At 39.7% G+C, this 72,089-nt stretch overlaps 1 protein-coding gene across 1 annotated transcript; it reads right to left on the bottom strand.

Moving 5' to 3' along the window:
* Positions 1 to 20,317: 20,317 nt before the first annotated feature.
* OCIAD2 (OCIA domain containing 2) lies at positions 20,318 to 64,632 on the bottom strand. The gene is made up of 7 exons (XM_053700866.1): positions 64,318 to 64,632; positions 50,077 to 50,161; positions 34,111 to 34,164; positions 33,696 to 33,743; positions 24,914 to 25,061; positions 24,638 to 24,741; positions 20,318 to 21,385 (listed from the first exon to the last, which is right to left on the bottom strand). Exons 1-6 carry the CDS (start codon positions 64,363 to 64,365, stop codon positions 24,654 to 24,656), a joined length of 471 nt encoding a protein of 156 aa, XP_053556841.1. The 5' UTR covers positions 64,366 to 64,632; the 3' UTR covers positions 20,318 to 21,385; positions 24,638 to 24,653.
* Between the last annotated feature and the right edge of the window lie 7,457 nt (positions 64,633 to 72,089).

The following is a 72,089-nucleotide window of genomic DNA, read 5'->3' as shown; positions in this document are numbered from 1 at the left end:
GTGGTAATGATATATCTGAAACTGTTAAAAGGGAAACTAAAGGCAAAATTAAAATGTCATGATTAAAGGGATACTAAACCCACATTTTTTCTTTCATGATTCAGATAGAGAATGACATTTTAAGCAATTTTCCAATTTACTCCTATTAATTTTTCTTTGTTCTCTTGCTATCTTTATTTATAAAGTAGGAATGTACATCTTAGCAGCCAGCCCATTTTAGGTTCAGCACCATGGATAGTGCTTGCTTAATGATGGCTGACATTTAGCCACCAATAAGCAAGCATAACCCAGGTACTCAACCAAAAATGGGCAGGCTCCTATGCATCACATTCCTGCTTTTTAAATAAAGATAGCAAGAGAACAAAGAAAAATTGATAATAGGAGTAAATTAGAATGTTGCTTAAAATTGCATGCTCTATCTGAACCATGAAAGAAAGAAAAGTTGAGTTTAGTGTCCCTTTAAGACAAAATTAACAACTTTACAATTCGCTTCAATGATTTAAATTTGCACAAACTTTTTATATGCACAACTCTTATTGATCATGTGCAACAATTCACAGAATATACGTACATATTTGTTGTCTATGAGTCTAGATTTTCCTGGCAAAATAATAAATATAGCTATAATCAATTAAATGATGGGGGTCGGTGTATAATAAATAGACAACATACTTTAATGTACAAGTAAATACAGAATAGTTACTTTTTTGTTTTGTGTGTGGGTAAGTCCCATAGGCAGAAGGACCCCTAGCCGTTTTAGAAAAGAGAGACAAGACTTTCCACTATTAAAACTGGATGTTATTGTGCCTCAGCTACATACAATAAATGTATATTTAGTTTTATATCACAGTCCAAAAGAGACAGCAGCACTCACCACTTATGCAAAAATGTCATCTTTATTGGGACTTCAAAGAAAAGGAAGACAACGTTTCGGACCTCTAGTCCTTAGTCATGTCAATACACAAATGCAGGTAACACAACTTAATAAAGGGTTAGGGGTTACAAACCACACCTACTAATTAACTTTTTAGCTGCAAAATCACAGATACTGCTTCAGTATTACCTGACTAAAAGAGGATACACCATCTAGTGACAAAATACAAAAATACAAAAGTGCATGCAAATAAAATCATATAGCAAAAGTACAGAATACAGAGTACAAAATATCAATGTTATATAATTATTGTTCACAAAAGAGGTAGATCAAAGGAAGACCGAAAGGTCATATTCTTTATTCATTCCGTTAGGAAACTAAGTCTCCAATTTATTGATCCAAAATACCTCCTTTAGTTTCAAATATAGTTCCCTATCTCCTCCCCTTCTGGGTATGCTTATGTGATCTATGATCTGAAACCTAAGTTGGCAGATGTTTTAACCTGCCTGAATAAAATGTTCTGCTACTGGATTTTTTATTTTACTATTCCTAATATCAGACCTATGCTCACATATTCTCTCCCTAAACATGGATAACACCCCATGTTTTTATCAGAAATGTATCTTTGGACATTAGTTCTTACAGGGCCTATGTCAGCTTTAATTAGTCTGTCTCTAAGGTTCTCACTTCTCTTGTAGGCAGGCATAAAGCCAGACTGGAATTCCTTCACCAGAGGGTTACATGTACTCAAAATGGCCAATGTTTTCTAAGAATATATAGTTAGGGGAGGAGCTATATAGACAGCTCTGCTGTTGGTGTCCTCTTGCAACTTCCTGTTGGGAAGGAGAATATCCCACAAGTAATGGATGAACCCGTGGACTGGATACACCTTACAAGAGAAACTAACATTTTAGTGACCACATAGCTCTTTGCCCTTCCTAGCAGTTAAGCAGGCAGAGAGAATGACTAGGGGCTGGAGCTAAGGTGGGAGCTATATAGACAGCTATATATACAGCTCTGCTGTGGGTGCTCTCTCTGCCACTTCCTTACAAGAGAAAGAAAAAAAAAGAGAAAGAAAAAAAAAGAGAAAGGAAAAAAAAAAGAAAGAAAAAAAAGAGAAAGAAAAAAAAGAAAAAAAGATTAAGGAAAAAAAGAGAAAGAAAAAAAAAAAGAGAGAAAGAAAGATCGACTTACTGGAAGATACAGTCCCGAAGAACCGGATTTGTTCAAAAGGATGAACAGTAAAGATATCCTTCCTGAACAAAGGAAGAAAGAACCTATTAATCGTCCTCAAAAAGGAGGAGATCTAATAAGCTCTGCTTCCAAATCATAAAACCCAATAGAACGGGAGGTCCCTCCCCCTTTTGGCCAATGCACCAACAGTGGAATGAAAATATTCCAGATAGGGACAATGACTCCACGAAGCTATCCTTTCTCTGCCGAAAGACAAACTCAAGAGAGTAAAAACTTGCCCAGAGAAACAAAATGTGAAGAACAGTTCCGGCCTCTAGGACCCCTGGAGCCAATATTATCCAACAACCAGTGCCCATCCATGATAGTACCTAAAACAGGTCCTGCCTGTCACCTAGGGTAGATGGACCTGCTCTGACTGGACTGGAAGCTAGAAATAACTCCTTCTCTTGTGTAGAAAGAAAGAACAGACTTAACTAGTATCCAAAACAGGTCCTTCCTGTCATCTAGGATACCCAGGCCACTCAAGGGCAAAAACAAACTTCTAATTTCCAGCAATGCTGGAAAAACTGAGAAAAATCCAAATAAAGAATTATAAGCTCCGAGGCTTAAAACTTTGTCTCAAAGTTATTGGGGGAACAAACCCGAGCAGAGATCTGGAAGCTTCCACCGGAAGTCTCCAACAATCGCGACCATCAAAGACGATAGTACCAAAAAAAAGCAAACAAAAAAAAAACATGTGACGAAACATCTTCCTAAGAAGAGTTTCTACAATAACCCAGACCTCTAAAAACAAAAAACTATCCGAAATGGAATAGCAAAAGAAATAGGCAAGCGGCCAAAGGAGTGTGCAAACAAAAACAGGTCCAGCCTGTCATACAACACAAACCCCCCATAGAGCTCGGAACTGGGATTCTAAATAATAAATAAAATATAAAACAAATTATATATATATCTAGATGATAAGAAATAGGATCTCCATCCCTCTCCACTCGTCTAGTCAAGATCGCTATCTGATTTAAGAGGATTGAGATTCAACTGATGGATCAGTACTGGGAACCTCTAACATCGCCAAAACCTCTCTCAGAAGTAAACGCAGGCATGCCATTATAAATCTAAATGCTAAATCCTCCTCAGTCAGAGGAATCAAGTCAGCAGACTCCGACCCTGGAGGGTGTACCTCTGAAGCCTCAGAGTGAACCGCATCTCCAGATGACTGATCTAATACAATGGTCATTTTACACAATGGTCCCTGGGCAGGAGTGCATGGATGAACCCTTCGTTTGCATGTAGCAGGAAGAGGCAAAAATCGCTAAGGTCGTAGAGATGGCCATGCGGAACTGCGCAGTAACCTCTGGTGGAAAAAAGCCCCCTTCAGGCAAAGGAGCAGCGGTACTTGGGGAAAATGCATGTGTAGGAACAGAAGATTCTAGGGGACACACCTCATGAGACGAGTAATCCTCAGAGGCGGACGGCTCAGTGGTCTCTAACATCTCAACATTGGTTGATGAGAACACCCTATAGCGGCATACGGAATATAATTGAGAGGGCTGGGCTACCCGGGCCTCCTCACAATATACACAGGTATCAAAATCTGAATCAGAGGGATCCCCCTCTTAAAAAAAAAAAATCAGAATCCTCCATAAAACGTGTCTAAATTAAATTATAGAAAGAACAACTGGCACCTTATACCCCCAATGGCTGGGACATTCACCAACTCCTATGACCCAGAGAGGTAGAGAAGTTGGCTCCATTCTGCAAAAAACTCTGTCACGAATTGGAAATTGAAAAAAAAGAGAGACCACTCCCGGGCACATGGTGCATCATGCAGGACTGCCCCTGCTAAGGAAAAGCGTGCCAGCTTAATAAAACTGTGCAGCTCTCAAAATTGAAATCACATAACAAATATGATTAAAAACCCCCACTGTTCAATAATCCCCCTCAGGAGATCTTTACCCTTAATTCTATAAAGATAAAGGAGTCCCACTGTGACCCTGTCTTCTATCTTTAACATGTGTATAAAAAAATGAAACAATCTTACTGGAATCTATGCCGTGAGTAACACGGTCCATCAAGTTTGACAGATTGTAGCAGCACTTCTGATATGGACTTGAGTAAAGAAAGCAGGCAGCGGAACTCGTCAACGCTGATTGCTTAAGGAGCTGTTAATATGAGTCTGGATGATTTCGCAGAAAGAATCTCCCTACATCTCTAGACTCCAACTCATCAATGCTCTCACTGATAGGCTGACAAGACTACTTAAAACTCCAGTCCCATCTCAAAGGGCAGATAGCCATCCTAAGGAACTACTCCAAAATCTTCTGACACTTCTCTGCCAAACTCCTGTGACGAAAGAATGACTCGGGGATGAGAGAAGTGGGGGAGGAATTTAATCCTTTGGCTGGGCTTCTTTGCCTCCTCCTGGTGGGCAGGTTCTGTATTACCCAAAAGTAACGAATGTAGCGGTGGACTCTCCCTGTATTAAGAATGAAATTGGGTTTCATATCCCTTTAAAACTAATCAAATGTTTCCTTAATATAAATAAATATTATATACCAACTGTGACTGATCACTTTAAAAATTACTAAGTACATCTAATAAAACAAAATAAAAAAAAACTTAATACCACCTAAAAGCTTTTAATCTTTTATCAGCCTTGCACAGATTGTAAACTGTGATGGTCTATGAACAGTACCAATTTGCCAAGTAGTCCTTAAATTTATAACACCAATAATTATGAAATGTCTTTTTATACTACCTTAAAGGACCAGTAAATACAGTAGATTTGCATAATCAACAAATTAATGTTAAAAAGACAATGCAAAAGCACTTAGTATGAACTTCAAATTAGTAGATTTTTTTCTTACAAATTTCAGTTATGTATATTTCCACTCCTGTATCATGTGACAGCTGTCAGCCAATCAAATGCATATACGTATATTCCGTGAATTCTTGCACATGCTCAGTAGGAGTTGGTGACTCAAAAAGTGTAAATATAAAAAGACTGTAATTTTTGTTAATGTAAGTAAATTGGGAAGCTGTTTAATATTGCATTCTCTATCTGAATCATGAAAGTTTAATTTTGACTTAAATATCTCTTTAAGCCCATTAGCCGTAACAGCTGGACACTTCAAATTTGCACAAAAAAAAAAACAACCTTTCCACACATTTATTGCACGCCGAGCCTTTTACTGGTTTTATTTAGCAGTACAGTTTGTAGCTCCCAGGTGTTGTATACTGCCCCTGCACATACTGTCATGTGATCACTCCCCTGACCTGTGGTGCAACAATCCGCTCTGAGGTACTGAACGTGACCGAGTCTTTACTTCACACTGATTTTAATGAAGAAACAAAGTTTGATCTCCTCTGTACAATTTGGAACTCCAGGAGAGAGCAGAGTTTTGCTAGATTAAAGAAATCATCAACGCGTTTCACCAATCCCTTGGCTTTATCAAGATCTCAACTGACCGTAGCTGCAGGGACAGCATACTACACACGGGAGCTACAAACTGTGTCCGAGAGACAGGACCGGGGATTTGCACAAAAGTAACCACTGAGAGAAGGCAACAAAATATTGCTACAGTCACACATGGTACTGGCATTTGTTGCTTTGTAAATTCTGGATTGATGTTCCACATATTAAAGCTCTTGGATGTATAACTTATTCAATGATGTGCTTAAATGCTGAGTAAAACCTGTAAAAGGATCTGTGTGCAATAATTTTTTTGAAAATTGGAAGTGTCCATAGACTGTTATGGCAAATAGGCTTAAAGGGCCATTATACACTCATTTTTTCTTTGCATAAATGTTTTGTAGATGATCTAATTATATAGCCAATCAAGTTTTTTTTTAATGTATAGCTTTGCTTATTTTTAAATAACATTGCTCTGATTTTCAGGCTCCTAACCAAGCCCCAAAGTTTTATTTGAATACCGTCAGCTACCTTCTCCAGCTTGCTCCTGTTTGTGTAAAGGGTCTTTTCATATGCAAAAGAAGGGGGAGGGGGAGTGTGATATTTCCCACTTGCAGTGGGCTTTCCAGCTACCTTTTCAACAGAGCTAAACTGTGAGCTTCTAAGTAAGTTTTTAAACAGTTTTATACTGGATTTTTATATCAGTATCTGTGCATCTTATTCTTCATAGTAGTGTCTATTACATGCAATTATATGAATATGAGTGTATGCTGTCCCTTTAAGGTGGTATAAAAAGACATTTGATAACAGTTTATTGGTGTTATAAATTTAAGGACTACTTGGCAAATTGGTACTGTTCATAGACCATCACAGTTTACAATCTGTGCAAGGCTGATACAAGATTAAAAGCTTTTAGGTGGTATTAAAAGATTGTTATTTTTTTTTTCATTAGATGTACTTAGGAATTTTAAAGTGATCAGACAAAATGTATTGTATTAAATTGTATGCAATATTTATTTATATTAAAGACACATTTAATTAATTTTAGCTATTAACCCCTTCTGCGTAAGCGCCCCTTCTGCGTAAGCGCTCTTTGGAGTCGATTTTGATTTGCACATCTAGTTTGAAAAGTAAGAACAGATTTTTCACAAAAGAACTTTAGAGGTTAAGAGTTCTGTGCTAAGCACTTTCCTTTTTAAGGTTTTATTTCCCTTTAATAATATTATAGGGACAGGCCTTGTAAGCTGAGGAATCCTCCAAATGAGGCAAGTAGTATTTGGAATTTGGATATTGAAAAACAATTACAGCAAACAAGAGGTTTAAATTTAGTTGATATGTTTTTCTATGGCAAGACAACAGAAATGTTTATTGTCCCTTTAACTACTATTGGTTATTTATTGATGCATGTTGAACAACCTATTCCAAGCTTTTGAGGCATCCCGGTTTATGAAAACTGTTGTGGCTGACATATTGATATAGTCTCCTTACAGTGATGTATTAAGCTATTAGGTGTACAATATTATATATCCACATATTCCATTAGAGATGACAAGCACAAATATAAGTCTTATTCTGTTTGGTTGCTTTTTCCTGAACTGCTTTTATTATGACACAGTATAGCCCTTCCCACTTGTTTACGCATTGCAATTGCAAAATAATGATTTGTGAGGATATGAATGTACGGATCTTTATCTGGTCTGTTTGTACTTTGACTAAGGTGTGTTTGAGGATAAGCTTTATTTGTGGCTAATAAGTTGCACTGTGTTTGTCAACTTGAAAGATTTAAAATATATATAAGTAAATTTATGTTTACCCGATAAATTAATTTCTTCTATGGTACGACGAGTCCACGGATTCATCCTTTACTTGTGGGATATTATCCTCCTGCTAACAGAAAGTGGCAAAGAGCACCAAAGCAGAGCTGTCTATATAGCTCCTCCCTTAGCTCCACCCCCTAGTCATTCGACCGAAGGTACAGGAAGAAAAAGGAGAAACTTAAAAAGGTGCAGAGGCGACTGAAGTTTAAAATAAAAAAATATAATCTGTCTTAAAATGACAGGGCGGGCCGTGGACTCGTCGTACCATAGAAGAAATTAATTTATTAGGTAAGCATAAATTTACTTTTCTTCTATAAGGTACGACGAGTTCACGGATTCATCCTTTACTTGTGGGATACAATACCAAAGCTACAGGACACTGATGAACGGGAGCGACAAGACAGATGGCTAAACAGAAGGCACCACTGCTTAAAGAATTTTTCTCCCAAAAATAGCCTCCGAAGATGCAAAAGTATCAAATTTGTAAAATTTGGAAAAGGTATGAAGCGAAGACCAAGTCGCAGCCTTACAAATCTGTTCAACAGAAGCATCATTTTTAAAAGCCCAAGTGGAAGCCACCGCTCTAGTAGAGTGAGCTGTAATTCTTTCAGGAGGCTGCTGTCCAGCAGTCTCGTATGCCAAACGGATGATGCTTTTCAGCCAAAAAGAAAGAGAGGTAGCCGTAGCTTTTTGACCTCTACGTTTTCCAGAATAGACAACAGAGAAGATGTTTGACGGAAATCTTTGGTCGCTTGCAAGTAAAACTTCAAAGCACGAACCACGTCCAAGTTGTGCAACAGACGCTCCTTCTTAGAGGAAGGATTAGGACACAGAGAAGGAACAATTACCTGATTAATATTCCTATTAGTAACAACCTTAGGAAGGAATCCAGGTTTGGTACGCAAAACCACCTTATCAGCATGTAAAACAAGATAAGGCAAGTCGCATTGCAATGCAGATAGTTCAGAAACTCTTCGAGCCGAAGAGATAGCAACTAAAAATAGAACTTTCCAAGATAGAAGCTTAATATCTATGGAATGCATAGGATCAAACGGAACCCCTTCAAGATCTTTAAGATCTAAGTTCAAACTCCAAGGCGGAGCTACAGGTTTAAACACAGGCTTGATTCTAACTAAAGCCTGACAGAACGACTGAACGTCTGGAACATCTGCCAGACGCTTGTGCAGTAAAATTGATAAAGCAGATATCTGTCCCTTTAAGGAACTAGCTGATAGCCCCTTCTCCAATCCTTCTTGGAGAAAGGACAAAATCCTAGGAATCCTGATCTTACTCCATGAGTAGCCTTTGGATTCGCACCAATAAAGATATTTACGCCATATCTTATGATAAATTTTACTAGTGACAGGCTTTCGAGCCTGAATCAAGGTATCTAGGACCGACTCAGAGAAACCCCGCTTAGATAAAATCAAGTGTTCAATCTCCAAGCAGTCAGCCGCAGAGAAACTAGATTTGGATGCTGGAACGGACCTTGAATCAGAAGGTCCTGTCTCAGTGGCAGAGCCCATGGTGGAAGAGATGACATATCCACCAGGTCTGCATACCAAGTCCTGCATGGCCACACAGGTGCTATCAAAATCACCGAAGCTCTCTCCTGTTTGATTCTGGCAATCAAACGAGGAAGGAGAGGAAAAGGTGGAAACACATAAGCCAGGTTGAACGGCCAGGGTACTGCTAGAGCATCTATCAGTACTGCCTGAGGATCCCTTGACCTGGACCCGTAACAAGGAAGTTTGGCGTTCTGACGAGATGCCATCAGACCCACTCCCCCGGATGAAAAGTCTGATGACTTAGAAAATCCGCTTTCCAGTTCTCCACTCCTTGGATATAGATTGCAAATAGATGGCAAGAGTCAGTCTCTGCCCATCAAATTATTTTGGTAACCTCTATCATCGCTAGAGAACTCTTTGTTCCCCCCTGATGATTGATATATGCTACAGTTGTGATATTGTCCGACTGGAATCTTATGAAAATGAAATCTGCATAATCCCCATTCCAATGTTTGAGCATGCATAGTTGCAGTGGTCTGAGATGCAAGCGAGCAAACGGAACTATGTCCATTGCCGCTATCATTAGTCTGATTACCTCCATACACTGAGCCACTGACGGCTGAGGAATGGAATGAAGAGCTCGGCAGGTGGTTAAAATCTTTGATTTCCTGACCTCCGTCAGAAAATTTTTCATGTCCACCGAATCTATCAGAGTTCCCAGTAATGGAACTCTTGTGAGAGGGATAAGTTAACTCTTTTTTACGTTCACCTTCCACCAGTGAGATCTTAGAAAAGCCAACACGATGTCCGTGTGAGACTTGGCTAGTTGGTAAGTCGACGCCTGAATTAAGATATCATCCAGATAAGGTGCCACTGCTATGCCCCGCGGCTTTAGAACCGCCAGAAGGGACCCTAGCACCTTCGTGAAAATTCTGGGAGCTGTGGCCAACCCGAAGGGAAGAGCCACAAACTGGTAATGCTTGTCCAGAAAGGCGAACCTGAGGAACTAGTGATGATCTTTGTGGATAGGGATGTGTAGATTACGCATCCTTTAAGTCTACAGTGGTCATATATTGACCCTCCTGGATCATTGGTAAAATAGTCCGAATTGTCTCCATCTTGAAAGATGGGACTCTGAGGAATTTGTTTAGGATCTTGAGATCTAAAATTGGTCTGAAGGTTCCCTCTTTTTTTGGGAACCACAAACAGATTGCAGTAAAACCCCTGCCCCTGTTCTGTTTTCGGAAATGGGCGGATCACTCCCATGGTATATAGGTCTTCTACACAGCGTAAGAACGCCTCTCTTTTTGTCTATATTGCAGACAATTGAGATAGATGGAATATCCCCCTTGGAGGAGAATCTTTGAAATCTAGAAGATACCCCCTGGGTTACGATGTCTAAAGCCCAGGAGTCCTGAACGTCTCTTGCCCAAGCCTGAGCAAAGAGAGAAAGTCTGCCCTCTACCAGCAGGGTTGTGGCGCCTACCTGCCCTCAGGGATTGAAAAAATGGGGTTAAAGCTTCGATTTGGCCCAAAACTTCCACAAGGGCCCTCCGGAGTTGGAGCTTGCTAAGTGAATACAACTGCGCATCTGAGGCGCAAAAATAGGCCCCGCCCATCTCACTTGATGTCTCTACAGCCTCAAAGAACCTCACCAGAGCGGTTTTAAACTAGCCATGTGGGTTCTGATACCAAAAAAATAAGCCAAAATGTACCCTCAATAAAGTTGCCAAAAAAACGTTATTGCCCAAAAAACGTTAACAGCACTCCCAGTTCTCAAAACGTTTGCCCACCAACATTCAAAAACTAATTAGCCCCTTATGCAAGCTTAGTAATGCCCTTCTATAGCTCTTAGGATTACTGCTTACCCTTACCCTCATGGGGATACTGTCAGCCTTTCTGAAATACACAGTCTCTCCAGAAAAAATTACTGAACATACCTCACTGCTATATAGCATGAAAACGTTCCTCACACTGAAGTTTCTTGTACCCCTCAGCCTCTGTGGGAACTGCTCTGGATATTAGTGACAAATGCTAAGATCATCATCCTCCAGACAGAAGTCTTCATCCATCTGCTGCCTGAGAGTAAATAGTACACACCGGTACCATTTAAAACAAAAAACTCTTGCTTGAAGAAATTAAAAACTAATATTTTATCACCTCTTTCACTTTACCCTTCCTAGTACTTAGAGTAGGCAAAGAGAATGGCTGGGGGTGGAGCCAAGGGAGGAGCTATATAGACAGCTCTGCTGTGGTGCTCTTTGCCACTTCCTGTTAGCAGGAGGATAATATCCCACAAGGATGAATCCGTGGACTCGTCATACCTTATAGAAGATATATATATATCTATATAAAACCACTGGTTTTCTTTCAGGAGTCTGAGGACGGGCATCACAGCCCAAAAACGTTAACTCTGTAAAAATTTGATTAAATACGCTTTTGCACACGGAGAGTGCCTCTATTCTTTTGAACTTTCATATGGATACTCTGAGAGCACCCCGGTATTGGACCACTAAATAGTGAGTGCTGGTATTTTGTATATATATATATATATATATATATATATATATATATATATATATATATATATATATATATATATATATATATATATATATATATATATATATATATATATATATATATATATATATATATATACATACACACACATATACATATATATATATATATATATATATATATAAAAATTTATTCTTACCTGATTAATTTGTTTCTTTTTAGATATGATGAGTCCAAGTCCACAGATTTCATCCTTACTTGTGGGATATCGCCTCCTGGTCAGCAGGAGGAGGCAAAGAGCACCACAGCAGAGCTGTATATATAGCTCCTCCCTTCCCTCCCACTCCAGTCATTCGACCGAAGTTAGGAAGAGAAAGGAAAAGCCAAGGTGCAGAGGTGACTGAAGTTGAACAAAAACAAAGACCTGTCTCATAAAAACAGGGTGGGCCGTGGACTCATATCTAAAAAGAAACAAAATTTATCAGGTAAGAATAAATTTCCTTTTCTTTTTAAAGATACGATGAGTCCACGGATTTCATCCTTACTTGTGGGATACAACACTAAAGCTATAGTACACGGATGAAAAGGGAGGGACAAGACAGGGAACCTAAACGGAAGGCACCACTGCTTGAAGAACTTTCCTCCCAAAAACAGCCTCAGTCGAGGCAAAGGTATCAAATTTGTAAAATTTGGAAAAAGTGTGAAGAGACGACCAAGTTGCAGCCTTGCAATTCTGTTCAACAGAAGCATCATTTTTTAATGCCCATGAGGAAGCCACAGCCCTAGTGGAATGAGCCGTAATTCGTTCAGGAGGCTGCTGTCCAGCAGTCTTATACGCAAAATGGATGATACTCTTTAGCCAAAAAGAAAGAGAGGTAGCCGTAGCTTTCTGACCCCTACGCTTCCCAGAAAAAACAACAAACAAGGAAGACGACTGACGAAAATCCTTAGTCGCCTGTAAGTAGAACTTCAAAGCACGGACCACGTCCAAATTATGTAACAGACGCTCCTTCTTAGAAGGATTAGGACACAAGGAAGGAACAAAAATTTCCTGATTAATATTCTTATTCGAAAGAACCTTAGGAAGAAAACCAGGTTTGGTTCGTAACACCACCTTATCCGAATGGAAAATAAGATGAGGAGAATCACATTGCAATGCCGAAAGCTCAGATACTCTTCGAGCAGAAGAAATAGCAACCAAAAATAAAACTTTCCAAGATAATAACTTAATATCTATGGAATGCATAGGTTCAAAAGGAACCCCTTGAAGAACTCTAAGAACAAAATTCAAACTCCAAGGAGGAGCAATTGGTCTAAATACAGGCCTGATTCTAGTCAGAGCCTGACAAAAAGATTGTACATCTGGGACATCTGCCAGACGCTTGTGTAACAATATAGATATAGCAGAAATCTGTCCTTATAAAGAGCTTGCAGACAACCCCTTCTCCAATCTTTCTTGGAGAAAAGACAAAATCCTGGGAATCCTAACCCTACTCCATGAGTAGCCCTTGGATTCACACCAATAAAGATATTTACGCCATATCTTATGGTAAATCTTCCTAGTAACAGGCTTACGTGCCTGGATCAAGGTATCTATAACCGAATCAGAAAACCCTCGCTTAGATAAAATTAAGCGTTCAATCTCCAAGCAGTCAGCTGCAGAGAAACTAGATTCGGATGATTGAAGGGACCCTGAATGAGAAGGTCTTTCCTCAATGGGAGCTTCCACGGTGGCTGAGATGACATGTCCACCAAATCGGCATACCAAATCCTGCGAGGCCACGCAGGGGCGATGAGGATCACCGATGCCCTCTCCTGTTTGATTCGAGCAATCACCCGGGGAAGGAGAGCAAAACGGAGGGAATATATAACCTAGGCTGAAAGACCAAGGCATCTATCAGCTCGGCCCGGGTATCCCTGGACCCGTATCTCGAAAGCTTGGCATTCTGACGAGATGCCATGAGATCCAACTCCGGCCTGCCCCATCTGAGAATCAGATTGGAAAAAACCTCCGGATGGAGTTCCCATTCTCCCGGATGAAATGTCCGTCTGCTCAGAAAATCTGCTTCCCAGTTTATCACCCCTGGGATGTGGATCGCTGTCAAATGGCAAGAGTGAGACTCCGCCCACTGTATTATCTTGGCTACTTCTGTCATCGCTAAGGAACTCCTTGTTCCTCCCTGATGATTGATGTAAGCTACAGTCGTAATGTTGTCCGACTGGAATCTGATGAATTGGGACAAAGCCAACTGAGGCCAAGCCCGAAGCCCATTGAATATTGCTCTCAACTCTAGGATATTGATGGGAAGGAGAGACTCTGTCTGAGTCCATACACCCTGAGCCCTCAGAGAGTTCCAGACTGCTCCCAATCCTATCAGGCTGGCATCCGTTGTCACTATCACCCATGAGGGTCTGCGGAAGCATGTCCCCTGGGATAGATGATCCAGCGACAACCACCATAAAAAAAGAGAGTCCCTTGTCTCCTGATCTAGATTTATTAGAGGAGACAAATCTGTATAATCTCCATTACACTGTCTGAGCATGCTCAGTTGCAGAGGCCTGAGATGAAACCGAGCAAACAGAATGATGTCCATTGCCGCTACCATCAATCCAATTACCTCCATGCACTGAGCCACTGATGGCCGAGGATTGGACTGAAGGGCTCGACATGTATTCACGATCTTTAACCTTCTGACTTCTGTCAGAAAATTTTTCATGGATAGAGAGTCGATTAGAGTTCCCAAGAAGGGCACCCTTGCCTGCGGATTTAGCTTACTCGTTCCCAGATTTACCTTCCACCCGTGAGTCCTCAGGAAGGATAGGACAATGTCGGTATGAGACTTTGCTAGCTGATAAGTTGACGCCTGGATCAGAATATCATCCAGATACGGCGCCACCGCAATGCCCCGTGGTCTTAGAACTGCCAGCAGAGACCCCAGAACCTTTGTGAAAATTCTGGGTGCCGTGGCCAGACCGAAAGGAAGAGCCACGAACTGAAAATGTTTGTCCAGAAAGGCAAACCTCAGGAACTTGCGATGATCTCTGTGGATAGGAACATGAAGATATGCCCAGAGGCAGAACTTTTTTTCACTTTCTGCGATGAGATTTTTTGTAGTGAAAATTTTTCTGCAGGTCATTTTTAAATGAAATTCAGTTTTAACATGCATTTATTTAGAACAAAATAAGCAAATAAAACATTTCTTTAAAACATGGTAAACTTTCACATGTAGCATCACAAATTGTTTATACCTGAAGAGGCTAAGAAATCAGCCTATTAGTCTACCTAGGTTTAGCAAAGAATACCAACAGAAAAAAACAAAATTTGATGACAAAAGTTAATTGGAAAGTTGTTTAAAATTTTCATGCCTTATCTTAATTAATGACAGTTTAATTTTGACTTTACTGTTCCTTTAAGACACTTAAATCCACTTTTATGATCAAATATACTTTGTTCTTTTTACATCCTTTGCTGAAAATCATGCACATATTTTCAGCAGAAATGCACTTCTCTGGGCTACGGCTAGCAGGGGACTGGTGGCTACACACGCTGTCTCTTGCCATTGGCTCACCAGTGCAGTGCATTGCTGTTGACTTAAACCCAGCTGCAGTGTTTTATTTTTAGCATATAAATGGCAGGTGATACTAACGTATGGAGTGTGTAGAAGCTATATATATATATGGTTTGTTTGGACAATAAAAGACAATTACAATATATCAAGAAAGTTTTTTAAAGGGACATTATAGTCGTTTTTAATCTTGCAACATTCTCATTGTGCATCTAAAGTTATCTTTTTTCTCAATATGCATCTGTTACATATTTTTTAGGCATTTTGAAATATTTTAATTTTAAAAATATATATAAGTTCCACTGCGCACGAAAATTTAAGTTGTAGAGCTGGAGCTCCAGTAATTCACTGAGTCCAAAACCGACCTGTATTTCTGATCGTATGCACATCAGTGAATCTGCAGCTTCATCCTCTCTGAAGACGCGCAGGCAGCAGAGTTAGCTGTCACTCAATGCATTGTACCGCCCCTTTATGCCGATTAACAGATCAGTGTCAGTGGTTGCTATAGCAACATAGATCATAAAGACATAAAGTAAATTTCTACAGCACCCATCTTCTAGTATATAGATGGTTATACTCTGTTTTATGGGTCTGACATCCACTTGACCCCCATTGCAAAGTTTAGGCTTTCAGAGTTCCGATCACTCACAACAAAAAGAAAACACTGCGTCTCACAGTAGTCAGCTATAAATCACTGTAGTTGTGAGTGATCGGAACTCTGAAAGCCTCCTCTCAGAGCAGATAACGATCTGTTTAGAAGGAGCATAAAAAAGTGTGCTGGAACAATTGCAATATAACAGAGCAGAGCTGGTATGCAGTTTGCTGTACAATATCAGTTTCTCTGCTAGCTGTCGGTGTTGCAGTAGGAAGCCTGTCAGCACCCTCCTGTGAGCAATAACACGTAATAAAGCTTGAGAATAGCCCCTGCCACCACAGTAATTGTATATTCTACCCCAGAACAAACAGACTCTCAATAACAGGGACTCTCTGCCGTTGAGAATTTCATGCAATAGCAGGCATATGTAAGGCTATTTTAAAACTATATATTATTGTCATTGCCTAGTGATTTCTCTGATTAAACTAATTGAAAGTGCTCATAGAGCAGGCGAATACCGGTGAAAGTGAAAGCTGCCCATTTATTTAATACTGAACCTGAACCGTGGACATAGCTACTTCCCTTCCTAATTACGATGTCAGAAAGAGCTGTGATGTTACAGGGATAAAAGGGAGGCACGGTGCAAATAGACTCTTTTGCAAACATAACGGCTGCAGCGCGGTGATATTAAAATAATGGATTAGTGGCCACCACCTCCTCCTGCAAGATTATTGGCAAGACAGGTATCCAGAGAAGGAATAATATTTGGGGGGCACATGGCAGACTGACTGGTAAAATGCAATGCTAGTCTGGTCAAACAGTGCACTGGTAGTAAGCTTATAGCACAGAATAGTAACAGTCGGTCTCTCAGGCAGCAAATTATTCAAAGCAGTGCTTAAAACTGAGGCGGTCCCCCCCTCTCTACTGAAGCCCGCGCCTAGGCTGTAAACAATTGTTGTGAATGTGCACGCAGCGCTAGTTTATTTTCATGCTCTCTTCTCACACTACCGTGAAAGCTTTTACCCCTTCTGCTTGCCCTAAATGTAAAAAGAAAAACATGCCCTGCGGATATGAATTGTGCTTCCCTGGCTGCACTTACCTCTCAGTCGCAGAAGCAGAAGCCGTTCTGGCGGCTAAAAGTAACAATTAAGATATAGCATCTAAAAATGTATCAATTTTATGAGCAGAGCAGCCATTAGCCAATAATTTCAAAGTAAAAATGTGCTGGTTGCACTGCACAAAGAAAAAAAAAATTCCTGTTGAAGAAAATTCTGTGCTTAACAGAACTGGCCATTCTTTCTGCAGGCAGGCTCCACTTTCTGCGATATTATCGCAGATCGCACTATGTTCTGCCTTGGGGAAGATATGCATCCTTTAGATCCACGGTAGTCATAAATTGACCCTCCTGGATCAATGGAATAATGGTACGAATAGTTTCCATCTTGAAGGATGGAACTCTGAGAAACTTGTTCAGACTTTTGAGGTCTAATATAGGTTGGAACGTTCCCTCCTTTTTGGGAACTACAAACAGATTTGAATAAAACCCCTGTCCCTGTATTGGAACGGGACATATTACTCCCATGGAGGAGAGGTCTCCTACACAACGTAAGAATGCCTCTCTTTTTATCTGGTCTGCAGATAATCAAGAAAAAAGAACCCTTCCTCTGGTTTAAGAATTTCTGAACTCCAACTGATATCCCTGAGACACAATTTCTAGTGTCCAGGGATCCTGAACATCTCTTATCCAAGCCTGGACGAAGAGTCCTGGATCGGGGGCCGACCCTTCATGCTGACTTGGAAGCAGCAGCAGGCTTCTTGGATTGTTTACCCTTGTTCCAAGACTGGTTGGGTCTCCAAGTGGACTTGGTTTGTGAAAAGTTCCCTTCCTGTTTAGAGGAAGCGGGAACTCCCTTGAAATTTTGAAAGGAACGAAAATTACTCTGTCGACCTCTCTGTTTGGACTTTTTATCCTGCGGGAGGAGATGACCCTTGCCTCCCGTGATGTCAGAAATAATTTCCTTCAAGTCAGGCCCGAACAGGGTCTTCCCCTTGTAAGGAATAGCCAGAAGCTTAGACTTGGATGACACATCCACAGACCAAGACGTCAACCATAAAGCCCTGCGTGCTAAGATGGCAAAGCCCGAACTCTTAGCCGCCAATTTAGTAATCTGCAGGGAAGCATCCGTAATAAACAAATTAGCTAACTTAAGAGCTTTAATCCGATCCTGTATCTCTTCCAAAAGTAGTCTCAGTCTTAAGAGATTCTTCCAGAGCATCAAACCAATTGCAATAGGAATCCCTAGTGAACGTAAATTTTCTTAAGGAGACCCTCTAACTTCTTATCCATAGGGTCCTTGAAAGCACAACTATCCTCAATAGGAATAGTAGTACGCTTGGCCAGGGTAGAAACAGCTCCCTCTACTTTAGGGACCGTCTGCCAATAATCCCTAATAGAGTCGGCTATAGGGTACATCTTTTTAAAAACGGGAGAAGGGAATGCCTGGTCTCTCCCATTCTTTCGCAATAATCTCTGAAGTCCTCTTTGGAACTGGAAAGACATCTGAGTAAGAAGGAACTTCCAAGTATCTGTCCAACTTACTCAATTTCTCTGGAGGAACCACTATTGAGTCACAATCATCCAGAGTAACCAACACCTCCCTCAGTAATAAACGGAGGTGCTCAAGCTTAAACCTGAAATAAACCACTTCAGAATCAGTCAGGGGCAAAGCACTCCCTGATTCAGAAAGTTCACCTTCGGATAGGACCTCCGTACTCTCCAACTCAGAACCCCGGGAGGGTACTTCCGCAATCGCCATCATAGTACCAGAGGTTGCATTGACTACATAATTGTCCTTTCTTGTACGCTTGCCATGCGATATGGGAAAGGTAGATAACGCATCAGAAAGTGTAGAGGACAGCTCTGCAGCTATGTCCTTTAACGTAATTGCTGCAGAAACTGGTGAAATACATGGCACCGCTTGAGCGGGCGTTAAGGGCTGTGACGCTTGGGGAGAAAGCTGCGGCATACTCTGCATCTCATCTGTAGACTCTTGAGAAGCATCCGCCTTAGGCAAAGATTTATCAAAAAAAATGTGGTCTCTATAATTTAAAGCCCTCTCAATACATGAGGGACAAAAAGGAACAGGAGGTTCCACAGTGGCATCCAAACACATGGAACATGTTACAGTCTGGATATCATCTGAATCCATGACATCAGAAAGCAAGAAAAAATTTGGTCTTGACTCCTTTAAATTATATAGTTTCTCAATTTATGGCCAAATTGTACAGAAATATCAGCACAAACTAAATACCCGTCAGTACATATGAACCTGACTAGATACTGTGCCTTTAAGAAATAAAATGTTTAACAATTTTTCTTTGTTACTGTAAATCATTTAAACGATATCATCAAGAGAATTTAATAATAACACAAGCACCTCGCCTCAACAGCTCTGCTGAGGCGCCTACCTGCCCCCACGGTCCAGCGACCACTCTTAGGCACTAATCCGGAACATAGCCCGCTACGCCCAAGACCGCTTGCTTAGCTCTCAACCATGCGGTTGTGGGGTCACTTGTTTCTACAAGCAGCCGGGACTTCCAGAAATGAATGAACGCTGCGCGGCAACGAAGGCCAAGCGCCAAAGTAAGCCCCGCCCATTGTGGACGTCGCATCAGCCATAGCCGAAATCAGTCTGAAAAAGCCGGACAGTTAATACAAAACACAGAGCCGTAAACCGGAGTCTCATTGCAAGGCTCCGGCAACATACCCCCAGCGTCTGCCCCAAGTACACTAGACAGTGACCTGTAGGGAAGCCCTCACATAGTTACAAACACATAGTCATTTAGTATCAGTCTTTTAGGCCTAATTAAGTATAGCTCTAGCAGCTGATAAGTAACATCCTCGTGTCGGTTGACATGGCCACATGAGAACCCCACACGCTGTTAAACAGGAAAGCCCTACCCAGAGAGCCCATGTTCCCCAACAGATTAAAGTGTACAGTCATTTCTGAGATAGCAAGTGGCCCAGAAAATAAGACTGTACTTACCTCTATGCTGAGTGACAGCATGACAAGTTTCACAGGATCAAGAGGTCTTCTCCCTCCTGCAGCTCTGTGGACACAGAAAGGGCTTTAGTTAATATCTGCTAAGACCATCATCAGAAGGGCAGCAGTAGTATGGGAGGCGCAGTGAATGTTAAGTCCCACCAGTTCCCATTGCTTTAAAGCCACCTGTAGCTCTACTCTAGAGGCTGACAAGGAATACGGCTACACCCTATAATAAAATAGCACTTACTGGTACCATTTTAAAAATAATAAACTCTTGATTGAAGAATCTAAACTAACACCTCACTTTACCTCTTCCTATCACTAACACAGGCAAAGAGAATGACGGGAGTGGGAGGGAAGGGAGGAGCTATATATACAGCTCTGCTGTGGTGCTCTTTGCCTCCACCTGCTGACAAGGAGGTGATATCCCACAAGTAAGGATGAAATCCGTGGACTCATCGTATCTTTAAAAAGAAATTTATATATATATACATATACACACACATACACACTATGCATGTCTTCATAGTAATTTTTTTGTGTAGTAATAGTAAATATGCAGCCAATTAGTATTGATTCAGTACTGGGGAGGAAATAAGATTGCTAAAATGAGTGAACCCAATTATCATTGCAATATAATCTTGGCAAATGCCATGGAACTGAACTTTGAAGGCAGTCACACTTTTCTTGCTTAAGGAAACACACCTTTTAGTAGAAAGTCTCTTGAACCAAATAAAATATTTATTGCTGCTCACCTCAAAGTTAAAACTCTCTATTAAAAAAAGTAATTTTTCTTCAGTTTTATTTTCTGTAATTATAAAAGATTATAGCAAAGCGAAAGATCATTACAAACATTCAAAAACATATCTATTGCATAAAAATCTTATCAAAATGGTGCAGACCCTAACTTTTCATGCCCCCCCCCCCTTAAAAAAGGACATGAGACAAAAAAAAAAAAAAGTTCATGACTCAAATAGTGGTGTTTTTTTAGAAGCATACCTAGATAGATAGGCACAAGAGCAGCAACGCACTACTGGGGGCTAGCTGGTGATTGGTGGCTACACATATATGCCTCATGTCATTGTCTCACTGGATGTTCAGCTAGATACCATTAGTATACTGCGGCTCTGGAGCTGAATTTAACCCTTTGCAAAGGGGTTAAATACATAGTTCTATGCAAGCAATAGTGCAATAATAAAGTGCTCTAACACACTAGAGCATTTTCTTTTTACACTTATATGTCCCTTTAAGATAGAACATAGGAGACCGTAAGCCCTATATCCAAAAGGCAGAGATTGCAGGTACTATTCCCAATTCTGTAATTACAATATCCAAACATTCTGAAATCCAAACTTTAATTTTTAAAAATCAAACAAACAAAAAAAAACAGTTTCTGATGGTGCTATGTATGCAAAGGTATTAGAAATGATATAAAACTACCTTTAGATTACAGGTATAAGCTGTATTATGACATTGCCTAAATGACATAGGATATTGTTTGCACACTTGGCTCCATCCCCTCTCTCAATCGTCCTATTTTACAGATACAAATATTCCAAAGTCCAAAGTATTCTGAAATCGAAACCCTTTCCGGTCCCAAGCAGATTGGATAAAAGATTTACTATCTGTATCACAAACCTGATTCCCACTCCCCCTTTATATCTAAGCATCAGTTTATAAACCCGAAAACCTTATAAGAACAGATTAGTCCTTACCATTTCATCTCACACCTGTATTTAAAATTAATACGTCTCATAGTTTGTAAAAAAAATGTATTATATATTTTACAAAGCTTCTTTATAAAGGCAACAAAAAAGCCCCAGTAATGTCTTTCTCAGGACCCAGCGATAGTTCTGCAATGAGAAGAAAAAAAAAGTTTTTAAAAATCCTGTATCTTTATCTGTACTGTGTTCTTAATATATTTACCCAGACTCCTCTGCTCCAGTGAAAATCACTGGTAGATCACACTTTCTAAGGAGGCATGTATATGTAATCACTTTACTGCTTAAATAAACATAACTCCATGAAAAAAAATATATATTAACTATTTGCGCATCATTTATACCACGCTACCTAAAAAGCATACAACAGGTGTGTGTTTTCTGTGTTTTTCTTATGTTACACTTTTACTGGGAACCCAAATAAGTAAAGATGAGAAGAAAGTTACACCTAAATGGTCTAGATAAATCTTTTTATGTAGACTTATATTTTAAAGGGACAGTAAATAGCTCCCCCCACCACTTTTCTTATTTTTAAGGGGTCAATCTAGACTCACTCCTGGTAAAGACCCTTCCAGCAAGTGTCATTAGGTTTGCAAGCCATGCTTTGCAGTTTTTGTCTTATCTCAGCTAAAGCCAAAACAGAAGCATATATGTGGCAGGGTTAGGCTTGTAAAGAATGCCATGAGCACAATTTTCAGACTTAAATTACAGGGACATTTTTCTTCTTCTTTCATGATTCAGAAAGTATACATAAAAAAAAAAAGTTTATAAAATTTAATTTGTTCTTTTGGTATCCTTGTTGAAAAGCAAGTAAGCAGGCACATGTCTGGAGCATAATATGGTGACAGTTTTGCAAGAATACTTTTAATAATGTTATACATTGTGCAAATAATGCTGCTATCAAGTGCTCAAAAGCATTCTTAAAAAAAAAACTGCTGCCATATAATTCTCCAAACACGTGCACGATACCTAGATATTCTCTTCAACAAAGTATACCACGAGAAAGAAGTTCATTTGAAAATAGAAGTGGAAACATTTTTAAATACAGGTATACCCCGCTCATACAGCGGGTTAGGGCCCGGAGCCCTGCTGTAACGTGAAAACCGCTTTAAAGTGAAACAAGGCAATTTTAGCTTTCTTTTCACTTGCCAGTGTGTTTAAAAACTTAAAAACATGTTTGAACTAACATATATTAGGGGTGCAATAGTGCTACGTTTAGTTTAACACTAGCACAGCACAGTATTCAATTAGTATTCAATAAATACTGTACCTGTAAAATTGTGAAAATTACTGTAGTAAAATTTTCCAAATCATAGCACTGAGACACAGATTGCACTGTAATGTGAACTAAGCATAACAAAATGGTGCCAGTCACTTTTCTCGCAATCTCACGAAGATTACAGCACTGTTTCAAAATCCTTGGAGGTTGAACTTCAGCTCCACAAAGCGCTGTATTAGCGAAGCGCTGTAAAGTGAGGTATACCTGTACTCAACAACAAAAAATGTTTTGTTTCTTGTCTCTAAAGTATGCTGCAAAGCTGTTGTACTTCGCATAAGTTAACATTTATATCGCATTCTCACAGTGTTAACTGTTCCTTTAAAGTTGTGGAGCATAGATGTGAGCAGTTTAAATAAATATAAATATTTCAGAATCTTCTTTTTGCTTAAAAACAATTATTAAAAAGGGACATAAATCCCTTTTTCAGATTGAGCATGTGATTTTAAATAAATAACTTTCCATTTTACTTTAATTATCTAGTTTGTTTTGTTTTCTCTGTATTCTTTCTTGAAAACTATAGGGAGGCTCAGGAGCTGCTGATTGGTGGCTGTACATATATGCCTCATGTTATTGGCTCACCCAATGTGTTCAGCTTATAAGTAAATTGAAAAGTTGTTTAAAATTGTATTCTCTATCTGAATCTTGAAAGAAAATGTTTGAGTTTCATGTTCCTTTGATGATTCCTGTACACTCGTGTTTGAATTGGGTATACTACATTTCATATGATGTCTAAACAAAATAGAGGATAACTATATCACACTGTAACAATATTAATATTACTTTCATAAGTTGTTGAGAGTCCTTGAGCCATAACTCCAGGGATTCAGCTCCTGGCTAATAGGAGTAGGCAGAGATAAGGCTGGGAGAAGTGGCTTGTGGACTCTCATCACCATTAAAGTAATGAATTTATCAGGTAGCATACATGTTGTTTTGTTTTTATAAGGTGGTGAGAGTCCATGAGCCATTACTCCCCACCTAATCTTTGCCTCCTCCTAGTGGCCAGGAGTAATGTCCCGTGGACTCTTACCACAATGAAAGCAAATTTATCAGATAAGCATACATTTAGTTTTTAGTTTATCGATCAGGTATGGAAATAAAGGCAACACTTCAATCGCTTGCATAGACAAAAAAAAAAAGCTCTGCAGGTATTTTCCAAATAAGTTGAATAGTTATCTCCAAAATAAACATTAGGGATGAAAAGTTGGTTAAGCCAATCTGGGATCTACATTAAAGAGCTATAATAGTCAAAAGTTACATGTTCTAATTTGCACTGCTGTATGTTCAACCCCTATGCAAAGTGGTTAAACACACAGAAGCGTTGTTTGGGACACTCGAATCACTGTTGGTTCAAATTGAAAACCGCCACTGATCCAATCTGCAGCACTAGTTGCATGACTCAGATGTGCCACTACCTTTGCTGATTGGATCAGGTGCTCCTCGGGTCTAGAACAGCACTTCTACTTTGTGTTTAACTCCTCTGCAAAAGTAGTGCAGGGTCAATAGTCATAAAATATTATGGCCCTTTAAAGGAATAGTCTAGTAAAAATTAAACTTTCATTATTCAGATAGAGCATACAATTTTAAGAAACTTTCTAATTGACTCCTATTATCAATTTTTTTCGTTCTCTTGGTATCTTTATTTGAATGTAAGCTTAGGAGCCAGCCCATTTTTGGTTCAAAACCTGGGTAGCGCTTGCTGATTGGTGGCTAAATTTAGACACCAATCAGAAAGTGCTACCCAGATTCTGAACCAAAAATGGTCCGGATCCTATGCCAACATTCTTGCTTTTTCAAATAAAGCTAGTAAGAGAATGAATAAAAATTAATAGGAGTAAATTAGAAAGTTGCTTAAAATTGCCTGCTCTATCTGAATCATGAAAGTTTAATTTTGACTAGAATATTCCATTAAGCAATAATGTATCCAATCTGATTAGCTTCCTTGGACACATAACCCTAAAAACCAAATAGACTTTCTTTTAATGGATATTACCATCCTATTAATAATCTTTTGACCAGATGGATAACTTAAATTGAACAGTGTCTTTGTGTAGTTCGTGGTTCTATTCTGTTTAGAGACTAAATCGTTCGGCTGTTATTGGCCTTACCATAAGCATTAATTGCTTATACAGAGGGAGAGGAGTGCTGTGTACTTTGGACTGGTTCCTTGGCAAATTTGGCTTTGCATTCTTCACAGACATGAGGACAGTGTCTAAAAACAAGAGCGAGACAAATATAATAATTTGGTTAGGTAGATGGATATAAAATAAAACAGAAACTAAAGTCAGGCCTGGTTAAAAAAAAAATTTTTTAATCAAAAACCACAGAAAACACAATTTAACCTATTCTAATTTTGAATGCCTACTTTTTATATTGATACTTACTTGTGCTTGAGGAATCGTGGCCCAAACCCACCACCGAAACCTGGAAAAAACCCAGCATCCCCCATATGGATGCCACTGCGCTCAAACTTCTTTTGACACTGTCCTATATATGAGATCTTCCCAATGGCAAATCCCAGTACACCAGCCACTAAAACAAAAACAAAGTATTATGCACAGGATGGTACTGAAACCACATTCATTAATGCAGTAGCTACCTTTTTATTCTTTGGCCTCACTAAATAACAGACCATGCAAGAGGCTTAGTATTACCTGCAACCATTATAGTGAAGGTAAGAGTGCTGTGAGGAACATAAAATGAGTAGTGCGGAGCCATAAAAACAGAACTTACAATAGGTTTATAGATTTATAAATTCATATTAAATATGATTACGGAGCATAATACTTCAATTTAATTTAATTGAGGTCAGTGAAAACTAAAGGTCACCAGGTTTTTCTTTTAATTTTTTCAAGGGTCCTTTTGTGGGAGAGATTCAAAATTTCCAAAACTAGTCATGAAATACTGAATCTTTGATTAGATACTGTGCTTGTTGAAGTACATATGTAAGAAGTGATGAGAATATATATTTTTAAGAAGTACAAAGCCGGCTTATTCTCACCTATTAAATTATGTTCAGGTTGATAAATTATGAGATAATAATGAGAATTAAATTAAAAAAGGGAAGTACTACAAAATGTACTGTTTATACCATGCAGATTAGTATGTACACCAGTTGTGACATTTTTTGCAATAAAACAAAGTACATTAAAGTATTCACAATCATTTTTTAAATGTAATTTATTTTTTTTAACAATATAATGTATTTTACAAGAAGAGCATATTGCGTTTACAGTATGGATCATAAGTGAACAAAAGTTAACATAATAAGCAACATTGCAAAGTTGTACTTCAAGCTCGTAAGTAGATGGGTATTGAAATATAACCTCACAATTTCTAAAGTTATATAAACAGATTTAAAGGGAAATGGAGTTGGTTGTTTGCACAGCATGCAATAAGTCTGTTCTATATAAACTGTGGGCGAGTTTAGAAAGAGTGATCAATAAAAGACACTAAAAGGATTACATCACACAATTATGTTGAAGTTTCTCTCAGGCTAATGATCTTAAAAAACATTTTTTGTAACCAAATGAATAGTCTCACTATATTGTTAACCCTTTCGTGACAGGGTTAAAGTGTCTACATCGGAACATGTTTATTTGAATTATTGGATCACATCTGGGGGGCGTCCCTACAACCCTAGGAACGCCCTCCAGACCGTGATCAAGTCCTTGAAGCACCGAAGGCTTCAGGACAGCCGTTTGTTATGACGTTCTATTCCGTCATAACGGCTTTAAAGCCCAGTGTAAATATGACGGAATAGAACGGCATAACGGCGTTAAAAGGTTAAACGACCATTAAAGTGAAGGTAAACATTGATAAATGAAAGCCCGGTTTTTTAAAAATACTATTAAAAACAGGGGTTTAGAAATCAGCTGTTTTGTTTAAAAAAATAAATAAAAAAAAACACACCTTACCCCTCTCTCCTCTTCACAGCCGGAGCAGCGCAGCTTCCCCCGTCCGGAGATCCTCTCTTCACACGTCATCAATGACTAAACCGGCTTCCTCCAATCACAGCATGGCCACAGGCAATGATTCCCCTGGGGGGAAAGCCGTGATTGGAGGAAGCCGGATTTGTCATTGCTGACGCATGAAGAGAGGATCTCCGGACAGGGGGAAGCTGCTCTGGCTGTGAAGAGAAGAAAGGTAAGTTTATAAACAAAATGGCTGCTTTCTAAACTTTGATGAATGAAAGTGCCCCTGTTTTTAATAGTATTTTTAAAAACTGGGCTTTCATTCATCAAAGTTTACCTTCACTTTAAAGTGAAGGTCAATTTTCAGCAATGAGTGCCCGATTTTTAAAAATACTTTTAAAAACAGGGGCACTTTCACTGATGAAAATTTACATTGCACCGGACTTGTAGAAATACTTACCTTTTACTTCTGCAAACCCGGATCAGCAATCCCAGCCTCAGTTCCTCTGTACTGACGTCAGAAATGACAAAACCGGCTTCCTCCAATCATGGTTTGCACCCCAGAGCGTCTATCTCGTGATGCCCGGTTGTGATTGGAGGAAGCCGGTTTCGTCATTGTTGTGGTTGTACAGCAGGAAGAAGAAGAAGGGGGATCATCGATCCGGCTTTGCAGAAGTAAAAGGTAAGTATTTCTACAAATCCGGTGCAATGTAAATTTTCATCAATGAAAGTGCCCCTGTTTTTAAAAGTATTTTTAAAAACCGGGCACTCATTGCTGAAAATTGACCTTCACTTTAAACTTGACATTTCAACAACACATAAAATGTATCATTTTTGCAAGTGAAACATTATTTCAATTTACATTCATTATTTATTTTTATATTTTATTATATCTTTTGCTGTAAAATACATCTAATTGTGCTTGTTTCACTTTCTCCAAGGGAGGCTTGGGTTAATAAAAGGTGGATTATCAGTTTTGCATCAACAATCATGATAGGAAAATCCTTATTTGCAATAGTAACTAAGTTGAATCAGTGCTAAATCTCCTTAAAAGGACAAAAAAAAAAAAAAAAAAAAAAATTCATGATACACACAGAGAATACAATTTTAAATAACTTTCCAATTTACTTCTATTATAATATTTTGTTTATTTTCGTGTTATGCTTTGTAAAAAATCAGGGGTGTGCATGTGTCTGCAGCACTGTATGGCAGCAGTTGTGCAACAATGTTATACATTAGTAAGAACACTAAATGGCAGCACTATTTCCAGTCATGCAGTGCTTAAAGTGAAGGTAAAGTTTTCCTTTTTTTATACCTGTATTATATTAGTCATATGCTATATAGTATGAAAGCTAACTTTTTTAAAATTATTTTAATATATCTTATTGTATTATAAACTAGTTGTATTTACCTACTCGGCCATTCTTTACTCCTCCCTCCATGAATTTCCTGGTTTTTCTCACTCTTACGTACAGAGCGGTCCCATCCACTCTATTCGTAAGTTCAAAAGCGCGTTCTCGCTTGCCGGTCAATTGGCGCATGCGCACACTTCGCCGTATATTAAATTTGCGCATGCGTGACTTTAATATTGATAGACCGAAAATACTATCGCAATTGCGCATACGCTAAACTGGAGCGAGCTCGGCTTGCAAGGGAGAGTAAGTAATGCCAACGCATGCGCAGAACGTCAAGGAATCTGACGTCAAATGACGGCCGCCTAACGGCCAGACTTACTATTGGCTGATGCAAGAACATGACCGGACAGAACCCCCCCCCCCCAAAAAACGGGTTGTTTTTGAAACGATCAGAAATAGTGAGAAAACAGGTGATAGCTAAATAAATATATAAAATTAAAAAAATTCATGAATTAAACTAACATTAATTTTTTAAGTATTTACATATACAATCATCTAATCGTGCAAACTTTACCTTCACTTTAAGGTATATGCACGTTACCTAACTAGGTAGCTCCTCAACAAACAATAACATGAAAATGAAGGAAATTTGATAATAGAAGTAAATTGGAAACATTTTAAAATTGTGTCCTCTAACTGAATAATGAAAGAACTTTTAAAGGGATATGAAACCCAAACATTTTATTTCATGATTCAGATGGAGAATACAATTTGAAATAACTTTCCAATTTACTTCTATTATTTAATTTGCTTCCTTCTCTTGTTATCATTTGCTGAAATGTTTATCTAGGCAAGTTCATAAGCAGCAGAGAACCTAGGTTCTAGCTGTTGATTGGTGGCTGCATATATATATTGAATGTGATTGGCTCACCTATGTGTTCAGTTAGAAACTAGTAGTGCATTGATGCTCCTTTGACAAATGATACCAAGAGAATGAAACAGATTAGATAATAGAAGTAAATTAGAAAGTTGTTTAAAGTGAAGGTAAAGTCAAACGCCTTATTATAAATAATTAGAGATATGATGGCAAATAAATATAAGTTTCATTCATCAATTTGTTATAAAACATATATTACCTGTGATATCTAATGTTTTTATCATCTAAATCGGCTTTCCGAAAAACAACCCGTACATTTATCTTTTTTTCTAAATACCTATCACGTGCTTCAGAGATCCAATCGATTTTCTGGCCGTTAGGCTGCCGTCAAATTTCGTCATCAACATTGTGGTTTACATGCGCATGCGTGACAATTTCTCCTCCTCAATTTGCAAGCGCGCGCATCCTCGTTTCCTCGTACATGCGCATTACCAAATTTGGGTTGTAGTCATTGAAGGAGCTGCCAAGTTTTTTCGCATGCGCAGTAGAGCCAAACAAAACGGATTAACGCCTGCGCAAAGATCACCGTCTATAATTGATGCGCATGTGCGGTTAATCCGTGCTCGATGTGCACGAGTATGCGAAACACGTATAGAGCGGATGGGACCGCTCTATATGTCAGAGTGTCTTAAAACAGGAAATGGAGCGTGGGAGGAGATTATTCAAGGAACGGTAGGAAATATAAAGCTATAAATAGAACAAAATAGATACATTTTTTTTAATAAAAAAACCTAGCGACTGCATTGGGGTTATTAACAGTAACATAAAAACGATTGCTGGTTAGAAAAACTTTACCTTCACTTTAAAGTTGTATTCTCTATCTGAATCATGAAAGAAAAATGTTGTGTTTCATGTACCTTTAAGGCTTCCCTAGTCTCTACATGTGCAAACAGAGTGGGTGCTATATCTGAATATAAGTTTCTAATTGGTTAGCAGGGGTTCTTTTGTTTAGGGGACAGGGAAGTTAGTGAAAAATATAAACATTTAACAAATATACTAATTTGAAAAAATAAAGCTTAAGTTTTCATTGCAAAATTATATATATATATATATATATATATATATATATATATATATATATATATTTTCATTCATAACTATGTAGTTTACATTTTTTTAATGTCCCATTAAGTTAGGTGCATTGGAAACTAAAATCTTGAAAATTTATATTATTAAAACTAGAAATGATGTCTAATTAGTGTGTCATATGTAACGTTGCTCATCAAAGGGGGATAGATAGCTATAAGTGATGCTCATAAAACCATAAATATCCTGTTGAAGATCCATTATCTGTGGGCCTATCTTCCCAAACTTGGAACATGTAATAATATGAGTCCAGTGTGTTAAAAAAGTAGTGGTATCTTTACTGGGAAAGGTTCATATGAATCTGTGAAACCCAAGATGAGAGTGTTGGAATACTTTTCTTTTTTCCATAGTTGTGGAATGGTTTACATGTGGTTTAGATTTCAATTTAGGGAGGATGATAAGCAGAAAGATTTTAGGGTCAAGTGCCAAATAACTGTCAAATAAATTATTCACAAAATTTCAGTTTTGGACAGATTCACCAAATATGATACAGTGTACCTGTTTTCCTCAAACATTGATTTGAAGAGTTAGGGAATATATGTTTTAATTTCTGAGAGGTTAAAGGGACAGGTAAACCACATTTTTTTCTCATGATTTAGAAAGAGCATGCCATTTTAAAACAACTTTCCATTTTATTTATATTATCTAGTTTGATTCATTCTCTTGATATCCTTTTCTGAAAAGCATATCTAATTAGGCCCAGTAGCTGCTGATTGGTGACAGCACATAGATGCCTCATGTGATTGGCTCAACCATGTGCATTGCTATTTCTTCAAAAAAGGATATTTAAAGAATGGAGCAAATTAGCTAGCAGAAGTAAATTGGAATTTTGTTTAAAAATGTATTCTCTATCTGAATCATTAAATAAATATTTTGGGTTCCGTGTCCCTTTGTGGGTAAGTAGTTTATCATTTAATTCCAAAAGATATGCTGAGTGAGCTGATTTAGCCATTTGGCCAAAAACTTTGTTCCAGTCTTTTGTAAATAGAACTGGCAACTCCTTATGTCAAGCGTTTGTATGGGAGGGTAGTTGAGAATGGGGTAGAATGGACAAAAGTTTATATAATCAAGAAATTGTATTGGAGGGAGGATTTGAAGTGCATATTTTTTAGAATATTGTACAGTTCCTAAATAAGTTGGATCTTTCCCTATGAGTGGAAAGAAAGTGATGGAGTCGGGGGTATCTGAGCCAAGGTTTGTAGAATCCATTACCTAGATCTTCTATTTGAGTCTAGATTTCAAGTGTCTGGAAGTCCCTGAGGAGATACATAGGAATCAACTTGTGTATGTCTCTAGGACCAGATAGAATTTGATGGAGTCCAGGAGGAAACTCATTGTTTAGGGACAGGGATAGTGGCGAAGGGACTGATTTTTTTTTGTTAAACTGCAATATTTTAATAGGGGAACCATAGCACACTGCCTAATTGTGGGAAGTCTGATAACTCATGTTCTAATTTAACCCATTGTTTAATGTGGTACTCTTCATAAGAACATAATCTAGAATTGTAGTGTGGAAGATTGCATATCTATACAATTGTAAATTGAGTACTCCTAACCCACCTCTATGGTGTTGGGTAAGTAAAGAGTAGATTAACAATCTAGATGGACTTTTTTCCCAGATGTAGGTATTATAAACAGACTGTAATTTAATAAGATAGGCAGATGGTAAAAGGTATGGTCACTGTCTGGAAAATGTATACCATTTTAGGTAAAAGGGACATTTTAGCTGCACCAACTCTACCAATCCATTAAAGATTTTTAGATGCCCAAGAATTATTTTTGGATGCAAAATCTTTTAGAAGTGTGACATAGTTGAGGATCAGCTGAAAGATAGATCTGCAAATATTTAAAAAGAGATATTAAAGTCCAAAATAAACTTTCATGATTCAGATAGGGCATGTAATTTTAAACAGCTTTCTAATTAACTTTTATCATCAAATTTGCTTTGTTCTCCTGTTATTCTTAACTGAAACTAAATATAGGTAGACTCATATGCCAATTTCTAAAACCCTTGAAGGCCACCTCTAAGCTGAATGCATTTTACAGTTTTTCACAGCTAGAGGGCGTTAGTTCATGTGTTTCATATCGATAACATTGTGCTCATGCACGTTAAGTTAAAGAGTCAGCACTAATTACCTGAAATGCAAGTCTGTGAAATGATTAGATACAAGGCAATTATAGAGGTAAAAAGTATATTTCTATAACAGTGTTTATGCAAAACTGGGGAATGGTAAATAAAGGGAATATCTATCTTTTTAAACAAAAACATTTTTGGTGTTTACTACCCCTTTAAAAGATTTGCAATTGATTGTGAAAGGCCTGTTTAATTGCAGGATCAATGGGGGGCAATTTAACTGGCAAGATCTTTGATTTGGAGAAGTTCATGGAAAAGTTGCAGACTACCCAATTGTTCTAGTTCCGGAGAGAGATTAGTGGGAGAGATCAAAAAGGGATACTACACCCAAATTTCTTCTTCTTCGTGATTTGGATAGAGCATGCAATTTTAAGCAACTTTCTAATTAACTCCTAATATCACATTTCCTTTGTTCTCTTGGTATCTTTATTTGAAAAGCAGGAATAAAAGCATGGGATCCAGCCCATTTTAGGTTCAGCACCTGGGTAGCGCTTGCTGATCGGTGGCTAAATGTAATTACCAATCAGCAAGCGCTATCCAGGGTTCTGAACCAAATTTGGGCCGGCTCCTAAACTGTCATTCCTACATTTTCAAATAAATACCAAGAGAATGAAGAAAAATTTATAGGAGTAAATTAGAAAGTTGCTTAAAATAGCATGCTCTATCCAAATCATAAAAGAAAAAAAAATAGGGTTTAGTATACTTTTAATAAAAGGTCATCCATAAAAAGAAGCAATTTATATTCCGATTGTCCTATTCATATTCCTCTGATGTCATTGTTTCTCAAGTAGATAGCTAGTAATTCCATTGAAAGTATAAATAATAAAGGAGAAAGAGGGCAGCCCTTTCTGGTGTCATTCCTAATAATAAAAAGATCAGAAACTTTGTTTGAGCAGTAGGGGGAAGTATAAAAAGGCATAAACGTTTAGCTATCAATTCTTGAAGGAGACCAACTTTTGCTTGTGTAAGTTTGAGAAAGGTCCAATCCAAAAAGCCTATTCGGTATCTGTTGATAGGAAGATGGTAGGAACATTTTGAGTACTGCCATATTGGAAAAGATGGAGGATCTTTACTGTGTCATCTTTTAGCCTATCACTGCGGCACAAACCCAGATTGATCAGTGTGTATTAAGTGAGGCAGGATTGGAAAAGTCTGTTAGTGAGTATTTTGGAGTATAGTTTGAGATCAATATTTAAAAGAGAAAGGGTTTGTCTTGCTTGGGTAAACTGTGACATGAGCTTCCACCATGGATAAGGGGAATTGGTGTGTTTGATCTAGTGGATTGAACATGCTTAGTAGGTGAGGCAACAGTAGGGTTTAACATTTTTTATAATATGCTCCAGTGAAGCCATCTGGGCATGGACTCTTTCCTGTTTTTAAAGATTTTATGGCATTCACTATTTCCTGTGAAGTAATAGGTAGGCATAAAGTTTTGCTATGTAAGCTACTGCCCACACACATTAGGAAAATTTAAAAAAAAAAAAAAAAAAAAAAAAAAATCCTCATTCCTAAATTGTTGATCTGGCTTCTAAATTCTCAACAGAATTGTCAAGCCCTGCTGTATAGTTCCAATGACAGATTTATGTATTTCCACTGGGTCTGTAAGGGCACCTGGTTATTATAAAAGTACTACATTGCTTATTCGAAACACTTCCATGCGCTATGGTCATACACATGAACAATGCAGTAGAACTTCTAACAATAATAACAGCGACATGGAAATACATTTTCAGAACTTACATGCAAGTTTCGGAAGCGCACCAAACCTTTTGTTTGGGGTTAGATATCCTAGAGGAAGAAAAGAAATATCAGTGCATATCCTATATGAACAAATAAAAGCAGATTGGGATACGTATATTGTCTGTAAACGTAAGAATGGGGAGGGAACCACTAAGTCATGAAAGCTATAGTTGATTGTGTCTCTGCTCACTGGTTGATAGAAACAACTCCCATAGAGATAACTTGATTAATTCAGTAAAAGAATATTCATAAAAAAGGAACATTTTAAAACATTGCCTTTTAGATAGTAAAGAGAAAACCTGATATTATGTTTATTTAACGTTAAATGGAAAACACAATTGTGCTGTGTGTTGTCTGGATTTATATACTTATTTTTTTTTTAAAAAGAAAAAAGAAGAGGGTCTTGGTTACTAACCTTTGTAAAGGAGACCTTGTGTAACAAGCATGCTTCCAAGTGAAAGAGGAACAGCTGTATAAAATAAATAAACATATATAATTTTGTCTTACAATCCAAGACACTACCATGCTCAAAATAACAGATATCAAGCAACACACTATTTAGAGATCACTCTACGGTAAACAGTCTCATTTTAGGAAAGAAGGTTAAAAAGCTGAAAAATAAAACTCAAAAACTACATTAGATTATTTTTAAAGGTTTAAGATTAAACTTCCATTAAATACTGTATAATTGCATAATCAATACATGTATAATAAAAAGACAAGGCAATAGCATTTACTCTGAATTTCAAATGAAAAGTAGATATTTTTCATTGCATTTCCCTGACACCCTGTATCATGCGACAGCCATCAGCGAAAAACAGGTTGATATAGGTATACAATGTGAACTCTTGCACATGCTCAGTAGGTGGCCTTTAAACAAGCATTTGGTGAAACGCATGTCAGGTGTTCACACAGTTTGCTCCTATAGTACTTTCATAGGGGTAATTTGCTTACCATAGCGTTGATTGTTTTCGCATTAGTACATTATACTAGGGCTGACCCGTTTGATTGTGCTCTTCATAAAATTACTATTTTCATAGTAGGTTAAGCACAAAAACACCCAGTGGTTTTAAATAATTTCCAAGTTGTTCAGTGAAAGGATAGTTAACATTTGAATAGCCTATGTATGGATCTTTTGTACTCGCTGAACTCTAGGAAATGGGGATATTTATCCTTATTGTGCTGACCTAATAGATGAGATTTATTTGGGACATTGTATTGTTCCAGCGTCACTCTAGGATTTGTAGTGTTATTTTCAGGAGGTCAGTGTGTCTTTTTTTATTTATGTTTTTAACGTTGTCCTAGTTTTTATAGAGACTATTAAAAGTTACGTTTTATAGCCCAGGCTCCCCACACTTCCCATTTTACCCACATTTCCCATTTTTAATCTGCACACCCACTAGGGATTAAGTGTGCTTATTTAATGCTCTTTTTTTCTCTCTCTACTAATACATGCTCAGTAGGCTCATACAATGTGAATATAGAAAAAGGACGGTGTACACTCAAGTAATATAAGTGACAAACCAGCTCCCGTCTCCTTCAGGCGTCTGTATAACATGCTGTGGGGTGGTTAAGTAAAAGAGGTTTATAATATAAGATGGTACAATATGGGCTTGTTAAATCAGCAAAGACCAATCAGTGTCACAAGGGGTTAATAGATAAGTATGGATAATGAGGGTTTATGGTTACACGGCCTTGAAACCTAAAATGCTTCTTTCATAATTCAGATGGAGCATCTCATTTTAAATAATTTTCTAATTTACTTCTTGTATCAAATTTTCTTTTCTTCTCTTGGCATCCTTTGTTGAAAAACAGAGTGGCAAGATCAGGAGTATGCACGTGCCTGCAGCGCTATATGGTAGCAGTTTTACAACAAGGTTACACATTAGCAAGACCACTATATGGCAGCACTATTTCCTGCCATGTAGTGCTCCAGACATGTGCACGCTACCTACCTAGGTATCTCTTCCTCAAAGTAGACCATGAGAACAAAGCAAATTTGATAATAGAAATACATTGAAATGTATCTTTCTTCACACAGTGAGTCCATGGATCATCTCTAATTACTATTGGGAATATCACTCCTGGCCAGCAGGAGGAGGCAAAGAGCACCACAGCAAAGCTGTTAAATATCACCTCCCTTCCCTCCAACCCCAGTAATTCGACCGAAGGAAAAAGAGAGAAAAGAAGCAACAAGGTGCAGAGGTGCCTGAAGTTTACAACACAAAAACCTGTCTAAATAAACACGGCGGGCCGTGGACTCACCATGTCGAGAAAGAAAAAATGTATCAGGTAAGCATAAATTTAGTTTTCTTTCTAATAACACAGTGAGTCCACGGATCATCTCTAATTACTATTGGGAATCAATACCCAAGCTAGAGGACACAAAAATGAGGGAGGGAAAAGACAGGGTACCTAAATGGAAGGCACCACTGCTTGAAGAACCTTTCTCCCAAAAGAAGCCTCAGCCGAGGCAAAAGTATCAAATTTATAGAATTTTGAAAAAGTGTGTAGAGAGGACCAAGTTGCAGCCTTGCAAATCTGTTCCACAGAAGCTTCATTTTTGCCCAGGAAGAGGAAACAGCCCTCGTAGAATGAGCCGTAACTCTCTCAGGAGGCCGTTTTCCAGCAGTATCATAGGTGTCATGCCTCTTATCATATGCTCCTTTTTCATCTCCTTTTGCATTGTATAATTAACATTGTCTGGCCCTTTAAGGATTCATCCTCTCATGCTTCGCTATTTAAGGCACAAGCACACCTACCAAAGTGCTTGATATTGTAGTCACTTCCTGCTTCAGTTCCTACACAAGCCTAACCTACCTGCAGCCTGTCAGACTTTGAACTGTCAGCCTCTCTCTCTCTGGATATCGCGCGCAACGCTCTCCAGCTGTTCTACCTGACTGGAGCCCTCTTAGCTTCCTGCAGTGACGTCACACGCCAACCGGCTGCCGCTTCTCAGCTGTTCAGTTGCTCTTGTGTACTCCTCCAGACGGCTACCGCTACACCTCTCCACTAAGAGCCATGTTTGCTATATGATATTGATGTGCAAACTAATTTCTCACCTATACTGTTGCAACTTGCCACTGTTTATACATGCTGTGTTAAGACCTCCTGGGTTTGTTGACCTGCAACATTAATTCAGTGCTTACACCACAGGTGGCAGCTATAGTTCAATTTACCAAACAAACCCCCTACTAACATTGCTTAAGAGGATCTCTGGGATTTCACATTACTAAAGCTTAGTAATTGATGTAATTTCCCTTGTGTTCTCTGTGCTACAAAATAATAATTATTTGTTTACACATCTCAGCAGCTGTGGTCCAACAAAACATTACTTTTCTTACAGAGCCTCTGCTAGGCATCACAATAGGCCAAACGCATTATACTCTTCAGCCACAAAGAAAGAGAAGTAGCTGTAGCTTTCTGACCCTTGCGTTTCCCATAGAAAACCACAAACATGGCAGACGACTGGCGAAAATCCTTGGTCGCCTGTAAATAGTACTTCAACGCACATACCACATCTAGGTTGTGCAGCAGACGCTCTTTATGAGGAGGAGGGTTAGAACACAAAGAAGGAACAACGATTTCTTGATTAATGTTCCTATCCAAAACCACTTTAGGGAGGAACCCTAACTTAGTACGCAGAACTACCTTATCCGAATAAAAAATAAGGTAAGGGTATTCATACTGCAACGCCGAGAGCTCCGAGACTCTACGAGCAGAAGAAACTGCAACAAGAAACAAAACTTTCCAAGATAACATCTTAATACCCAAGGTGTATCACGATCAAATACATCTTGTAATTCCAGTAAGTCTAGGTCCTCATCATCAGATTCTTTAAAACAGAGCCTGCTGAAGAACTTTAAGAACAAGGTTAAGACTCCAGTGAGGAGTAACAGGTTTGAACACAGGCCTGATTCTGACCAAGGCCTGACAGAAAGATTGCACGTCTGGTACATCCGCCAGATGTTTATGCAACAAAATAGACAAGGCAGATATTTGATCCTTCAAAGTACTTGCAGATAAACCCTTCTCCAGACCCTCTTGGAGAAAAGCCAGAACTCTAGGAATCCGAACTCTACTCCAAGAGTAACCTCTGGATTCACACCAATACAGATATTTACTCCATATCTTATGGTAAATATTTCTAGTTACAGGTTTATGAGCCTGAATCAAGTTCTCAATAATGGACTCTGAAAACCCGCTCTTAGATAGAATTAAGCGTTCAATCTCCAAGCAGTCAGCATCAGAGAAACAAGATTTGGATGAAGGAAGTCTCCAAAGTGGAAGACGTCTCCAAAGTGGAAAAGAAAACATCTCCACTAGGTCCGTATACCAGATCCTGAGAGGCCACGGCGGTGCAATGAGGATCACCGACGCCCTCTACTGTTTGATTCGAGCAATGACCCGTGGAAGGAGAGCGAATGGAGGAAATAGGTATGCTAGACTGAAATTCCAAGGAACCGCCAGAGCATCTATCAGTACAGCCTGAGGATCCCTTGACCTCGACCCGTACCTCGGGAGCTTGGCATTTTGACGAGATGCCATGAGATCCAGCTCCGGCTGACCCCATTTGAGAATCAAGTTGGAAAACGCCTCCGGATGTAGTTCCCACTGCTCAGAAAATCCGCTTCTCAATTGTCCACTCTTGGAATGTGGATTGCAGATAGACAGCAGTTGTGGGTCTCCGCCCACTGAATAATTTTGGCTACCTCTGTCATGGCCAAGGGACTCTTGAGTTCCTCCCTGATGATTAATGTAAGCCATAGAAGTTATGTTGTCTGAATGGAACCTGATAAACCGGGCTGAAGCCAACTGAGGCCAGGCCAGAAGAGCATTGAAGATTGCCCTCAGCTGTAGCATGTTTATGGGGAGAAAAAAACTCTTCCTGAGTCCATGTCCCCTGAGCATTCAGTGAGCCCCAGACTGCTCCACAACCCACCAGGCTGGCGTCCGTTGTCACAATCACCCACGTGAGTCTGCGAAAGCAGGTTCCCTGGGAGAGATGATCCTGAGACAACCACCAAGGAAGAGAGTTTCTTGTCGCCTGATCCAGATGAATTTGCGGAGACAGATCCGCATAATCCCCGTTCCATTGCCTTAGCATGCATAACTGTAGAGGTCTGAGATGGAACCGGGCAAACGGAAAGATGTCCATAGCAGCTACCATCAGACCGATCACCTCCATACATTGAGTCACTGACGGCCGAGGAGAGGACTGAAGGACCAGACAAGAGTCGCGGATCTTTGATTTTCTGACCTCTGTCAGAAATATTTTCATTGATAAGGAATCTATTATGGTTCCCAGGAACACTACCCTTGTAGCTGGAATCAAGGAACTCTTTCACAAATTCACCTTCCATCCGTGAAAATGCAGAAAAGATAACAATATCTCTGTGTGAGAGTTTGCATGTTGAAAAGATGGCGCCTGGACCAGAATGTCGTCCAGATAAAGCGCCAAAGCAATGCCCAGCAACCGGAGCACCACGAACAGAGCTCCAGGGACCTTTGAGAAAATTCTGGGAGCTGTGGCAAGGCTGAATGGAAGAGCCACAAACTGGAAGTGTTTGCCTAGAAATGCGAACCTCAGAAACTTGTGATAATCCCTGTGAATGGGAACATGCAGGTACGCATCCTTTAAAACTACTGTTGTCATGAATTGACCCTCTTGAACCAAGGGAGGAATGGAACGAATAGTTTCCATCTTGAAGGATGGTACTCTGAGGTACTTGTTTGGAATGAATGAAAATTACTCTGACATCCCTTCTGCTTATTCCTCTTATCCTGAGGGACAAAATGACCCTTTCCTCCCGTAATGTCAGAAATAATTTCAGCCAAGCCCAGCCAAAACAAGGTTTTACCCTTGTAGGGAATTGCCAAAAGCTTCGACGAAACATCCGCAGACCAGGATTTCAACCATAAGGCTCTGCGAGCCAGTACGGCAAAACCAGAAATCTTTGCTCCCAGCATAATAACTTGTAGGGAAGCATCCATAATAAAAGAATTGGCCAACTTAAGGGCCTTGATCCTATCCTGGATCTCTTCAAGGGGAGTGTCTGTCTTAATAGAATCAGACAGCGCATCAAACCAGTATGCTGCCGCGCTGGTAACAGTAGCAATACACACCGCAGACTGCCATGGTAAACCCTGGTGTACATACATCTTTATAAGAAACCCCTCCAACTTCTTATCCATAGGACCCTTAAAGGAACAACTATCCTCTATGGGAATAGTGGTTCTCTTAGCCAAAGTGGAAATTGCCCCTTCCACCTTGGGGACCGTCTGCCAAGACTCCTTAATTGAGTCAGCAATTGAAAACATCTTATTAAAAATTGGGTAATGAGAAAAAGGGATACCAGATCACTCCCATTCCCTAGCAATAATCTCTGTAGCCCAATCTGGTATAGGGAAAACCTCCACCATGGAAGGTACATCAAAATACTTGTGTAACCCACTCATCTACCTCACTAGCCTTAGCAGAACTTAACTACAAGATTCTTGCATGCTGGTACCTCACTCCCCAAAGAATACACAAGATTTTTTTCCGGAGGCTAGCTCAAGGAGGCTGGCAGAGTATCTGTAAATGTCAGTGGAATATATATGATAAAATAAGTATGAAATCTCTCAAATAGTAAGTTTGAGTATGCTCATTTTATCACTGGATACATTCTATGTATTCCAAATCTGAGATCAGACATGAGATACTTTCTCCTGATTTAACATAACATCTAAAAGTTTAAAAGAGAGCCCTTTGAAAATTCTCAATATACATTCTGACCTGGGAGAAGCATATGCCAACAGACACGTGATAATTTAATACCATGGCTCACTGGATTTCATTTGAAGCTTAATTAGATTCAGGAAAAAATTGTTTTTAGCCGAAGAAATGACTACATATCACCTATGTGTTAAATTGTCTCTGTTGTGTTGAATCCACGAATTCTAGACGTTACGTCTAGATGAAAATTAGGCCAAGCAGAAACATTGCATTGTGGCTGTTAAATTCATTTTAAAATACAACTGGGATCATTTTCAATACTGTATAAAAATGTACAACTCCATGGATCCGAGAGGTGCATTCCAGTTTTGTAATAAATTAAATGAATAACTGCAAATCGATGTATAAATGTTTGACATTTTTAACAACATTATTTCTTTCTTTCAGACCTGCATCTGGTGTTTCATGCATTCATAAATTTATTAGAAATATGAAATATACTGCATTCCTATTGAGATACAATACAATGCCAGATATCTAAGGGACAAATTGGGATATATATGCTGATTTTTTTTTTTTTTATATATATATATATATATATATATATATATATAAAGTTTTTATTGAACAGGTTCATAAAACATGACAGGAGATACACAGTACATGATACAATAGCATACTATTGAATTCCATCCGGTTGCAATTATAGATTATGAACATGCAGCTTCTACTTTGAATCAATCAAGGACAAAAATTGCATATAAACAACATAGGCCTCTGAATAGGCCAACCTTAGTATATGTCCATCTTTAGTTGAGGAAACCCTTTTTTACAATGATTAGATAAAAGAAAAAAAAAAAGGAAAGAAAAGGAAAGAAAAGGAAAAGAAGAGGAAAAACAGAGCGATGAAGAAGAAATGAAGCAATAGCAAGAAAAAGAGGGGAAGAAACATAGGGAAAGAAGAAGGAAAAAAGAGGAGATCCAGTAAGGGTGGGGGATGAGGTAATCTCTCCATTATTACCCATCTTGTAATATAGTGCATCATCATTGGGTAGGAGCCCAGGTAAGGTCAATATTATGTTGGTACCTGCAGTGATTCCCAATAGAGTTTTATATTTAAGAACGTGTCATGCCTATTTTGTTTAAGATAGGAGTATTCTTCCAAAAGAATGAGTTCTTGTGTTCTAACTGCCCATTCCGTAACCGTTGGAATAGTATGGGATTTCCACTTTCTGGCAATTAGGGATTTTGCTCCGTTTACACAAATTTGAAGTAGGAAAAGTCTAAGCTTGCAAGGGATCCGAGGTCTAGCATTGAACAGTATAATCATTGGGTTAAAGTTAAATGTAATACCCAGTAACGGGTGTAATATCCTTTCTAAAGAGTCCCAGAAGGTTCGCAGGCTAGGGCACGACCACCATATGTGCGATAAAGTTCCATATATGCTGAATTTAATAGTAGCTATACTCCAAAGTTTTCAGAATAAAAACATTTGTTTCTTTATTTTACAGACAGCAAGATGTTCTATGAATATTAGCCATAAACATGGATATATGTGGATATTTTCTATTTTAACATATAAATTGCTAAAATACTGGTGTTTGTTGTCAAATCGTACATTTTCTGTTATGTTAAATGAAATATAGATGCTGACAAGAGGTTTATTAATACAAGAAGCCATAGGATGTTAAATAATCACTTTATAAGGATGTATTAAATTGTTAGCAATGATGATGAGATCTGCATTTGCATTTGTCTGCTGCTCCCTATGGGATTAAAACTGGTATGACAGCCATATAAATTAACTATTGGAATACATGCAGAGCCAGATGAGACAATCAAGGAGGCGTCTTCCAAATAACCAATCAATGCTAAGCATCCGAAGGGCCAATCCAAAAAGAAAAGCTCCCTTAAGGGCCTATCAAATTTAGCACTGATGATTAGAATAAAAATGGGTGGGATTATATTGCGTGATATAACCCCAGGCAAGAGAGAAAAAGGGGGCTACTGCTGAATTTTTGACTGACAAACTGCTGCCTTGGGATCCAGTCTATTATAAAGCAACCTGGGCTTAATTTTTATCCATCTCGCAAAAATGACCTCTTAATTTATGAGGTGAAATTGGATTTATCAGAGGAACCCTGGAAGAATTGAATTGATTTGCTTATTTGGTGATGTATGACTGTTCTATAATTTGATATCTTAAAGCAAATACATTCATTATTGCTACAGTCTAATTGCAGTTAGTAAATTTACAAGGGCCCAATTTGTATTTTAAACTTGTGTTTCATAGCCCTGTTCTCAGATTTCTGGGAAGGAACATTTGGAATAGCTACGACTGTCAGAAACCTTACTCACTGATTCCTTATATTTCCTCTTGCGCTTTCCCTGCAGCATGGGAAAAGCATCAATCACCACAGAAGACATGAGAATAGCAATGCCTTGCAAAGTAACTCCAACCGGAGTGATAGAGGAAGCGCAGGGCACTGCATGTGTGGACTATAAAGTTTGGGACACTTGAGGAGAAAGCTGCGGCATATCTTGAACATTTTCAGGAGACCCCTGAACAGCATCCGCCTTACACAGTGCTAGCTCAGAATCAAAAAATCTATCCCTGTAATTCAATGTTCTCTCAATACATGAGGAACAGAAAAGGATTGGTAGTTCCACATTAGCCTCTTGGTCCATCTTTACCCAATAATTGAACAAATGAAAAATAAAATACTTTTATTTATTTTTTAGATTATGTCACAAAAAAGTTACTGTTCCTTTAAATGTTAAAAACAACAACTTTTTCTTTTCCAATGCAAAAAAAAAATGTTGGTATAAGCGCACCCCAGGCAGCCTCTACACCTCAGCTATTTCTGCCCTGCTGAGGTGCCTACCTGTCCTGCTGACCGCCGGAGTCAAAAGATCCAGAGCTGCTCCACCCGGTATCTGGAGACCGCAAACACTGAAAAACATAGCCGCAATGATCTACGCCACTCTTCCGGCACTCCGGAAGTGAGAAGTGAAAAAGTGCGCAAAAACTCTTTGACGCTTCAGAACAGACCCGCCCATCGTGGGTGTTTCAACCTGAACCTCCCGGCCGGCATTAATCTTCACACTGAAGGTAAAGCCGCCGAGAGCAAGTAAAAAAAAACAAAGAAAAAAAACACACAACCACCCTGACCGGAATAAAAACCAAACTGAGCCAATGTTCTCCTCTCGTCCCCAGTGCCTGCATAAACTGCCTCACATTATCTTATTTCCCCAAAATAGAATTAATGCCTCTGGTGTCCCATTTAAGGCTTGCAGTTAAAGTGCCATTATTTTTCTGTAACCTGCTTAGAAACATAAATTTAGCACTAACCTCAATATAATCTGCCTGGCAGCAGGGCAGCTCACTAGGTTTGAGAGGCAGTCTCCCTCACATGGACCTGGGGAAACAAAAAGAAAGACTGAATAATCCTACTCAGGCTTTCCAGTTAGGGCAGCAACACTATTTGGGAGGCGCTGTGAGGATTATACCTCACGAGTTCCCAATTGCTTAAGAACCACCACTGCTCTACTGAAGAGACTGACATGGACTACGGCTAAACCCCAGGAAGGAACAGAACAAACTTGCTCTGCTGAAAAATAATAAAATCTTGATTGAAGAATCTTCTTTCAGACTCCTAAACTTTACCACCTCCTTGCTTTTAAAGGGACAGTCAACCCAAAAATTACTGTTACTTATTTAGATTAGTTAATTAACAATCTTTACATCAAACTCTAGCCCAATTTTCATCTAAATAAACTTTGGCAGAAAATAAACTTACTAGATCTCATCTGGCCGTTTTGAAATGGCCACCTGACTCCTTCTCTGACGTCTCCCAAAAGCTTGAACTGCAGCAATAGTACAGGATCCTCTCGTCCCTGCGCGCTCCTTTCATTCAGCTCCTTTCATCAATCATGGCTGACTGATATGACAAAGATCCCACAATCTAATATTTTATAGAGGGGAGGGAGAAAGAGCACTATATCTACAAGATGCTTCTTAATAAATTAAAAACTATCAATAATGGGCAAATGTATGTTGCAGTAATAAAAAAAAATTGTAGACACTGTTGTATCACAAAACTAAGTGCATGAAGCTGCACACACTGTAGAGCTTTATAAAAACAATTGCTTGCTTTTAACTGTCAGTTAATACATTTGCCTTGGTTTCATCCTGTGACAGTAAACGTGTACTTTATTGTAATCTTTTCCTTTATTGAGCAAGATGTTGAGTTGTAGAATATAGACGTGTGCTGAAATGTTTATAAGATGACTTTGGGTGCTCCCACGACCACCATGTCCGGGCACGTTTATTACGGGTTAGGGTATAGGGAGAGGGTAGAGGAGCTCTCTGTCATCTTTATACCCGGGCATTAGTTGGAACAGAGTGACTGTCAGACCGGGTCACTGGGAGCCATGATAGTGCCAGTGCACAGCCCGGGTAGCCCGGAGTCAGCAAGCAGCGAACACCCCCCAGGAAAAGACAGCGGCTCACACATCTCAGCCCAGAGGAGAAAGCGGTCAGGAGGAAAGAGAAACTGCCTGGGCTCAAATAACAGGGAAATCTAATCAAAGTCCTGCGGGATAATGCTAGGCAATGACTCGAAACACAAAACAAAGCTGGCAGGAGAGTCTCAGTGCTAACTTGCTCACTATTTGCCTGTGCTGAGGTGAAGGGAGCGATGTGCAAAACGTACGTTTTACAAGTGGGAGTCTGCAGTTGATACACTTACTTGCAGGCACCAGTGCTGTCTCCAGAAAACAGATGCAAGCTGTGATCTCCGCTCATACTGACTGTGCCTGACACAGCTCACAACAGCCTACTACCTAAAGAACAGCTTTCATTGCTGTGGCAGCAAAATCTATGCTTTGGTGCTAGTGCGAGTGTGATCGCACAGTACTGGGACACCGGGCGCCTTAGAAAAGCTGATCGCCAACATAATAGGCACTTAGGCCGAAATAAGTTTGTGCACGGTGTCCCAGTACTGTGCGATCACACTCGCACTAGCACCAAGGCATAGATTTTGCTGCCACAGCAATGAAAGCTGTTCTTTAGGTAGTAGGCTGTTGTGAGCCGTGTCAGGCACAGTCAGTATGAGCGGAGGTCAGAGCTTGCATCTGTTTTCTGGAGACAGCACTGGTGCCTGCAAGTAAGTGTATCAACTGCAAACTCCCACTTGTAAAACATACTTCTGTGGAGCGCGCAGGGACGAGATGATCCTGTACTAGTGCTGCAGTTCAAGCTTTTGGGAGACGTCAGAGAAGGAGGAGACTAAACGGCCAGATGAAATCTAGTAAGTTTATTTTCTGCCAAAGTTTATTTAGATGAAAATTGGGCTAGAGTTTGATGTAAAGATTGTTAATTAACTAAGCTAAATAAGTAACAGTAATTTTTGTGTTGACTGTCCCTTTAACGTACACAAAGAATGAATGGGGTTGGAGGGAAGGGAGGTGATATTTAACAGCTTTGCTGTGGTGCTCTTTGCCTCCTCCTGCTGGTCAGGAGTGATATTCCCAATAGTAATTAGAGATGATCTGTGGACTCACCGTGTCATTAGAAAGAAATCAGTATTTCAGGCTGGTACAGCAATGAGATAAAATCTTCATACTGCGGTCTTAAAGAGCCATTGTACAGATTTTGCTCACTACATCTCAGACAGATAGTCTCAACGTCTGCTGCGTCAAGTGTTTCTGGGTGATACATACATACATATCGGCTTATTAGAAGAGTTAAAAGGACATTAAACACTAAATAAATGCTAGACAGAAATATGTATTCAAAGCACAGATTAGGTTTAAGAATAATATGCAAATACTGAAAAAATTTGGAAAATTTTAATATGACATCATCATGTTATAACCTAGGTTTCCTTCTGTGCCGAGTCCAATTAGGGACAGTTATAAATGGGTTTTACTAACTATAATACCCCATTTTATCTCAAAGTGTCCCTTTAAGTCTTGATGTATGCAAGTAGTATTATGAGTAAGGTAGAATGAAGATAAAAAAAAAAAAAAAAAAAAAAGAGACATGTAGAGGTGCTTAAACAGTGAAGGTGTTGAATTCAGTTTTGGACATATACAAATATCAGACACTGTTAAAGGGACAGTAAACACCTTGAGATTTGTATATACAAATGTTTCGTTTTGCATAACGAATAAAACAATTTTGCAAAATATGTTATTTATTTTGGCCCCTTTTCATGTAATTTAGCTCTATATAGTTGTATGAAATCATGCTAGATAAGCTTCCTACAGACACCACAGCCTCCTTGTAGGGCTATGACAGGAAGTAATGGACACAGAACAAAATAAATTTAAAATAAATAAATAAATAAAAGAAGGTAAAATCCATTTAAATAAATGAATCCTATAATATAAAAGGCCAAGTATGTTTGTCTGAAGCTGTCATGCGCAGTAGAGACAGCACGAGGACAAACACACCTGGCCTTAGAGTCTACCTGATCTGTTGCGGCACGGTGACGTGGGTGGAAGTGGGCGTGGCTGGGGCGGTCATGCGAGAAAGAGAGAGCGCAAAAGAGAGCGAGAGAAAGGGGTGGGACTGATGTACTGCAAAAAATGGCCCGTGTGGGCTTTAGGACTAGTACATATTGCAATTATTTCTATTATGTGCTTTTTTATTACAATGAAACAGATTGTTTAATATCCCTTTAAAAGCAACAGTGTAAAAAGGGTGTTAACCACACAGTTTAAAAAAAAATCACCATCTTGTGCCATTCTGGAGCAGGACATGGCTGGTGATTGGTAAATACATACATGTAGTGCTACTGTTTCACTCACTGGCATATTGTTCACAAGACAGACACTGTATTGTGCATGGGTGTGCACATTTAACTATGTGCTTACAACTTTGCAGGAGTTAAACATAGTGAAAATTGAGCATTTTTTATATTAGAATGTTCCTAAAAGTATTTTCCTGTAAGTTGTGTTTTGTTTTTTAGACCATGTGCCAGTTTAATAAGCCTCATTTGAGCAGTTTTATTTATATCATTCTGGAGGAACTAGCAGGTGTTGCCAGGTGATCATCATTCATCATCATCAGGTATTTGTAGAGCACCAACGGGTTCCGCAGCGCTATGAACATGGGTGGTATATAAAAATGATTACAGGGATCAAATGGTTGAAGGGTCCTGCCGAGAGTTGCACTGTTGGCTCTTATGAAGGTGAACTACAAAACAGCTGGGCTCATAGACTTACATGCTGTGGGGTTTTAGGGGATAGCAGTGGAGATAGGAAAGTTAGTGTAGGTTGTAAGCGTCCCTGAATAGTAGACTATTCAGGGAGCACTTGAAGCTTTTAAAACTAGGGGAGATTCTTGTGGAGCGAGGCAGAGAGTTCCATAAGATGGGAGTCAGTCTTGAGAAATCTTGTAGACGGGAATGTGAGGAGGTAACAAGAGAGGAGGAGAGTAGGAGATCATGAACGGAGCGAAGGGGACAGGAGGGAGAGTATCTGGAGACAAGGTCTGAGATGTAAGGGGGAGCAATACAATTGAGGGCTTTGTGTGTCAGAGTGAGAATTTTGTGTTTAATCCTGGAGGCAAGAGGAAGCCAGTGAAGGGATTGGCAGAGAGGTGCGGCAGATGAAGAGCGACGTGCAAGGAAGATGAGCCTGGCAGAGGATTATGGATTGTAAAGGAGCTAGGCGGCAGCTAGGGAGACCAGAGAGGATAGAGTTGCAGTAGTCAAGGCGGGAAAGGATGAGAGAGTGGATTAAAATATTTGTTGTGTCTTGTGTAAGGAAATGTCTAATTTTAGCTTTGTTTTTAAGGTGGAAGCAGCAGGCTTTAGCCAAGGACTGAATGTGAGGAGTGAAAGAAAGATCTGAGTCAAGTGTGACCCCAAGACATCGGGCATGTGAGGTTGGGGTAATGATGGAGTGGTCAATAGTTAGAGACATGGGGGGTGGACCAGGTTGTGTGCGATGTACCCTGTACAACATGCGTCGTTAAGGGGTTATAGATACGCACTGAGGAGTATCTTTGTGCGCTTCCTTTTTTCATTCCAGATTTAACTTCGACGAACCTCCACCTGCATACCCAGGAAGCTGTCGGTCTCCTCTACTATATCCAGTCTAAGGACTTTGCTTATCAATGACTGGAAGTAGTTATTGGATTGCTTTCCACTTTTAAAAAAGGTATCTTTAGTAAATACTTTTTACAGGTATAATTCATACTTTTTATTCTACCTTTTTTTTGTGCTTTAATTGTCACAAGTCACAGACCAGTTGAAACAGTACACAATTACCTTTTACAATCTTGGAGGTTTCTGGGCCTTAAAAGGACACTGAACCCTTTTTTTTTATTTTGTGATTCAGATAGAGCATGCAATTTTAAGCAACTTTCTAATTTACTCCTATTATCAATTTTTCTTCGTTCTCTTGCTATCTTTATTGGAAAAGAAGGCATCTAAGCTTTTTTCTTGTTTTAGAACTCTGGACAGCACTTTTTTTATTGGTGGATGAATTTATCCACCAATCAGCAAGGACAACCCAGGTTGTTCACCAAAAATGGGCCGGCATCTAAACTTACATTCTTGCATTTCAAATAAAGATACCAAGAGAATAAAGAAAATTTGATAATAGGACTAAATTAGAAAGTCGCTTAAAATATCATGCTCTATCTGAATCACAAAAGAAGAAATTTGGGTTCAGTGTCCCTTTAAGGTAGCTGAGTCCCAGGTTTTTATTTTTTTAAACTTACCCCTTAAATACAGCTGCCTTGTAACAGGCCGGCACTCCCAAGTTCTCAGGGATTGGTGAAGTCACTGGCATTCCTGCATTTTCCCTCCTATACCAACTTGCTTGGCCAGAACGTAGCAGGCCTTTAGGGCAGGGGGACCTGATCACCTACCAACACCAGCCCTGGGATGACAACCAGTTGTCATCTGCACTTAAAGGGATAGTAAACCCAATTTTTTTTCTTTCATGATTCAGATAGAGCATGCAGTTTTAAGCAACTTTCTAATTTACTCATATTATCAATTTTTCTTCATTCTCTTGCTATCTTTATTTGAAAATGCAGGAATCTAAGCTAAGTAGCCTTTTACATTCAGCACCTGGGTTGCACTTGCTGATTTGTTGTTGTTAGCCACCATCAGAAAGTGCAACCAAGGTTCTGAACCAAAAATGGGCCAGCTTCTAAGCTTAAATTATTGCTTTTCAAATAAAGATAGCAAGAAAACAAAGAAAAATTGATAATAGGAGTTAATTATAAAGTTGCATGCTCTATCTGAATCATGAAATAAAAAAATTGGGTTTACTATCCCTTCAAATGGTTAAAGAACATTATAATAAAAAAAAATTACATGCTTTAATTCTGGCAAATAGTTTGTGCATTACTGACCCTGAATAACTGTGTTTATACTCTGACTTGCAAATCCCAAGCACAAAACTGCTGACGATTGGCTGGACTTTACCTACACAACTACTAAGCAGGATTTTACAATAATGCACAAATGACATGTCCTAACTACAGTATCATTTTTACATAAGAATGATCCCCTTTAATACAAACTGCGGTGTTCGGATGATGAGCTCAAAAATGTAAAAAACATTGACAGGTGCCACATTGTTGTTTTTCAATTGCTCTTTCTAAATGCTAAAAGTTTAATTTTAAGTCTCATGTACCTCTTTGCCAGAAGCTTTCCTCTTTACATTCCTTCATGAGCTTTGTAAAATCTTCTCTGTGGGCATGTGAGACGGGGCAATGCATCTGAAAAGGAAAAAAAAAAAATAGAATTAGTTTTAAGAAGTAATTGTATACGGGATACTAAACCCAATTTTTTTTCTTTAATTATTCAGATAGAGCAATTTTAAGCAGCTTTCTAATGTACTCCTAGTATAAATTTTTCGTTGTTCTCTTGGTATCCATTTGAAAAAGCATTAATGAAAGCTTAGAAGATGGTCCATTTTTGGTTCAGTACCCTGGATAGTGTTTGCCGATTGGTGGCTACATTTAGCAAGCGCTACCCAGGTGCTGAACCTAAAAAAGGACCGTCTCCTAAGCTTTTACTACTGCTTTTCAAATAAAGATACCAAAAGAACGAAGACCAACTGATAATAGGAGTAGATTAGAAAGTTGCTTAAAACTGCATGCTCTATCCAAATCATTAGTATCCCTTTAACAAAAACATAAAATGTCAGCAATGCTTCGACTTTATATACAAACTTATAACAATCAATATTACCATATGCTTGGTTTGTTTTTATGTGTATTGGTAAATACATGAAACTTAAAAGTTTGTCAAACAAAATAATATGATAGCAAAGTGAACAATATGTTCAGCATTCACATAATTAAACATACAGTGGATTAACCTGGCATGCCATCAATTAAAGGGACACTCAAGTCAAAATTAAACTTCATGATTCAGATAGAGCATGCAATTTTAAACATCTTTCCAATTTACTTGCAGTAACAAAATGTGCAGTGTCTTTTTATATTTATACTTTTTGAGTCACCAACTCCTACTGAGCATGTGCAATAATTCACTGCATATACCTATATGCATTTGTGATTGGCTGATGGCTGTCACATGATACAGGGGGAGTGGAAATAGACATAACTTTGAAATTTATTTAACAAAAATCTACTTCTCATTTGAAGTTCAGACTAAGTGCTATTGCATTGTCTTCTTATCTATTTGTTGATTATGCAAATCTACTGTATTGACTGGCCTTTAAACACATGGATGAAAGTAGAGATTAGCATCAGTTAACATAACAAACCTCTTTTATGTTAATGTACCTCCTTTGACAAATTAAAGCCACATTTGGACTTCCAGCTTCAAAAAGGACTTCTATGTAACAAGCGGATGCCTTGATTCATAGGGTCACTTTTGGACCCGCTAAACTAGGAGATCTAAATAATAGAATAGGGGGATAGAAAGGTCAAAACTGAAATCTGCATTTCAATGTGAAATAGAAGCTTTTTTTGCAATATACTTCTGTTTTTCTGTGGCATACACACATATCTTGTGAGGGCATGTGCACCAGTATTCAAACACTATACCTTCTCAGTGGTTACTTTTATGACACAAATTAAGTCTTAACAGACACAATTCACGCCACTGCCATCTTAAATACGGGTGCACATGCCCACACAGGATATGTGCATATGCAGCAGAAAAACAGCAAAAACGCTACTAGTAAAATGTATTACTAATAGAAGGATATAGCAAAAATGCTATTTCAAATTTAAATGCATTTATGCACATTTCAATTTGGATCCTCTATCCCTTTAATAGCCTGCTATTAAATAATAAAAGTTAACATGGATAAAACCAAAGACAATACCATAAAGATCTGATCCAATCCCTCGACATGGAGAAAACTTTTGACAGGGTCAACTGGGGCTCTCTCTCCGCCACCCTAAGGGTTTTGACGTTATTTGACAATCCCTCAGCACAAGTCTGTCAGGGTGCCAGGAATCAGACTGAGACGAGAAGTGCAAAAATAATCACACATTTATTAATAGAAAAAAGAATAATAAAAAGTCCACAAGTCAAATAAGCCAGGAATCAAAACCAGAGCTGGTAGTCAGACGAGCCGAGTCAGGAGCTAAAGCGAGTAGTCAGACGAGCCGGAATCAGGAACAAGGAGAACAGCAGAGTCAGGAACAAGCCAGGGATTAGGAACCAGGAGAGACGTCAGACAGCCAGTCTGGTCATAAAAGGAAGTGCAGGAAATGAGCAGCATCACACAGTATGCACCAGAGTCAGCAAGAGAGGTGAGTAAAATGGCTGCCAGCAGAACATGGCAAACAACAGGGAAAAAACTCTGACAGTACCCTCCCCTCAACGACCCCTCCCCCGAGGGAGGACAAAAAACTTATTGGGGAAACGGGCATGGAAGGCACGGAGGAGGGCGGGAGCATGAACAACAGAGGACCGTAACCCCTCCAGTGAACCAAATACTGTACTCGGCCCCTGGACATAGAAGAGTCAATAATGCTGCTGACCTCATACTCCTCGTGGTTGTCAACAAAGATAGGACGGGGACGAGGCAACACAGTGGTAAACCGATTACAAATCAATGGTTTTAAGAGGGAGACATGAAAAACATTGGAGATGCGCATTGCAGGAGTAAGGTCAAGAGCGAAGGCCACAGGATTGACCCGTCGGAGTATTCGAAAAGGACCAACATAACGGGGAGCCAGTTTATTGGAAGGCACACGAAGATTCAAGTTGCGGGAGGACAGACAAACTCTCTCACTAACCTGGTAGGAAGGTGCGGGCAGACACCTACGATCAGCCTGGAACTTTTAGCGCTGCATAGAACGATGAAGGCAGTCCTGAATCTGCACCCACGTGGAACGGAGTTGCCGGAGATGCTCCTCCAAAGCCGGAATACCCTGAGACATGAATGAATCGGGCAACAAGGATGGTTGAAACCCATAATTTGCCATGAACGGGGATAACTTGGAGGAAGCATTAATAGCACTATTACGAGCAAACTCTGCCCAAGGTAACAGTTCAGACCAATTATTGTGGTGATCTGAGACATAGCAACGGAGGAACTGTTCCAGAGCTTGATTAGACCGTTCCGCAGCCCCATTGGATTGAGGGTGATATGCCGAGGAGAAGGAAAGCTGGATACCCATTTGAGCACAAAAGGAACGCCAAAATCTGGAGAAAAACTGGCTACCCCGGTCCGACACTATCTCCTTGGGTAACCCATGTAAACGGAAGACCTCCCGTGCAAAAATTGAAGCAAGCTCCTAAACGGTAGGCAACTTCTTCAAGGGAATGCAATGTCACATTTTAGAAAAAACGGTCAACCACCATAAGGATAACAGTATTGCCATTGGAAACAGGGAGCTCGACAATGAAGTCAATGGAAAGATGTGTCCAAGGACGCTCACCATTAGCAATAGGTTGAAGAAGACCCACAGGAAGACGTTGAGGAGTCTTATTCTGTGCACAAACTGAGCAGGAGGCAACATATGCAGCAACATCAGAACGATGACCTGGCCACCAGAATTGTCGAGTGACAGACCAAATTGTTTATTTCTTGCCTGGGTGACCTGCGGCTTTAGGATAGTGGTAAGTGTGCAAAAGTTTAGTTTTAAGATTTTCAAGAACAAAACACTTACCACTAGGTTTCTCAGGAGGTGCATTGGTTTGTGCAGCCAAGATCTCCTCCCCCAAGGGAGAAGTCAAATTAGTACGTATGGTAGCCAAAATATGGTCAGGAGGTATAACTGGAGTAGGTACAGACTCCTCCTTGGACAGAGTGGAAAAGTGTCGAGAGAGAGGGCATCAGCCCAAACATTTTTACTACCGGGCAGGTAGGAGACCACATAATTAAACCGAGACAAAAATAGCGCCCATCTGGCCTGTCGGGGCGACAAACGTTTTGCTTCAGATAGATAAGTTAAATTCTTGTGGTCAGTTAAGAATGAGCACTGGTACGCTAGTACCCTCAAGAAGATGCCTCCATTCCTTGAGTGCCAACATTATGGCCAGTAATTCCCTGTCGCCAATTTCATAATTGTACTCCACTGGAGACAATTTCTTAGAAAAGAAACCACACGGATGCAAGGAACCGTCAGGCGTAGGACGTTGAGACAAGAGGGCACCTACACCAGTCTCAGATGCATCAACCTCAAGAACAAAAGGCAGGACAGGGATAGGATGAGCCAGAACTGGAGCGGCAGCAAAGACAGTCTTAAGACTATCAAAGGCCTTAATGGCAGTAGGTGACCAATGGAGTGGATCACTCTCTTTACGGGTCATGTCTGCGATAGCTTTGACCAAGGAAGAAAACTTTTTAATAAAGCTTTCTATAGTAATTGGCGACCCCCAAAAACGTTGAATAGACCTAAGACCAACTGGGCGAGGCACTGCAGATAACTTGTCAGGATCCATGGAGAACCCTGCAACGGAGACAACATAACCTAGGAAGGTTATTTGAGTCTGATGGAACTCACATTTCTCGAGTTTACAAAACAGGCTGTTCTCACGTAGTCTCTGAAGAACCCGTGTGACATCAGAACGATGAGCCTCAAGTGTGGGTGAGTGTATGAGGATGTCGTCTAAGTACACCACAACACACTGTTGCAACATATCTCGTAGGACATCATTAATAAATTCCAGGAAAACAGCAGGAGCATTACATAGGCCAAAGGGCATTACAAGATACTCATAATGCCCGCTCCTGGTGTTAAATGCTGTTTTCCATTTGTGGCCCTCCTTAATCCTAACTAGATTGTACGCTCCTGTCAAATCAAGTTTAGTAAAGACCGTAGCTCCCTTGAGGCGGTCAAAGGAGTTCCGTAATGAGCGGAATAGAGTAAGCATTCTTAATGGTAAGATGATTAAGATCCCTATAATCGATGCATGGTCTTAACTCGCCACCCTTTTTCTTCACAAAGAAGAAGCCAGCCCCTGCAGGAGAGCAGGATTTGCGGATGATCCCCCGCGTCAGAGCAACGGCAACATACTCCTCCATAGCACAATTCTCTGCAACAGACAGAGAGTAAATACGGCCCCGAGGAGGAATGGCTCTGGGTTGCAGGTCTATGGCACAATTGTAAGACCGGTGAGGAGGCAACGTACCAGCACGCACCTTGTCAAAAAGTCTAGGAACTCTCGGTACTCCTCTGGCAATTGATATACTGAAGAAGTTCACTAGACTTTAACTGGTTTCCGAAGACAAGTGGAAATACATTGCGGAGACCAAGACTAAATTTCGGACCTGCGCCAGTCGAGACTTGTGCTTTCAGAGCCAGGGATAACCCAGAACAACCGGAAAATGCGGAGAGTTTCTCACCTGGAACTGGAGGATTTCAAAATGGAGAGCCCCAACAGCCATAGATAACGGAGCAGTTTCATGAGTAACGAGTGCGGGCTGAAGGGGCCTGCCATCAACGGCCTCAATAGCAAGCGGAACGAACCGAGGCAAAACAGGAATGGAGTGCTTTGATACAAAAGCACTGTCAATGAAATAGCCCGCAGCACCGGAGTCAACAAGAGCCTGGGTGACTATGGAGGAGTCTACCCAGGAAAGGACAACCGTGACCAAAAGGTTTCTCCTTTAGAGGTTCCGGGGACAAGGAAAAACCACCCAAGGTCTGCCCCCGACAGGACCTTAGGTGTGAGCGTTGCCCGGCCGTGTAGGACAAGACTTCAAAAGGTGGTCCTGTAACCCACAATAGAGGCAGAGCCCCTCCCTCCTCCTAATGGCCCTTCCCGCCGCGGAGAGACGCGTGAATCCCAACTGCATCGGCTCAGCAGTACCTGGTAACTCGGGACCAGGAGGCATGGGAGGAGAGGGAGGCATGGGTGGGAACGAACACGTAGGAGACAACGGAACAGGAGGTTCCGCGAGCGCTCCTTGAAAGAGGGCCTCTCACTTAGTCTGATGTCAATTAGGATAAAAATAATAATAAAAAAAAAAAAAAAAAAAAAAAAAAAAAAAAGACACCAATGCCTCGAGATCTTCTGGTAAATCTCTGGCAGCAACTTCGTCTTTATTCGCATCAGAGAGCCCATGAAAGAAGGCGGCAACAAGGGCTTCATTGTTCCAACCTACCTCTGCAGCAAGCGTACGGAACTCAATGGCATACTGAGCAACAGATCTTGTACCTTGCTGAATGGACATGAGTCATTTAGTAGCAGAGGAGGAGCGAGCTGGAACATCAAATACCCTTCGAAAGGAGGCCACAAATTCAGGGTAATTTGAAATCACAGATTTATTAGTCTCCCACAAGGGATTAGCCCAGACAAGAGCTGTGTCAGAGAGTAACAAGATGAGAAATCCCACCTTAGCTCTGTCAGAGGGAAACGCCTGAGGTAACATCTCAAAGTAAATGCCCACCTGGTTCAAAAACCCTCTGGACCGATTAGGATCACCTCCATAACGCTGAGGTAGAGGTGCAGAACCGGACATGCTCCTGGTAGGACTAGGTGCAGCAGTGGAAACAGGAGCAGCCATAACTTGCGGGACACTTTGGTCCAAATGTGCAGTGCGAGTCCGCAGGGTTTGCAGGGCTAGTGCAAATTGATCCAAGCGGTGATCCTGTTCATCCATCCTGGAAATTATGGCAGGTAAAAGGTGGATTATTAGCACCATCAGGATTCATGGCCCTTGCGTAATGTCAGGGTGCCAGGAATCAGACTGAGACGAGAAGTGTAAAAATAAATCACACCTTTATTAATAGCACAAAATAATAAAAAGTCCACAAGTCAAATAACAAGCCAGGACGAGCTGGTAGTCAGACGAGCCGGAATCAGGAACAAGGAAAACAGCAGAGTCAGGAACAAGCCAGGATGTCAGACAGCCAGGTAATACACAGGAGCTCTCACAAACAGGTCTGAGACAACGCAAGGGCAAAGCATACTGAACAGAGGCCCTTTAAATAATAAGTGGTGACATCACAATTCTGAGACTGCATCCTGTCACACGGATGATGTACACCAGTCTGGCCATAAAAGGAAGTGCAGGAAATGAGCAGCATCACACAGTAAGCACCAGAGTCAGCAAGAGAGGTGAGTAAAATGGCTGCTAGCAGCACATGGCAAACAAAACAGGGAAATAACCCTGACAGTGTCAGAACGAATGGTGAATTTTCAAATCCCTTCTACATCCATAATTTTACATGTAAGGGGCATCTATTGTCCCTCTTATTGAAATTCTGGCTCAAAACATTAGAGACAATATACAGATAGACGATATGTAGACAAACTATAAAGTTTTTTTTCCCCTTTTCTCGGATGATATATTAACTTTTAACTTCCCTGCTAAAATATATACCACCTTTGGTAGAAGAGATAAAGTATGGATCCTATTCTAATTTGCTTATAAATCCGAGTAAGTCTGACCAGCTAAACATTTCCATCCCTCTAATATTTAAATCGGCAGGTGAAGGAACTTTCTTCCCAAGATAAAGTGAAATGTTTAGCTATATACTAGACTGAAAATATTAATAGCATGTTCCATTACAACTATACAGTTTTATACAATCAAATTTGCAACAATCATTCTCATTGGCCATCTCATCTGTCTTTATCTTGGTTCAGCTGTTTACATGCTGTAAAAATTAATATCGTACCAAGGATTCTGTGTCTCTTTCCTATATATCCAATCTAAAAAGTCTTACTAAACATTTTATATGAGGTCCCAATAGACCAAGAATCAAACATACTATTTTAGAACCGAAGGACAGAGGAGGGTTGGAAAGTCCTAATATCTGGTCTAACTGTCCAGTCATATGGCACATGTAATTCAATGACACCAGAGATCAAATAAATATCAAGCAATGGGTTGTTGCTGGAAGAGAGTCATACGGGAACAATATAGGAGATCAAAGCTGGTTATTACCTAACAATAGGAATCCTATGACTCGTAAATCTATTGACTAAAAGTAACTTGGCAGCATTAAATAAAGTACCTTCTTATGTCCCTGGTCTCTCTACTATTCTGTCTCTCCTAACCATATCATTAACAAACCCACTATCTCCATTTTCTGATTCTACTAAACAGAAATAACACATTTCCCTTTCCCAGCACAAGGGATAATTTGCACCATTAAGATTTATGTTGTACTCTTATAATTAGCAGTTCTGATTCTAACAATTTTTTTTTTTTTATGTCAATCATATATGATCATATTTCTGATGTTTTAGTATTGTTTGATTCCCCGTTGTATGCTGAGCTACTTTAAGGGTTTTGAGCAACCAGTACAGTTAGATGACTCTTTAGGGCTTCAACTCCATTCTATGGGGTAAATTTATTAATGTGCGAGCAGACATGATACGATGTAGTGTATCATGTCCGCCGCACATCGATTTATCATTGCACCAGCAGTTCTTGTGAACGGCTGGTGCAATGCCGCCCCCTGCAGATTTGCACAGGGGGTGTCAATCATCCTGATCGTCTTTAGATTGCTGCTTCATATGGAGCTTGATAAATTGACCCCTATATGTCTGTATACTTTGACTTATGTATAATTGTATTAAAATGTTTATTTGTACAGGAGTACCTCAAAGATATTACAGGTTCAGTTCCAGACCACTGCAATAAAGCGAATATAGCAATAAAGTGAGTCACATACATTTTTTTTTTGTTTCCCAGTGCATATAAAATTTATATTTACACTTTACTGTGGCCTATAAAGGGCTAGATTACAAGTGGAGCGCTAATTTGGACATGACTAAGGGTATGTGACCCGAAAAACGTAGTCATTTGTACCTGCTCCTACATAGCAAATAAAGAAGATTTCTGCATACTAAAAGGTGGTGCTGCCAGTTTTTTATTTTTTTACTGGAAAACTAAAAAACTGCTGAGCACTACACCTTCTGCACTCTCCCTTATGTTATCACTCCTGACATATATCCTTATGTCCAAACAATTATCAAACCCCTGTGGCCTTCTTTGCAGTCAGTGCCGGCGCTTGCAAAAGACAAAACAGGCAGCCGCCTTAGGGTGCCATCAGCAGGTGGGCGCCAAAAGCCTCTGCGTCTGGCTGCAAGTTCTAAATCTGTGGGCATGCTGTGTGGAGCTCTTGCTGCACTGCCTAAGAAGAGCCTCAGTGACTGTTAGCCTATGTGCACACAGTGCACAGTGTCTGATCTCTGAGAGGCACTTCTTAAAAAGGACCTTTATTAGGACATATGGTCCCCAACTAACAAAACACAGCAACGTTTCAGATTAACACACTCATGCATGATTAAGGATTGTTAATCCAAAACGTTGCTGTGTTTTTTGTTAGTTGGTGACCATATGTCCTAATAAAAGGTCTTTTTTAAGAAGTGCTGCTGTATTTCGTTTATCATATATGAGGAATTGGCAGTATCCTGGGAACAGCGTGCACTTAAGCAGGAGGGTGCTGGACTCTGGTTGTATATATATGATCTCTGAGAGGGAAATTGTGGCGTGGTGGGGATGCCTGGCGCACAGCCTCAGCCACGTGAGTGACGCCCACCGGACCCACAGTATTGCAGGTTGTATATATATGATCTCTGAGAGGGAAATTGGAAATTGTGGCGTGGTGGGGATGCCTGGCGCACAGCCTCAGCCACGTGAGTGACGCCCACCGGACCCACAGTATTGCAGGACTGAAGCTAGGAGCCAGGGTCTGACTCCGTGGGCGGAAATTCCATTCCCATTGCATTTATAATTCAGCCTCTCACAATCCACCCTATTCCCTACCCACCGCGATGGACACTCGATTGATCTGGTATTCTCCTATCTCTGCTCTCTCTCTGATGTTGCCTGTCGCCCATTTCCCATCTGAGACCACCATCTGCTTACCTTTAATCTTACTATAGATGCTAAACCTACTTCCCCCTCTCACCCCCTACCAGTAGAAATCTGCACACTGTGGACCCTCCCCAAATCTCCAATCTTATTCAAATACGCCTCCCCCACACTTCCATGATATCCTGCCCTGACCTTGCTATAACAATACTCTCTCCGCTGCACTTGACACTCTCTCTCGACCCCAACCTCGCAAAGCCCCACGTCGTCAGCTCCAGCCCTGGCACTCCCAACAAACACGCCACCTACAAAAATTCTCCCGTACTGCTGAACGTGCCTGGAGGAAATCCCGTTCTGAACCTGATTTCATGTACTATAAGTTCATTCTTTACTCTTACACCTCTGCCCTTCGCGTAGCTAAGCAAACCTACTTCTCTTATATCCACTCACTCTTCAAACCCTAAAAGACTCTTCTCCATTTTCAACTCTCTCCTCTACCTGCACCACCCCCCTCATCTGCATTCAGTGCTCAAGACCTTGCTGACTATTTTTTTTCAATAAAACACTTGCCATCCGAAGAAACATCCCAACACAAACCTGCAATCTCCCAACTCCGCTCCCAGTCACCCCCTCTATCACTCTGCACCCTCCTCCCAACCACTGAGAGTTAAGTGGCTTCCCTTTTGTCTTCCTCACACCTCACTTCCTACATACTTGACCCTATTCCTTCACATCTAATTCCTCCTCTGTCTCCCACCCTCACTCCGGCTCTCACATATTCAACCTATCCCTTTCTACCGGCTCATTCCCTGCCTCCTTCAAACATGCAAAGGTCACCCCAATCCTCAAAAAACCCTCCCTTGACCCTAACTCCCCTGCAAACTACCGCCCCATATCACTGCTCCCGCTAACTTCAAACTCCTTAAAAAACTAGTTTTCAATCGCCTAATCCACTTCCTGTCCTCCAACTAATTGCTCGACCCCCTGCAATCTGGCTTCCGTCCCCAACATTTAACTGAGACTGCCCTCACCAAGGTTACTAACAATCTCATTTCGGCTAAAAACAAAGGCTACTACTCTATACTCATCTTACTTGACCTCTCTGCTGCCTTTGACACTGTTGACCATCCCCTTCTCCTACGGACTCTCAGCTCTCTTGGGCTCTGTGACAATTCCCTCTCCTGGATTCACTCTTATCTCTCTAACAGATCATTCTCCGTCTCTTTTGCTGGTGACTCCTCCTCTCTATTGCCTCTGTCTGTTGGAGTTCCTCAAGGCTCTGTCCTGGGTCCTCTACTCTTCTCTATTTACACTTCTTCACTGGGTAAACTTATCAACAGCTATGGCTTCAGCTATCACCTCTATGCTGACGATACCCAGATCTACCTTTCCACCCCTGCACTCTCTCCTTCTGTCAATTCTCACATCAGCGACTGCTTATCTGGCATTTCCTCCTGGATGGCCTCTCACCACCTAAAAATAAACAAGTCCAAGACCAAACTACTTCTAATTCCCCCCTCTAACTCTACTCCAGTTTCTATTTTTTCTATCACTGTTGGCGGCACCACTATCTCCCCATCACCCCAAGTCCGCTGCCTCGGAGTCACGCTTGACTCAAACCTGTCCTTTATTCCCCACATTTAACTGCTCTCTTCATCCTGCCGCAACCACCTACACAAGATCTCCAAAATCCGTCCGTTTCTGAGTGCTGAAACTACTAAACAGCTAATCCACTCCCTGGTAATTTCCCGACTTGACTACTGTAACAACTTACTAACTGGCCTCCCTCTCTCCCCTCCAATCCATCCTAAATGCATCTGCCAGGCTAATCCACCTCTCTCAACGCTCTGTTTCTGCTGCACCTCTCTGATTCCCTTCACTGGCTCCCCATTCACAGCAGAGTTAAATTAAAAATTCTTACCCTGACCTACAAAGCCCTCACCAATGCTGCCCTACCCTACCCATCCTCACTCATCAACATGCCCCCTAAGATCCAACAATGACCTGCTTCTTGCGTCCTCTACCATCACCTCCTCTCATGCTACACTACAGGACTTCTCTCGTGCGGCACCAACCCTCTGGAACGCACTTCTTCGAGCTGTCAGACTTGTCCCTAACCTCTCCTCCTTTAAACGTTCCCTAAAGACCTTTCTGTTCAGGGAAGCTTATCACCCGACTTATTAACAAACTAACTTAATTTAACTAACAGTTGCCCTCTATCTCCTCACTAATATCATTCTCACCTTTGCAGTCCCCACCTCCTGTTTCCCATCTAGATTTCAAGTTCCCACGGGAATAGGGCCCTCAATCCCCCCTGTATTTGTCGGTAAAATTTTATCTTTTATCGTATTGTTTCTCCATTACCCATTGGGCAGCACTGCGGAATCTGCTGGCGCTTTATAAAATAATAATAATGACATATCAGTTATTATTAGACTAGATCACTGCTCCCTTTTATTGGGATACCCCAAATGTGTAGTATTTATGACAGAGGTTAGCGGTGGTCAAATGACTGCTCTAAGGATATAAACCCCCCCAGATATCAACTGTTCTTGGGGCTCTACCCTTTCAAATGAAGCATCTTGGGGTCTGTTTCTCTTGTTGGGGGTTATAGGCTTCTATAATGTCGCAACCCCCCAAAATAAGATTAAAGCTGTAAAGTTTTTAATACTGTTATGATGACCACCTGCTAAGTTTTTTGTTTAAGGGATCACTTATTCTCTATGTTGTACGTGGGAAAGATTGGGACTTCCTGTAACCTCCTTACCTTACATTAGTTAACTAGTGCCTAGTGGTGCAGGGGTTTCCAGCTTGGTGTTTTATTTAAAAGGATACACTTATCTTTAGGGGTCGCTCCGTCTGGGCTATGGTATACAGTTCACACATATGCTATGGGGTAGTGCAGTTGTACCTCTGTATTATACCATTGTGCCTCATTTTCCCCACACGTGGACAGGATGATGAAGAAATGTGAAGGACAAAGGAAAGCTGTGTGGCATTTTATATTTCATAATCATAGGCTATTAGCCTTACTTAGTTCAATGAAATATATGGGCACCATAGCAGTAACTGTAGCACTATTTTACACATGACTACATCCCCTGCACATTAGCCTATATTTTTTTAGTTTAGTGTAGTTTAATAAGTAATATGCTACATAACTAAATGAAGGAAAATAAAGGAGCAGTCATGAAAAAGGCCAATATATTTAAATAAATGAATAATTCATGATGCATGATTCATTTTATTTAAAAATATTGTCCTTTTTCATTAAAATAGAATAGAACTGGCTCACTGTTATATATACATAGAGACTGGGGCATAGCAGACTTTGCCTTGGCTTGGGGGTGGGGCCCATGCCAGTGAGGTGTATGTACAATACTTCAATTCTGGTTTTTTTTTTTTTATCTCTTTCCAGGCAGCATGCCAGGGGTTAAAGTAAATTGGTGGGCAATGCTAGTGGGACATTGGGACAATAGTGAAGGAATATTGATGTGGAAGGTCATGATATTAAGCATGGTGATGATGGTGTTGCATGAAAATGCCCGTTTATTCTGTAGGAAACAGGGATTTTCAATTGATATATTTAGGGCTATAATTATGTACTGTACTAGATTACATTTTTTAATATAAATTCAACTGTTTTGTTAAAAAAAAAATGTATTTAAAACATAAAACACATTTTAAACTAACTGCAGGCAAAATAATTTAGATTTTTGCTCCATTAGGTTGGTGGTATTGTCAGGGGGTTTTATGTTGTCGTGGTGGGGCGTCAAAAGGCACCTTCGCCTGTGTAGACAAAAATCCTTGCACTGGCTCTGCTTGCAGTTTTGTTTCCACTGCCCTTTGTGGACGTATGTTATTCACTGTTCAATTGTACATTAGGTTAGTTCTGGGATAGATTTTTTGATTGGTTGGGTTAAAAAAAAAATGTTTTACATCTGGCAACACTGCAAAGTGGTTACAATAGAAGAACTAATACAAAAACAGTAACTATAGTTTGCTCTTCTCATATAAAGGAGTAATGTATGTTCTGTGTACATTTCCACAAGTGACTTTGTGTATATATTCAGATTTTAATATTGTACAATCAGCAATTGTTCCTGTTACATATTATAAGCTCCCAATCATTTGCAGGAAAGATAAGAGGAAATATCTTAAATATTTCATACAATGAGAACTAGTAAATTTATTTGCCAATAATATTATCAATTTTAGATACTTTAGCTAGTAAATGTGACCAAAATGAAAGATTTCCAAACCAAATACTGTACATGACAAGCACTTGATGAACAAATGTACTCATACATGCAAAAACAAATTATTATAATTAGGAATTTCAGTGTAATTATGTATTTGAATTAGCTATATTTCAAAATTAAGTAAAAAAAAAAAAAAAAAAACACATGATAAATGTATATTTCAGACTCACGCATGTTAATGGAACCGGAACTATGTAGTAGGTATATTTCATAAACATAAGGTCAATCCTCTTACATTCAAAATGAACAAAAAACATCTGAGCAGTGAAGCCACAAAATGACAGTTTTCTATATGATAATGACATTTATAAACAAGTTCTATTCATCTTTTGGAATAGTATCTATAAAGAGATGTACGTTTGTGCGTTCGTCCCTAATCTTGTAAGAGCATAAGCAACATACTTACTATAGAAGTCTTGGCTTCCGGCTGCTTCTGTGCTGGTTCTGAAGACATATTTTTAACAGCCCGAACGTTTGCTGACAATTGAAAGTTAGTTTACGACTTAGAGCTGTGCAGAGCAAACCAACTCGACTTATGTGGTTTGTAAAGGGCTTGGGGAACTAAAGTTAACCACTCCCTTCTGTAGAGCGTGTGCAGGGTAATCTGACCCACTAGCAGCGCGAACGTGCAGATAGAGTGTAATTAACCTAGTGTCACTAGTCGTCTTGTGTCCTCCACTGTCCTGAGCTCACCTACCTTACCCTATTGTAACAGCCGCCCATCCGCTGCTAGAGTTACTTAGCATGCGCGAGCGGAGGCAGCTGATTGGCTGGTCGCCGATGACTTTGGGAAAATGGAAAAGCTACGGGAGTATAGGAAGAAGGGGAAAATGCACTTTTGGTTATAACGCAACATTATTTCCTATATCACTCGAGTGTGTAAACTCATTTGTGAAAAATAAACTGCATCAGTTTGTTCACCGCGATATCTCCTCCATGTTGTGTGAAAAACGCACTTTACTGTCTAGAAGCGCACAACTGCGGATGCCATTACAGGTTAGCACCTTGTCTGGAGAAGACAGGGCTTGCCACTGTCATTGTGTTACAATATCCATTGTTGTCAGCAGAATTCATAAGATAACAAACTCCAATTTGTATATACACGTGTGTGTGTAAATTGCAGTTTATCTTTTATGAATTCTGGTGACACCAAATAATAAATATTTTAATATGACAGTGGAAGCCCTGCTTTCTCCAGACAGAATTGCAGCAAACAAGGTGTTAATCTGTTCTAATGTTTAGACTCTGCTAATATGTTAATCTACTGGAAGACTGGAGAAAAACATCATTTTAAAGTGTTTATTTCTTTCATGTAATTAGCAAGAGTCCATGAGCTAGTGACGTATGGGATATACATTCCTACCAGGAGGGGCAAAGTTTCCCAAACCTCAAAATGCCTATAAATACACCCCTCACCACACCCACAAATCAGTTTTACAAACTTTGCCTCCTATGGAGGTGGTGAAGTAAGTTTGTGCTAGATTCTACGTTGATATGCGCTCCGCAGCAGGCTGAAGCCCGGTTTTCCTCTCAGCGTGCAGTGAATGTCAGAGGGATGTGAGGAGAGTATTGCCTATTTGAATACAATGGTCTCCTTCTACGGGGTCTATTTCATAGGTTCTCTGTTATCGGTCGTAGAGATTCATCTCTTACCTCCCTTTTCAGATCATACGATATACTCTTATATATATATACCATTACCTCTACTGATTCTCGTTTCAGTACTGGTTTGGCTTTCTACTATATGTAGATGAGTGTCCTGGGGTACGTAAATCTTATTTTTTGTGACACTCTAAGCTATGGTTGGGCACTTTATATGTAAAGTTCTAAATATATGTGTTTAAACTTATATTTGCCATGATTCAGGATAACCAGTATTCCTTCATTCAGACTGTCAGTTTCATTATTTGGGATAATGCATATGAATAAATATTTTTTCTTACCTTGAAAATTTTCAATTGACTATTTTTTTTTTTGTTAGGCTCGCGGGGGCAGAAAATGCGTCATTTTTGGCGTGAACTTTTTTGGCGCAAAATTTGTTCATTTCCGGCGCCGAAGTTGACGGCGGAATTGGTTTGTAGTTACGTCATTTTTTTGACGCATGTGTATTCAGACGTTTTTTTGCGCCAAAAAATGTGGGCGTCGGTTTCGGCGTCAGAGGATGTGGCATCATACTTGGCGCCAAAAGATATGGGCGTTGTACTTGGCGCCAATAATGTGGGCGTCATACTTGGCGCCAAAAATGTGGGCGTCTTTTTTGTTCCACTTTTTCTCACATTATTTAAGTCTCATATTTTTGCTGCTTCTGGTTGCTAGAGGCTTGTTTGTTTTGCATTTTTCTCCCATTCCTGAAACTGTCATTTAACCCCTTAATGACCGGACCATTTTTCAGTTTTCTTACCCTTAATGACAATGGCTATTTTTAAATTTCTGCAGTGTTTGTGTTTAGCTGTAATTTTCCTCTTACTCATTTACTGTACCCACACATATTATATACCGTTTTTTTTCTCGCCATTAAATGGACTTTCTAAAGATACCATTTTTTTCATCATATCTTATAATTTAATATAAAAAATATATAAAATATGAGGAAAAAATGGAAAAAAACACACTTTTTCTAATTTGACCTCCAAAATCTGTTACACATCTACAACCACCAAAAAACACCCATGCTAAATAGTTTCTAAATTTTGTCCTGAGTTTAGAAATACCCAATGGTTACATGTTGTTTGCTTTTTTTTGCAAGTTATAGGGCAATAAGTACAAGTAGAACTTTGCTATTTCCAAACCACTTTTTTTTTCAAAATTAGCGCTAGTTACATTGGAACACTGATATCTGCCCGGAGTCCCTGAATATCCCTTGACATGTATATATTTTTTTTTAGAAGACAACCCAAAGTATTGATTTATGCCCATTTTGGTATATTTCATGCCACCATTTCACTGCCAAATGCGAGCAAATAAAAAAAATTGTTCACTTTTTCACAAATTTTGTCACAAACTTTAGGTTTCTCACTGAAATTATTTACAAACAGTTTGTGCAATTATGGCACAAATGGTTGTAAATGCTTCTCTGGGATCCCCTTTGTTCAGAAATAGCAGACATATATGGCTTTGGCGTTGCTTTTTGGTAATTAGAAGGCCGCTAAATGCAGCTGCGCACCACACGTGTATTATGCCCAGCAGTGAAGGGGTTAATTAGGGATCTTGTAGGGACCTTGAAGGGTTAATTTTAGCTTTAGTGTAGTGTAGTAGACAACCCAAAGTATTGATCTAGGCCCATTTTGGTATATTTCATGCCACCATTTCACCGCCAAATGCGAGCAAATAAAAAAAAAAAGTGAAATTTTTCACAATTTTAGGTTTCTCACTTAAATTATTTACAAACAGCTTGTGCAATTATGGCACAAATGGTTGTAAATGCTTCTCTGGGATCTCCTTTGTTCAGAAATAGCAGACATATATGGCTTTGGCGTTGCTTTTTGGCAATTAGGAGGCCGCTAAATGCTGCTGTGCACCACACTTGTATTAAGCCCAGCAGTGAAGGGGTTAATTAGGTAGCTTGTAGAGAGCTTGCAGGGTTAATTTTAGCTTTAGTGTAGAGATTAGCCTCCCACCTGACACATCCCACCCCCTGATCCCTCCCAGACAGCTCTCTTCCCTTCCCCACCCCACAATTGTCCCCGCCATCTTAAGTACTGGCAGAAAGTCTGCCAGTACTAAAATAAAAGGTGTTTTTTTTTTTGTTTTTTGTTTTTTTAATTATTCAGCTGTGATGGACCCCTGCCTTAACCCCCAACCTCCCTGATCCCCCCCAAACACCTCTCTAACCCTCCCCACCTACCTATTTGCCACCATCTTGGGTACTTTTCTGTAGTGTAGCTGCCCCCCCCAGTACCCCCACCCCCATAACCCTACCAGATCCTATTATTATTCATTTTTTTACAGTTTGCTGCCCCCCCCCCCTCCCTCTTAACAAAATTCATTGGTGGCAGTGTTTGCTGCGCGCGCGAGCGCACACACACACACATGCGCGCACGCAGGCTCCCACTCCGCTCGGTCCCGGCATCCGGCGTGCACAATGCACTTGTAGGAACCGGATGCCGGGTAGCGATGGGCCGCCCACCCTCCTCCCTTGTAAGCTCCCACCCACCAACGAACGGCCCCATCGCTACCGGTGCAGAGAGGGCCACAGAGTGGCTCTCTCTGCATCGGATGCTTTTTAAAGGGTATTGCAGGATGCCTCAATATCGAGGCATCACTGCAATACCCTGAGAGCTGCTGGAAGCGATTGCGATCGCTTCCAGCACTCTCTTAGACAACTGACGTACCAGGTACGTCCATTGTCACTAACTGCTAGTTTTTGCAGGACGTACCTGGTACGTCAGTTGTCATTAAGGGGTTAAGGAATTTGATAATTTTGCTTTTATATGTTGTTTTTTTCTATTACATATTGCAAGATATTTCACATACTGTTCCTGAATCAGAAAATGCTAACGGATTCCTGTTGACTGATATCAGTCCTACCAAAGCTAAGTTCATTTATTTTAATGTTATGAATGTTTATCTTTAGCTATGGTTTGTAATAAGTTATCATGATAAACTTTTACATACAGAATCTATTAGTATTTATGCTTCATATATTGCTATTCTTTTTACATCTTATGTACAAGATATACTTAGAAATTTATAAGAATATTTTTCTGATTCTTTGTTAAAGGCTTTGTCTGACTTCCCGCCTTCTAATAAAATTTTTAGGTATTTTTCAAACTTCTTTTTTAGTTGATGAAGTTTCAAATGACCAACAACATACTGAATTATCCTTCTCTGATGGTGTTTTTTCTCATTCAGAATTTTCTTCATCAGATATTGACACTAACAAATCTACTTTTTTATTTTTATTAGAGTACATTTGTTCTTTGTTGAAAAGGTGTTGATTATTTTGGATATTGAGGTAACTAGTTCCTTTTCAAGACTAGCTAACATTTTATTTCTGCTTATTAATCTTCTGTGTTTTCAGAAGTTTTTTTCCAGTTCCTGATACTAGGGAATGGAATAGGCTGAGAATTTTCTTTTATTCCTTCTTCAAGGTTTTTAAATTATATTCTTTGCCGGCAGTTAGTTTTCAGTTTTGAGGATTCCCCAAATTAATGGGGCTATCTCTACTCCTGCTAAATATGCTATTGTTTCAATAACAAAATAGTATTTATTTTTTTCCTTCAGATGGTTGTATCTTATTTAAGGAAAATTATTTATTTCAGTTACTTTTCTTGGACCTGTAATTTATTTGGATGATGTTGCAATTGCTTCATTTTTCTGTTTGGATACTTTAAGATCAAGTATCGGATTATGATTTATTTAGCATTGTTAAAGGAACAAAATCTACTGCTCATTTGAAGTTCAGACTAAGTGCTATTGCATTGTCTTGTTATCTTGCATTTGTTGATTATGCAAGTCCAGTGTGTTGATTGGTCCTTTAACTTGATTAACATGCTAATAATTTCATTTGTGTCTTAATTTTATTGAATATTTTCGCAAATGAGGTTTAATCTATGTCTTTAGCTGTTTTAGCTAGAAGAATTTTGTGATTTCTAAAAATCCATATTTATTTTTTTCCAAGATAATCAATTATTTGGTTCATAATTGGATTCAATTCTTAACTGTTACTCTGGGCTTCAAGATTGAGTTCTAAGACTAAACTTTAAGCTTATTTTAGTTTTGTTGTTCTTACTAAGGAACGAAATCCTAAATTCTTACCCAAGTAACATGTTTTTAATTGGAAGTTTTTTCAGTTCAAAGTCAGCTCCCTAAGGCCTAGATTTGGAGTTCGGCGGTAGCCGTCAAAACCAGCGTTAGAGGCTCCTAACGCTGGTTTTGGGCGCCCGCTGGTATTTGGAGTCAGTGATTAAAGGGTCTAACACTCACTTTTCAGCCGCGACTTTTCCATACCGCAGATCCCCCTACGCCATTTGCGTAGCCTATCTTTTCAAGGGATCTTTCTTACGCCGGTATTTAGAGTCGTTTCTGAAGTGAGCGTTAGAGCTCTAACGACAAGATTCCAGCCGCCTGAAAATAGCAGGAGTTAAGAGCTTTCTGGCTAACGCCGGTTTATAAAGCTCTTAACTACTGTACCCTAAAGTACACTAACACCCATAAACTACCTATGTACCCCTAAACCGAGCTCCCCCCACATCGCCGCCACTCGATTAAAATTTTTAACCCCTAATCTGCCGACCGCCACCTACGTTATACTTATGTACCCCTAATCTGCTACCCCTAACACCGCCGACCCCTATATTATATTTATTAACCCCTAATCTGCCCCCCACAACGTCGCCGACACCTGCCTACACTTATTAACTCCTAATCTGCCGAGCGGACCTGAGCGCTACTATAATAAAGTTATTAACCCCTAATCCGCCTCACTAACCCTATCATAAATAGTATTAACCCCTAATCTGCCCTCCCTAACATCGCCGACACCTACCTTCAATTATTAACCCCTAATCTTCCGATCGGAGCTCACCGCTATTCTAATAAATGTATTAACCCCTAAAGCTAAGTCTAACCCTAACACTAACACCCCCCTAAGTTAAATATAATTTTTATCTAACGAAATAAATTAACTCTTATTAAATAAATGATTCCTATTTAAAGCTAAATACTTACCTGTAAAATAAACCCTAATATAGCTACAATATAAATTATAATTATATTATAGCTATTTTAGGATTAATATTTATTTTACAGGCAACTTTGTAATTATTTTAACCAGGTACAATAGCTATTAAATAGTTAAGAACTATTTAATAGTTACCTAGTTAAAATAATAACAAATTTACCTGTAAAATAAATCCTAACCTAAGATATAATTAAACCTAACACTACCCTATCAATAAAATAATTAAATAAACTACCTACAATTACCTACAATTAACCTAACACTACACTATCAATAAATTAATTAAACACAATTCCTACAAATAAATACAATTAAATAAACTAGCTAAAGTACAAAAAATAAAAAAGAACTAAGTTACAGAAAATAAAAAAATATTTACAAACATAAGAAAAATATTACAACAATTTTAAACTAATTACACCTACTCTAAGCCCCCTAATAAAATAACAAAGCCCCCCAAAATAAAAAATTCCCTACCCTATTCTAAATTAAAAAAGTTACAAGCTCTTTTACCTTACCAGCCCTGAACAGGGCCCTTTGCGGGGCATGCCCCAAGAATTTCAGCTCTTTTGCCTGTAAAAAAAAACATACAATACCCCCCCCCCCCCAACATTACAACCCACCACCCACATACCCCTAATCTAACCCAAACCCCCCTTAAATAAACCTAACACTAATCCCCTGAAGATCTTCCTACCTTGTCTTCACCATCCAGGTATCACCGATCCGTCCTGGCTCCAAGATCTTCATCCAACCCAAGCGGGGGTTGGCGATCCATAATCCGGTGCTGAAGAGGTCCAGAAGAGGCTCCAAAGTCTTCCTCCTATCCGGCAAGAAGAGGACATCCGGACCGGCAAACATCTTCTCCAAGCGGCATCTTCGATCTTCTTCCATCCGGAGCGAAGTGGCAGGATCCTGAAGACCTCCAGCGCGGAACATCCATCCGGACCGACGACTGAACGACGAATGACTGTTCCTTTAAGGGACGTCATCCAAGATGGCGTCCCTCGAATTCCGATTGGCTGATAGGATTCTATCAGCCAATCGGAATTAAGGTAGGAATTTTCTGATTGGCTGATGGAATCAGCCAATCAGAATCTAGTTCAATCCGATTGGCCGATCCAATCAGCCAATCAGATTGAGCTCGCATTCTATTGGCTGATCGGAACAGCCAATAGAATGCGAGCTCAATCTGATTGGATCAGCCAATCGGATTGAACTTGATTCTGATTGGCTGATTCCATCAGCCAATCAGAAAATTCCTACCTTAATTCCGATTGGCTGATAGAATCCTATCAGCCAATCGGAATTCGAGGGACGCCATCTTGGATGACGTCCCTTAAAGGAACAGTCATTCGTCGTTCAGTCGTCGGTCCGGATGGATGTTCCGCGCTGGAGGTCTTCAGGATCCTGCCACTTCGCTCCGGATGGAAGAAGATCGAAGATGCCGCTTGGAGAAGATGTTTGCCGGTCCGGATGTCCTCTTCTTGCCGGAT

Source organism: Bombina bombina, chromosome 2, assembly GCF_027579735.1.
Source record: "Bombina bombina isolate aBomBom1 chromosome 2, aBomBom1.pri, whole genome shotgun sequence".
Taxonomy (NCBI): Eukaryota; Metazoa; Chordata; class Amphibia; order Anura; family Bombinatoridae; genus Bombina; species Bombina bombina.
Note: the sequence above shows the minus strand (reverse complement) of the source record. Positions and strands in the feature narration are given on the sequence as shown.

What these genes read in the sequence shown, in the direction of transcription:
- OCIAD2 (XM_053700866.1), bottom strand. Translation starts at nt 64,365, where the DNA reads ATGTCTTCAGAACCAGCACAGAAGCAGCCGGAAGCCAAGACTTCTATA. An exon ending in GGAAAGCTTCTGGCAAAGAG is followed by an intron (nt 34,165 to 50,076) that starts GTACATGAGACT and finishes TATTTTATACAG; the next exon opens with CTGTTCCTCTTTCACTTGGA. An exon ending in ACAAGGTCTCCTTTACAAAG is followed by an intron (nt 33,744 to 34,110) that starts GTTAGTAACCAA and finishes TTCTTCCTCTAG; the next exon opens with GATATCTAACCCCAAACAAA.